This window comes from Dendrobates tinctorius, unplaced genomic scaffold, assembly GCF_039654945.1.
Source record: "Dendrobates tinctorius isolate UK_male_01 unplaced genomic scaffold, ASM3965494v1 ptg000029l, whole genome shotgun sequence".
NCBI classification, from domain to species: Eukaryota; Metazoa; Chordata; class Amphibia; order Anura; family Dendrobatidae; genus Dendrobates; species Dendrobates tinctorius.
The window spans coordinates 30,350,753-30,422,841 of NW_027361697.1; the positions used below are offsets into that span (position 1 = coordinate 30,350,753).

Here is a 72,089-nt window from a genome sequence, read left to right on the forward strand (position 1 = left end):
TGAAAATGTCAAAAGTCACAACATTTTTGAGCAACACTAAGTTACACAACCAAGTTACACAACCATTTTGTGACTTTTCAAAGCTTTTATACAACTTTTATGGCATAAAAGCTTTGATGAAGCGGCCCCTATAACTTTTTATCGCTAAATTTGTCTGTCCCTAAAAGAATATAGGTGGCAGTACATTTTCTTTATTTAATAAAACCAGTTACTGATATTTTATTTTGATTTTTTTTTTTTTATGTACTATAGTTGACTATGCAGGGTGGTCCTCTTGCCTGAGCCGCTGTTATCTGGACATATGCTTTATAACAGCCACTGTGGCATAAAATAGTCTGGAAATGACTGACTTTTAGGAGAACTTTTTCTAGGCACACTTTGTGATCTGTGCGAGGACATTGTTAAAAGGCGATTGTCACAGCACACCTCCTCCTCCCCTCCCTGCACAAGGAGGCACAGAATGGTGCAAAACAAGTAGACAGTAAGGTGCACTGAACAGGTGCTTGGTTGCATCGGTCAGTCTGTACGAAGGGATCCACTTTAAATTTTTTATCAAAACCAGACTAAATTCAATCAAAACTCTGTACACATAGAAAAGTGCCTATTTGCTGGAACGCCCCTTTAGAGCATCGTCAACATTTTTTTGTGATTTGTGCTTACAAGGGTGTGCAGCGGATATTTCTTTTCTGCCTTTTTAATTTTTGTGTTGTTGTGTTCAACCATTTTTTTGTGCCTGGATGAATAATGCAATTCTCTGAAGATGATGTGAGTGCCGATATCATTTGGACTGTCGCTATTTCTGGAGTATTTTGCCGTGGACCTGGGGAAGTGATCAATTACCCCTTTAAATGTGAAAAAGGAGCATGGTCATCTTTATCATACCACATCTTCAGGATATTACGGACGTACACCTCTCTCGACTTCAAGCCCCAGTAAGTGTCCTGGTTAGGGGAGAGGTCAATGGCATTTCCATTTATGAATATGTGAATTTTTGCCTACCATGCCACTGAAAGAAGCTTGCGACTGGGTCCCCGCTCCAAAAATACAAGTTGGTTCCATTGATAGGATTCACATCTAGTATCCTGAGGATATGCCATAAATGTACAAGATACCTTTTAAAGGAGCTGTTCAGTGACTGCAGACTTGCAGCCTCTGTGACTGCAGACTTGTAAATCCTCACATCACGCACACTGCATGCTGTGAGGATTCTCCAGTGCCGGAAGGGGCGGGCACATGACCACAAATATATAATTTGCATACGTGTGGGTCACGTGCTGACTGGATGGGAGCAGTCTCACTGAATGCAAGTGTACTGAGCGAGGCCGGACAAGTCTAGTCAGAATGTGGCTGGAGTATACAAATCACATACTTGCAGTCACATGACTGCCCACTCCTGGTGCCTGCACCGGAGAATCCTCACGGTGTGCAGTGTGCGCGTGATGTGAGGATTCACAAGTCTGCAGTCACATAAAGTAACTGCAGACTTGTGGGCAAAGGATGGACGACCCTTTCAAACACTAATGTCGGAGTTGGACAATTTTTGGATTGTAGCTGGTAAATCATCCACAAATATGTTTCTCAGATTTTCCAGAAATATTGCGTATTTAAAGATTACAGATCACATCAGTTATAAAACTTTCTGAATACAGTATCTAACAGATTTTTATTTATTTTTTTTCTTAACTCAACAAGAGCCATACAATACATATATTCATAAAAAATGTACCATTCTTTAATTCTTTCATGGAAGTGGATGAAAGGGCAAGAAACAAAAAATTAAAAATCAAAAACTACTAAAATACTGCCTTCATTTTGAGCCATCGCCAGTGAACTGGCACGAGTCTAATTGAGCACCAGTGGAAGAATGGACGAGTTACACAGCAGCGTGTCACATACAGCTCTTTGATGTGTTGAAATATTCACAGGTGAAAAGTACAGAATCGATAGCAAGTTTGGACTAAACACAAAAGAAAAAAATGTAAAAAGGAAAAAAAAAAATAAAATTGTCTTTAACACTTGAATTAAAACAAAGTAACAGTTTAGTTCTGCCTGTACAGTGTTTATTCCAGATTGTCCAGTGTCCATATTGATAGAGCCAAGAGCTCGCGTCCTGCATTCATCGGTACGATCGAGTCACACAGGCTGGTGATCAGCTCACGGTCTTGTTTTCTTAGTGGTGAACATTTGATCTGGCTCATCAGAGGACAACCTTCGAAGAAGTCATCAGTGAACCGTCTCGAGAGTATCAGTCAGTCTGTAGGCGCCAGAAATTAAAGTCTTATGAACAAAAGGTGCCGTCCATTAAACTAACAGCGCTCAGTGTCCTTAGTTTGACTTTGGGTATATTTTTTCATAGAAAAAGTTCTGTGACAGAATGTACAGTTCTCCGTCTTTTTCTCGTACTGCGTGCGCCCTGACAAACTGGAACTGCTCGAGTGCGAACTCGTAAAATTCATTCTCCATTTTCCAGATGTCTGACTGCTGAAGTTTTGCAGTCGTCTCCTTGGAAGGTGCCTTTTTCTCGGTTGTTTTTCTTAGGTGAGATTTTTTACCTTTTGCATGAAAAAGCAAAACAAAAATGATTTAGAAAATGAAAAAAAAAATGCACAAAATTATTTCTTTATCTATCTATCTATCTATCTATATATATATATATATATTTTATATCTATTTATCGTGCATTGCTGTAATAAAAAAAACAAAACACATGGCCCTTACATTCAAAACTCATTCATTGATCTATTACGGCTATTGCAAATCTTTCAGTGGGTCCCTGATTTTACAGGTGCAAACCAAAGTCACAGTGATTGTGCACCAGCAGGGCAGGCAACCCGACGCCCTACTGCACCCCATTCTGCATAGCGCAGGCCCCATGGCTCCGGGCCACACCACCCTATAGACACCACAGGACCAACACTAACTGAAAATAAAACTTCAGTCTGCTCTGTGTTACACTGTGAGCAACATCCACTTTGTAAGGCCTGAATGGTGTTTTTTAAAGGGAACCTGTCACCAGAAAAAAAAAATGCTATTAACCTGCAGATATGGGGTTAATTTGCAGGTTAATAACGTTATGCGCCTGCACATAGCTGAATGCTGCGGGGAGAAAATGAACTTTATTCCCCCGGCAGCGTTTCAGTTATGTTATCGGCGCCGGATCAGGCGGTCCTAATGCAGAGCCAGTGCCAGTCAGGACCGGGGGAGGTGGGTTACATCCACTTAACAGACGCCGCCTCTATGACTGAAAACGGAACGCTGCTGGGGGAATAAAGGTCATTTTCTCCCTGCAGCGGTCGGGTGGGTAAGTGCAGGTGCAAAGCAGGTTAATAATGCTACTAAACTGCAGATTAAACCCATATCTGCAGGATAATAGCTTTTTTTGGTGACAGGTTCCCTTTAAGAAAGAAAAAAAAGCTGAGTTCTCAGTGGAACAGCAGGAATAAAATAAGGGCAAAAACTTGACACTTTTTTTTTTTTTTTTTTTTTTTTAATACTTGAGGACAAGTTCATTTTAAATGGCTTTTCTAATAGCCAGGACCCAGGAAATCTCAGGAGCGCCATAAAAAAGACGCATTGCTTGGTCGATCATGAATTTTCTTAAGCTGAGATTATTATGGATGTATCTGTGCTTCCACATTGTGTCCTTAGTTATGTCATTAGTATGGGATATGTATCTGCAAAATGACATCTTCATAGGGATCTAAGAAGACATAAGGTCAGGTTCTTAGATCTGTGGTCGGGCCGAAACATGATCGTATTATGGGTGCAGCAGGTCTAAGAACCTGACCACGTTATAGTGACACATGAATCTTCAGGTGAGTTCCTGAGACCTGTGGTCAGGCCGGAACATGATCGCGTTATAGTGACACATGAATCTTCAGGTGAGGTTCTTAGACCTGTGGTGAGGCCGGAACATGATCATATTATGGGTGCAGCAGGTCTAAGAACCTGACCGCGTTATAGTGACACATGAATCTTCAGGTGAGGTTCTTAGACCTGTGGTCAGGCCGGAACATGATCGTATTATGGGTGCAGCAGGTCTAAGAACCTGACCGCGTTATAGTGACACATGAATCTTCAGGTGAGTTCCTGAGACCTGTGGTGAGGCCGGAACATGATCGTATTATGGGTGCAGCAGGTCTAAGAACCTGACCGCGTTATAGTGACACATGAATCTTCAGGTGAGGTTCTTAGACCTGTGGTCAGGCCGGAACATGATCGTATTATGGGTGCAGCAGGTCCAAGGACCCGATTGCTTTACACATGAAGCTTCAGGTGAGGTTCTTAGACCTGTGGGTGGTCTGGAACGTGAATCGATTACAGGCGCCTTTGTACACCTGCATTACAGATGCAAGCCCTAGCCTGACCACGGGTCTATGGCCTGAATTGGGGCCATAACTTATCTCCATGGTACCTTTATTACAGTCTGGAACTCTCCATTGTTATACCCACTGAAGACATATAAAGCATAAACAATCAATGGACACGCGCCACTCTCTACTCAGATCAAGGGGAGAAACGGGAAAGAAAAAAAAAAAAAAGTGACCAAGCATAAAACATTTATGGGCACTTTAAAAGACGAATCTTTCAATAATAAAAATTCAAAACACCTTCTGATGTCACCGAGAGAACTGTGAACTGGTCGCTGGTTGGTAATCACTAGGACAAAGATGTACTCCTGTATTTTCTGTCTCAAGATCTTTGAATCTCAAGTCATACAATAAAAAGGCATGGCACGCCAATAAACACTTTGTGATCCTGGTGGTCTCAAGGTGTCATGACATTTCTCGGCATCACCCAGAAAGTGTTTAATGGTGAAGCTTCCCTTAGACAGCACTACCAGGACGTGCAGCAATTCTGAAGGAACAGATGTGTTTTGCTTCTGGGCGGTCCACAGGATTTATCTCTTACTGCGACAACTGATCACAAGGCGTCTCAGTACCTGAACGGTATAACTCTGTGGCACCTCTGAAGAAACGAGGTAATGCAGCTTCCAGCAACATGATAAAGTCTTCCAGCTCCTCCGTCACTCCCACCAGAAAGTATTCATTAATTAGGTTGTACTTGGCTTGGTCCAGGGCCCATCTGCTCCCCACATTCCTGAAATGAGAACTCAGTTATAGGCGTCTTTTCTGCAGAAGGGGAGCGGACACCATGATGGTCAAGTAAAAAAAAATGGCAATAGATATGGTATGTGCACACATTAGGGGCTTTTTTTTTCCTTTTAAACAGTTTTGTCACAAAAACTGAAGCATTTCCTAGTAGCAGAAATGTGAAGGACATTCCTGAAATCTCATGCACATGTTACTCCCTCCACCCCCCCCCCCCAAAAATGTGAAAAATGCTGCAAAAACATGAATGGACATGCGGCATATTTGGAAATAATTCCCAAAAACACAATTAAAAAAAAAAGTATCATAAAAGCTCATATTATGAAGATTTTTTTTTCCTGCCAACACATCAGTATGTCCAGCAGATTCTTCTCATACTCATACGAATAAACATTTCAGGGATTTTTCTTCTTCTTTCTCTATATCATACAAGCATCTACTGTTGACCAAGATGGCCATTTGATCTCAAGTTGAACATTAACAATGAGGACACTAGTATGGTGGTGCAGAAGAAATTCCAAACTCCCATATGGTTCACACTAGAGTTGGTGTTGATTTGTAGGACCCAACGAAAGGTTCAGTAATTTCTGGCCGCTGGACTGGATCCCTTAAAACCGCCTATCTCCCAGCATCTGCGGCTCTTGCTTCCATTAGCCGGCCTCACGTGATATCATCATTCCAGAGTGCCGCACGTTGTGCCGCAAGAATTACGTCATACCAGGCCAGTTAGTCTGAAGAAGAGCCGCGTATGCCAGGAGCTGGACGGCAGTTCTCAGGTCTCCAGTCCAGGGGAAAAGGTTTCAGACCAGGCTGCTGGGCCGGGACCTGTGAATCGATTTGCAGCAAGGTTAGTTCCCATCTCATACATTAGACCGGTCTCAGAAAAGACTGGGCCATGTAACAGAGTCCAGACCACAGGCTATAACACACCGGCTGATCTGTCGTCGGGATTGACTGCCGAGTGCGGAGATATTCTCCATCCCTGTATAATACATGAAATCCTCCATTGACTTATCTGCTGACTGTCTCCTTCCTCCCTAATAAACATTAGCTGAGAGATATTTTACCATAAAAGAGAAAACTATTTTCACAAAATGTGGACGTTTAGTCTCAGGGAGTGATTAAAGTGTTCCCCTTACCCACCATCTACAAGTCGTTACCATTAGAATAACATTTTTACAGGCACCTCGCACCACCATAATGGTTTTATAGCTTCTTCTTCAACAAACAAAAAGCGCCAGTAGTAAAGAAGCAGCTACGGAGCCATAAAACCTACACAATCCTCAGCGCCAGGCATTAATGTATGGAAAGCACCTGATGAGATATTAGTCATAGCTTTGGAGGCACAATTACTTAGTCCAGAAACACAATAGCAGTAATAAATAGGAGCTAATGGACAGAGACGTGCCAACAGACCGATAATCTCCACAAGGAGATGGCGGACAAACCGGGGAATCTTAAAAGACCTCCTTATTAAAGGAATATGTCAGCAGGCTCTTCCTATGTAATCTGAGGGCAGAATGAGGTAGGGATAGTGGCACGGATTTCAGTGATGTGTCACTTACTAAGCTGTTTTCCTACAATGAGTGTTTTATCAGCAGGAGATTATCACTGCCCCGGACTAGGTGCCCCATGAGGCCTGGTCCAACTCTGTCCCCAGCACTGAAGAGCAGCTCACTGTCAATCTACAATGTACATTGAGGGCTGTGGTGTAGATGGGGGCAGATTTTTTTTGTTTTTATGCTCTGTACATCTAAAAACTCTTGATTGTGTCAGTTTACTGGGTGCAGCAGTAGTAAGTGTTATATCGCTGGAATCATGGTCTTTGTCCCTGCATTATGCTGCTCTCCGATGAAGTAGCAAAACACTTGGTGACAGATTTGTCTTATTTGTGAGTAAACAGTTGCCATGTAGCCTTATCAAGACCTCAGAGACTACAGTGCAGCAGTCACGGATTCTCCTGCCTTCTTAAGATGGGGAGATCTGCTCCAGTCTACACAGCAAAGCTGGAAAGTCAACTGCAAAAAGCAGAAATATCAGTGTATTGCAAGGAGTAAAGATGGCAGCAGTAAAGATAGCACTAGTAGTGGTCATAAACTAGTCAGGATTTTTTTCTTTAAAATGACTAATCACATAAATATGCCTTATTTATAATTAATAAAACACTAACTTAAATGTTTCATCTTAAAATAAACAAAAAGGCAAAAGTAAAGTGTTCAACAGTTTCTAGTCGATAATGTATGGGATACACCTTTGTGTAATCATAACCTTGCTGGTAATCCCCAGTAATCTAGATTTAATACATCCACTGAGATCTAGAAATAAAAGGTGAAGTCTTTTTGGTGGCCAAGAACAAATAGGACCCACATAAAGATTAGAAAAAAGGCAATTTCCCCTGTACACAGGATTGCTCAAACATTCTCTATGAAAAATATGATGCCGAACTACACTGGCAGCAGCTCATCTCCCAGAGAACGAAACGACCATAAGCTGAAAATCAACAGTCTCTGTGTACATCATCCATAAACAGTGAGCTGCTCATCACAGAAGGGGGCGGAGTCTGATAACTGCTCACGCGCCAGCAAATCACAGCAATGATAATGTCCTAGTGATAAAACCTTCATTGTAAGTAAATAACAGCACACAGCATTATAAGTGATACATTGTTGAATTCAGTGTTTTAACCCCTACATTAAGCTGTGCTCAGATTATACAACAAAAACCTGCTGAAAGATTCCCCTTAATAAGCCACCAGGAAGTTTTATGTCAATAGCACAACACCAGTACCGGGACATGCAGATTTGCCTGACAGCAGCTTGGCCATTTGTACAGAGGAGTTGCAGTGCATACAGTGGGTACTGAAAGTATTCAGACCTCTTTAAATTTTTCACACTTTGTTTCATTACAGCCATTTGGTAAATTCAAAAAGTTCATTTTTTTCTCATTAATGTACACTCTGCACCCCATCTTGACTGAAAAAAACAGAAGTGTAGACATTTTTGCAAATTTATTAAAAAAGAAATATTGAAATATCACGTGGTCATAAGTATTCAGACCCTTTGCTCAGACACTCATATTTAAGTCACATGCTCTCCATTTCCTTGTGATCCTCCTTGAGATGGTTCTGCTCCTTCATTGGAGTCCAGCTGTGTTTAATTAAACTGATAGGACTTGATTTGTAAAGGCACACACCTGTCTATATAAGTGCTCATAGCTCACAGTGCATGTCAGACCAAATGAGAATCATGAGATCAAAGGAACAGGCCAAGGAGCTCAGAGACAGAATTGCGGCAAGGCACACATCTGGCCAAGGTTACAAAAGAATTTCTGCAGTACTCAAGGTTCCTAAGAGCACAGTGGCCTCCATAATCCTAAAGTGGAAGAAGTTTGGGACCACCAGAAGTCTTCCTAGACCTGGATATCCAGCCAAACTGAGCAATCGTGAGAGAAGAGCCTTGGTGAGAGAGGTAAAGAAGAATCCCAAGATCACTGTGGCTGAACTCCACAGATGCAGTAGGGAGATGGGAGAAAGTTTCACACAGTCAACTATCACTGCAGCCCTCCACCAGTCGGGCCTTTATGGCAGAGTGGCCAGATGGATGTCTCTCCTCAGTGCAAGACATATGAAAGCCCGCATAGAGTTTGCTAAAAAAACACATGAAGGACTCCCAGACTACGAGAAATAAGATTCTCTCGTCAGATGAGATGATGATAGGCCCTTTAGGTGATAATTCTAAGTGGTATGTTTGGAGAAAACCAGGCACTACTCATCACCTGCCCAATACAATCCCAACAGTGAAACATGGTGGTGGCAGCATCATGCTATGGGGAGTTTTTCAGCTGCAAGGACAGGACGACTGGTTGCAATTGAAGGAAATATGAATGCGGCCAAGTACAGAGATATCCTGGATGAAAACCTCTTCCAGAGTGCTCTGGACCTGACCTGGCCGAAGGATCACCTTCCAACAAGACAATGACCCTAAGGGCACATCTAAAATAACAAAGGAGGGGTTTCAAAATAACTCTGTGACCATTCTTGACTAGCTCAGCCAGAGCCCTGACCTAAACCCAATTGAGCATCTCTGGAGAGACCTGAAAATGTCTGTCCACCAACGTTCACCATCCACCCTGACGGAACTGGAGAGGATCTGCAAGGAAGAATGGCAGAGGAGCCCCAAACCCAGGTATTAAAAACTTGTTGCGTCATTCCCAAGAAGACCCATGGCTGTACTAGCGCAAAAGGTGCTTCTACTCAATACTGAGCAAAGGGTCTGAATACTGCGACCATGTGATATTTCGATTTTTCTTTAATAAATTTGCAAAAATTTCTACATTTCTGTTTTTTTTTTTTTCAGTCAAGATGGGGTGTAGTAGAGTACATTAATGAGAAAAAAAAGGACTTTTTTGAATTTACCAAATGGCTGCAATGAAACAAAGAGTGAATAATTTAAAGGGGTCTGAATACTTTCGGCACCCACTGTATATAACTAATCAAATGAACTTGCAACAGAAAGGCTTTTTACGTCATCACTTCAATGAGCATTGGTCCGAGGTGTCAGCATTCTGCCTGTACACTCTAGGGCAGGCTGTCTAAGATTTTCCAGACTGGGGTCTATGATTCTCTGTGCCACTTTATAAAATCCTCCAATTTTATCATTTACCTTTTATCTGCTGAGTGTTTATCTCACATAGCTTAGGAAATAGCAGGACAGCGAGAAATAGAAAAGTCTTAGTTACTCACCGGTTAACGGTATTTTTCGGAGTCCATGACAGCACCACCTGAGAGAGGGGATCCGCCCTTCAGGAACAGGAAACCTACAGATACAAAAGGGCGGCACCTCTCCCACGCATCAGTTGGATTACAGAGCACAGAGGACCACAATGGTTAATAGCATAACTTATATACAATACTATACACGACTATTTAAATTACCCGTGTACGTATAAGAGGAAGGAGTGCACACCCAAAATAGACTAAAAGGGAGGGAATATACGGGTGCTGTCATGGACTCCGAAAAATACCGTTAACCGGTGAGTAACTAAGACTTTATCGGTCGTCCATGACAGCACCACCTGAGAGATTTACAGAGAGTAATAACTATTTTAGGGAGGGACTACAGCCTGCAGCACCCTTATACCAAAAGAGAGGTCTGTGGAAGCACCCAGGTCTAGCCTATAATGACTATAAAAGGTGCTCGGAGAGGACCAAGTAGCCGCCTTACATATCTGGTCGATGGAGACTTCTGATCTCTCGGCTCACGAGGTCGCCATGGCTCTGGTGGAATGCGACCTCAGCTTCCCAGGTGGAGACCTGCCTTTTGAAGTGTATGCTACAGAAATTGCTTCTCTAATCCACCTGGCTAGTGTATTTTTTGACACTCTACAACCTTTCCTAGGGCCTTGGTGGGAAATAAATAGGGCATTATCTTTCTTCCAAGGATCGGTAGCTGCCAGATATTCTATGAGGCAATTCCTAACATCCAGGGTATGTAGTTTTTCTTCCTTCTCATTAGCTGGATTAGGGAGGAAGGATGGAAGGACTATTTCCTGAGTCCTATGAAAGTTAGAAACCACTTTAGGTAAGTACGCCGGATCAGGTCTGAGTATTACCCGTCCTAACCTGTATATAAGGAGGACGCCTAAATAATGCCTGGATGTCGCTTACTCTGCGAGCTGAGGTTAGAGCTACCAGGAAGGCTACTTTGAGGGACAGATTTTTAATGGAAGCTGATGAAATAGGTTCGAATGGAGCTTCCGTCATGGCCGTAAGGACTAGATTCAAGTCCCATGGCATGAATCTATCCTTCACTACTGGCCTGGACCTACCTGCTGCCTTAATGAACCTACGGATCCAGTAATTACCTGCGATGTTGCAGCTAAAGAGAGCCCCCAAAGCTGATACTTGTACTTTAAGAGTACTAGTGGAAAGTCCCATATCCAGACCTTTCTGAAGAAACTCTAAGATCTGATTTATTGGAGTTGAACCCCCAGCAACTATTTCAGAGCGCTGCAGGAACTTCTTCCAAAATTCTAGCATAGATCTTGGTAGTAATGGCCTTCCTATTCTTAAGTAGGGTGTTAATCAAGTCTGGGGAGAAGTCTTTTTCTTTTAAGAGTGCCCGCTCAAACTCCACGCCGTCAGATGTAGGCCAGCCACCTGAGGGTGGAAGACTGGGCCGTGGGATAGGAGATCCGGGATGTCCGGAAGAACCCAAGGATCGGACACCGACATGGTCCTGAGGCATGAGAACCATGCCCTCCTGGGCAAAAATGGAGCAATGACTATGACCCTTGCTCTGTCTCTCTTGATTTTTCTCAACACCAAGGGTAGTAGCGATAGGGGAGGGAAGGCGTATGCTAGCCTGAAGTCCCGCTTTATCAGAAAGGCATCTACCGCCAGGGGGTTCTCTCTGGGATTTTGGGAGCAGAATAGTCTTAATTTCCTTGGTGGCGAAGAGATTTACCTCTGACTGTCTCCATTTTTGTATAATCAGGTCGAAGATTGAATTGTTTAGGGACCATTCTCCTTGTTTTAGTAGGTTGCGGCATTTATGTCAACAGGACAAGGGATTCCCAGCCAGTCTCCCATGCCAGTACTGGCCCGGCCTCAAGCTGCTTAACGGCTGCGCTCTGACGAGGGCATGCACATTCAGCTTAGAATGGCTGTTCTGCTAGTTGGAACAACCGTTCTGCCACATTCCTCAGGGGTTTGGAACGAGTCCCACCTTGGTGGTTGACATAAGCCACTGTGACCTGATTGTCGGAGAACACTCGCACATGATGGCCCTGCAGATACATAAGTAACTTCTTAGCTGCCTGCTCTACTGCTGTCAGTTCTTTTCAAATTAGATGACATTTTTATCTGGTGATGGTCCCATAGGCCCTGGACTAGGACTTCACCCATATGAGCCCCCCAACCGGAAGGGCTAGCATCCGTAGTGACTATGGGGGATATGTCACACTCCCAGGGAACCCCTCTGGACAAATTATCCTTTTCTAGCCACCACTCTAGGGACTCCCTTGTGCTTCGGGACAAGGTTAGCTGGCCCTCCAAGTAACCTCCAAGGATTTTTTGATGCAGTAAGACCTCCACTGTAGTGTTCTTAAATGAAACTGGGCCCACTGGACCACTGGATACAGGAGGAAAGGGAACCCAGAAGGGACATGGCTTTCCTGAGGGACATGGTGGGGTTATTGGCAGCGTTTAGGATCTGATAGTGTAGGCGAACAAGCTTCTCCGGAGGCAGCCTGTTTCTCAATCTAGAATCAGGCCTAAAAATTGCTGAATTCTCATCGGCTGTAACCGAGATTTTTTGATATTAAGCAGCCAACCTAACCGCTCTAGGGCCGACATTGCCCTCTGTAGCTGTTCCTTACAATGTTTTGCAGTTTTCCCTATAATCAGGAAGTCATCTAAGTAGGGGACTACTAGAATGTTAGATTCACGTAGATGGGCCATAACTTCCTTCCACTACTTTAGTAAACACCCGGGGAGCGACTGCCACCCCAAAGGGGAGGGCAGCATATTGGAAATGTTCAACTGACCCATTTAACTGAACCGCTACTCTGAGGAAGCGCTGATGGGCTGTATGAATGGGTATATGGTAGTATGCATCTTTTAAATCTAACACCACCATAAAGCAGTTTTGAAACAACAACTTTATTGTTGAATTGATTGTTTCCATTTTGAACGGCCGTATAACCAAGAAATCGTTTGAGGGACTTGAGATTAATTATAGTCCTAAAGGAGCCGTCTGGCTTGCGGACCAGGAACAGAGGGGAGTAGAAACCTTTCCCCCTTTCTCCCTCTGGAACCATAGTCAGGACTTTCTTGTGGCAAAGCTCATGAACCTCGGCCTCCAGGGCAGCTTGTTCTGATGTGGAAGACCTGAGAGGGGTGACCTTAAATCGATCTAGGGGAACACGGGTGAACTCTAGTCGTAAACCCGCAGCTATCACCCCCAGTATCCAGTTGCTGCTAGAGATCAGCGACCAGGCTGGGTAGAAGGCAGCTAGTCTCCCCCCACAGCATCTAGTCATTGGGGCGGTTTTTTAGTGTCACGTGATGGACATTCCTGGCGCCCCCCTCCTCCGAACATAAAACCTGTACCTCTCCTTTTGTCGTCCCATCTGCCCTGATCTCTGGACGGCCTTCTATGGAAATATCCTTTCCTGGTGAAGGGGCGTCTATAAGAAGGATTCGGGAGGCTGGGGAACTTCTTTTTATCGTTCCCGGCTTTCTCTAAAAGTTCGTCCAGGACGGGGCCAAACAGATATTCCCCTCATATGGAATGGAGCAGAGTCGTGACCTGGCCTGGATATCTACTGGCCAGCATTTTAACCAGAGGGCCCTTCGAGCTGCGTTTGATAACCCAGCTGATCTAGCCGCCATCCTTGCCGAGTCTGCTGAGGCATCAGCCAAGAAAGCCGCAGCACTCTGGATGATCGGTAGAGTTTTCCGACTGGATGCTCTTGGGGCTCCGTCCTTCAGATGGGAATCTAGTTGATCTAGCCAGACCATCACGGATCTGGCTATACAAGTGGCAGCTATCGCTGGTCTTAGGGTGCCTGCTGACATCTCCCATGTTCCCTTTAGAAAGGAATCCGCTTTTTTATCCAGCGGGTCTTTTAAGGAGGCCATATCATCGAACGGTATGGAGGACTTTTTGGAGGCTTTGGCTACTGCCGCGTCCAGCTTAGGGGCCTTATCCCATCTGTTTACCACTGGGTCATCAAATGGGTACCTCCGTTTGAAGGCAGGTGGTAAGGAGCCCCTTTTTTCGGGTCTCTTCCATTCCCTTTCTATCAGGCTCTGGACCTTATCATTTAATGGAAAAAGCTTTGTGTTTCCTGGGATCTAGAGCTCCGAACATTACCTGTGCCGAAAGTTCTGGCTTTGAGTCTGCTACCGCCATGGTGGACCTTATTGCTTTAACTAGCTTGTCCATCTGGTCTAATGGGAAGCAGAATCGGCTTGAGTCTTCATCCGAAGAGGATGAAGTGGAGGCCGGGGAATCCGAGGAGTAATTGTTCCTAGGGGCAGCTGAGGACTCCGACCCTGAGAAACTAAATTCTCTCCCCCTAGAAGAGTCCCTTTTAGATAGGGCTTTCATCTCTGTCCCTGTAAGGATGGGGGAGAGTGCAAGGCCTGTCAGTCTATGCCTGGGCCCCCGTCCCTTTCCAACCCCTACCGTCTGTCGCACACATGGCTGACATAGTCTTTTGGGGTGGCCGTCTGGTAAGGGGCAACTACAGAGCGCACATTCCCTGTGCTTCTGTTTTACTGTAGCTTTCCTCCCCTGCGAAACCAGCATAAGGGAACACTGCATCAGGGTACATTCACGGAGATCTCTTACCCATGCAGATGAGGCAGGTACCGGATCACGGAGGGAGGCAGGGGGAATCCTTTAGACTGGAGGAACTTCTGCGGCTCTGCTCACTCGTCCGCTTCCACTCGTATGAGGCTTCACCGAGGCCTCCTTCTGTGGGTGCTCCTGCACGTCCTGCTGCTCTATGGGGGTTCTGTCAACCATCGCTGGGCCTTCAGAAGCACCCCGGCAGCATCACCTCCTGCCCTTTAAGGCCTCCCAGTATCCGGTCAGCAGGGCACTGGCGCGGCACCTCCCTCAGGAACCCTCCCGCGACCTTCCCCCGCATGAACCGTCCCCCCCCACCGCCTCGGGTACCGCGCGCACGCGGCGCACACTAGGAAGGCGGCCGGCACCCGACTTCCGGTTTTGGCGCCCCCGCCCCTTCCACCGCGTCACCTCCGCCGCGCGTCAGAGGCCGCGGGAGCGCGCGGAAAGGAGCCGGCACGGCGCCCCCGGCTCCGGTATGCCCGCCGCCCCCATGCGCGCCAGCCTGCACTTGGCGACCGGACGCAACCGCCGACCTGGCCGGAGGGGGTTTGAGACCGGACCCCGGGGGAAAATGCATCAGGAGGGGCCTGCATACATACCTGGTGCCCGCATTCTGGAGACGGCTGTCCACCGGACCCTTTGCTCCGCCTGCTCTAACCACTGCCGTGGCGACCTACCCGGCCCCACCGTGGCGCTTCCAGGTACCCCGAGCTTGACCGAGGTAGGAGATCCCCCCGCTACCTGAGTCGGTCAGCCGGCCTGGGAATCCCTCGACGACTCCATGATGGACGATCTGAAGGAAGTCCCGTCCTCTAGGAACAGGAAACCAACTGATGCGTGGGAGAGGTGCCGCCCTTTTGTATCTGTAGGTTTCCTGTTCCTGAAGGGCGGATCCCCTCTCTCAGGTGGTGCTGTCATGGACGACCGATAAAAATAACTTTATACATCTTATGAAGAAAAAGTTTAGTCTCAGCGGGAGCAATTAATATATTCCCAAAATCTACTATCTACATTATAATAACATTTTTAGTGACACCCAGGACCACGGTTATATAGCTTTTTCTTCAACAAATTATTTGGGAAGCCCAAGTAATAAAGCAGCAGCTATGGAGCCATAAAATCTCAATTTTCAGTAATCTATGGAGAGTAAATGGTGAGACATTACTTACCATATATTACTTTCCGAACAACTGTCAGTGTTCAAAAACCAAATACTGTATGATGGCTGCAACGAATGGTAGTTATAAGAAATCTGTCACCAGGTTTTAACTACCTAATTTGAGAGCAGCATGACGCATTGGCAGAGACCCTGATTCCAGCAATCACTTACTAGGCTGCTTGCTGCAGTTTTGACAAAATTCCTGTATTCCAATGGTATAGATCTACAAGTTCTCTGAATGTTGAGTTCTGCATAACCCCACCCATACCACTGATTGGCAGCTTTCTGCCTTTGCAAAGTGTACACCAAAATTTGCCAATCAGTGGTGGGGGCGGGGTTATACAGAGCTTATGAATATGGATTAATAAACGGCAGCAGGTTTACTAGTTCTCTAGGCATAGTTTCCTGCTAATAAACCAGTGATTTATGAAGAAGCCCAGTAAGTGACACATCACTGGAATCAGGGTCTCTGTCCCTACATCATGCTTCTCTCAGATTAGGCACAAACCTGGTGTCAGATTCTTTTTGATGTAAGGTACTGGATAGGTATTAAAACAGAATAGGGATCACTGACCCCTACGGAACATACACAAATATTTTTACGTTGCAGTTAATAGGTGGGAGCAGGATAATCGTGGAGATATCTGCTCTGCCAATATACACCATCATACTAGATAACGGTCCATCAATGACACCTGTGATTAGAGGGAGCAGGCAGGCTGCTGGATTCATGGCAGGCTGCGGGCCACGTATTTGCTGAAAGTCTAATGAGACCTTGATCGTCTCATAAATATTTGATGACATTTTAACACTTTTACTCAATATCCTGCTGTCTGTTTACAGCGAGTTTCAGCTAATTAGTGAATTCCCAGCCTGGAAAAGATAGGACTTGATTTTACACCGCTTCATGTTGATTACTTGAAGTGTTACATTCAGCTCGTGATGTAATGATCCATCGATCTGTGTGGAATTAAGGGTTTCAACAGAATTCACGCTCATTTGCATATTTTTAAAAGGACACCAAAAGTAAAAAAAAAAATGGAAAAAAATAAATGGTTAATAGCATTTATTTTTTAAATTGCTTAGGCTACCTTAAAATAATAAAATAAATCATACTGGAAGACCAGTGGGTACCAGATTAGTGCCAGAAGAGGACCTGCGGGGAATCAGGGAGGGCCTTTATTCCCTGCAGGTCCTCTTCTGGCACTTATCCAGTACCCACTGGTCTCTCCCTATCAGCTTACTGGAAATGCCCGCTCAGCCAATCACACCCAGCAGTGACACACCCTATCTGGTGATTGGCTAAGCAGTGATTTTGTCCATCTGCCTCTTTACGCCCCTTTAACTCCTCGTTTTTGTCCCCCATATTGTTTTTGCAAGATGGATTGTAGTATATTCTCTTTTAGAATAGAAGCAGCTCGACCTTTGATCTTGGAGGTGGATATATATATTACACACACACACATATATCTAATATATAAAGCTCAAGTGTGTATTGTATGTATGTATGTATGTATGTATGTGTGTATGTATGTATGTATGTGTGTATGTATGTATGTATATGTCCGGGATTGGCATCCGCACCGTCGCAGCTACAGCCACAAAATTTGGCACAGTCACACGTCTGAACCCCGAGAGCGTCCTAGGCTATGTTGTGAGGCAAAATTTTAACCCCGCGTTTTCCAATTCACCAAACAATTTTGCCCCTATCTACATAATGGGGAAGCAGTGTGTGTATCAAGCCCCGCCCCTCATTATGATGTCACAATGGTTGCCATGGCGACGCTGATGTCATCATAGGTTGCAAGCCCCGCCACTCATTATGATGTCATAATGGTCGACTATGGGATGGAGGATGTGTGATGGGTATATGGGCACTGGACTATGGGATGGAGGATATGTATGATGGGTATATGGGCACGGGACTATGGGATGGAGGATGTGTGATGGGTATATGGGCACTGGACTATGGGATAGAGGATATGTATGACGGGTATATGGGCACGGGAATATGGGATGGAGGATGTGTGATGGGTATATGAGCATGAGACTATGGGATGGAGGATATGTATGATGGGTATATGGGCACGGGACTATGGGATGAAGAATATGTATGATGGGTATATGGGCACTCGACTATGGGATGGTGGATAATTATAATTTGCTATAACTAACCACACTTAGTCACTATGCCCGGGCAGCGCCGGGCTCTTCAGCTAATATATATATATATATATATATATATATATATATATATATATATATATAGTCACCACGTTTTGGACTGTAAGAAGGAAATTCGTTTAAAAAAAAAAAAGTGATCACGAGATAAAATATATGAAGAATCTAAAAATCAGCTCCCCAAAGCTTGTATAGAAAAGCCACATCTTCGTTCATGGTGTGAACCTTTTGTTATTGGGTGGCAAAATATTCTCTTTCCTTTTAGCTCATACAAGCCAATCAATAACCAGCACAGCTGTGTGTGCCCACCACATACCGTGGAGCGTCAATTACCCGGATAATAGGTCTAGATTATCTGCCTTATTTCCCACAACTAGTTTCTAGCATATTAGCAAAAAAGAAAAAAAGCTGAAAATGCCTGTGTGTTTTGTTGTAATTTTTCCTTGAAACAATGTTTCAATATTCCAATAGTCTTTGTGGTTGCTTAGCGACAGAACAATTTCTGATGCAAACATGGTGAAAATACTAAAATCACATATGGTTAATATTTGAGAACTACGATCACTAATATATTATATATATATATATATATATATTATATATATATATATATATATATATATATATATACACATGCAGTCATGGCCAAAAGTTTTGAGAATGACACAAATATTATATTTTCACATGATCTGCTGCCCTCTGGTTTTTATGTGTGTTTGTCAGATGTTTTTATCACATACAGAAATATAATTGCAAACATATTATGAGTAACAAAAGGTTATATTGACAGTTAGAATGAGTTAATGCAGCAAGTCAATATTTGCAGTGTTGACCCTTCTTCTTCAGGACCTCAGCAATTCTCCCTGGCATGCTCTCAGTCAACGTCTGGATCAAATCCTGACTGATAGCAGTCCATTCTTGCAAAATCAATGCTTTTATTTTGTCTGAATTTGAAGGTTTTTGTTTGTCCACCCGTCTCTTGATGATTGACCACAAGTTCTCAATGGGATTAAGATCTGGGGAGTTTCCAGGCCATGGTCCCAAAATCTCTATGTTTTGTTCCCTGAGCCATTTAGTTATCACCTTTGCTTTATGGCAAGGCGCTCCATCATGTTGAAAAAGGCATTGTTGATCGCCAAACTGCTCTTGGACGGTTGGGAGAAGTTGCTCTTGGAGGACATTCTGGTACCATTCTTTATTCATGGCTGTGTTTTTAGGCAAGACTGAGAGAGAGCCCATTCCCTTGGCTGAGAAGCCACCCCACACATGAATGGTTTCAGGATGCTTGACAGTTGGCATGAGACAAGAGTGGTGGTAGCGCTCACCTGGTCTTCTCCAAATAAGCCGTTTTCCAGATATCCCAAACAATCGAAAAGGGGATTCTTCAGAGAAAATGACTTTACCCCAGTCCTCAGCAGTCCACTCCCTGTACCTCTTGCAGAATAACAGTCTGTCCATGATGTTTTTCCTGGAGAGAAGTGGCTTCTTTGCTGCCCTCCTTGAGACCAGGCCTTGCTCCAAGAGTCTCCGCCTCACAGTGCGTGCAGATGCACTCACACCTGCCTGCTGCCATTCCTGAGCAAGCTCTGCACTGCTGGTAGCCTGAACCTGCAGCTGAAGCACTTTTAAGAGACGGTCCTGGCGCTTGCTGGTCTTTCTTGGGCGCCCTGGAGCCTTTTTGGCAACAAGGGAACCTCTCTCCTTGAAGTTCTTGATGATGCGATAGATTGTTGACTGAGGTGCAATCTTTCTAGCTGCGATACTCTTCCCTGTTAGGCCATTTTTGTGCAGTGCAATGATGACTGCACGTGTTTCTTTAGAGATAACCATGGTTAACAGAAGAAAAACAATGATGCCAAGCACCAGCCTCCTTTTAAAGTGTCCAGTGGTGTCATTCTTACTTAATCATGACAGATTGATCTCCAGCCCTGTCCTCATCAACACCCACACCTGTGTTAATAGAGCAATCACTGAAACGATGTTAGCTGGTCCTTTTAAGGCAGGGCTGCAATGATGTTGAAATGTGTTTTGGGGGATAAAGTTAATTTTCTAGGCAAATATTGACTTTGCAAGTAATTGCTGTTAAGCTGATCACACTTTATAACATTCTGGAGTATATGCAAATTGCCATTAGAAAAAATGAAGCAGTAGACTTTGTAAAAATTAATATTTGTGTCATTCTCTAAACTTTTGGCCATGACTGTATATATATTGTACGATGTAGAATGTAATAGTACGTCTTATACTAGAGTGAAGGAACTGCACTCCTAGAGGCATTGGGAGATGCTTCAGACAGGATTTATCATTGGATTTCATAGCCATTGGTTACACCACAGTTAACATTACGTCAACGTTACAGGTGAGCACCCTTCATTTTGGTGGCCCCAAATGTGAAAATTCTATGTAATGTAAGGGAATGTTAAAAAAATAAATACGGTAAATAGCAAAAAAGTTTAGGGAAATACTGGTAAAAATGCTATGAAAAAAAAGGCTTTTTTTTTTTTTCTTTCTTCCTCTGCCGGAAAATGTGTGGAACCCCAGTGTTTGGCAGAGAATCTGTAATTGATAAATGTCCACAGTTCTGTTTTCTTGTTGTTCCTGGAGCTTAACAGTCACCTATGTGACCAAGTTACCTTTCCCAACTCCCCCATGAACCTGCATCATGTGATGGATATGAAAATGCATGTTCATCGGAGAAAGAAGCATTCGGACTCCTCTGGCAGTAAATGGATTTAAAGGGATTCTACAGAATATAAAATAAACTAACAATATCGCAGCGGATTTCCATTCACTTGATCAGGACTGAGCTGCAGAGAGCAGCAGCAGTGGACGCGACACTGGAAAATCCCTCGTAGTGTGATCCAGCTCTACACACTTCCGCATCAGGTGAGCGAGCCGGCGACTTCACCTCCCTGGATATCAGCCTACTGACATGCAGAAGCGTCACGTAACGCAAACATATCCCATTCACTAGGACGGGACATGTGCGTGATATCTCCGGCTCCCAGACACAAAGGCCAGCAGAAATTCGCTGATGTGACGTCACCAGCCCTGCTCACCTCTGGATGTGGAAGTGATTAGAAACAGATTATCCCCTTTAAGGCCTGAAAATAGCGTAATCGTTAAATGTGAAAAATAAAGTTACCGTATATACTTGTGTATGAGGCTGGTTTCACACTTGCGTTTTTTCCCCTATACTTTAACATGGGTGCGCATACATAAGCGCACGTACGCGTTTGTATGCGCATGCCTTTTTTTTTTTGCAGTGTGCGCTCGGGCGCACAAAATGCATCATGCTGCATTTTTTGTGCGTCCGACTTGCCCCCAAAAAACGCATGCGCACGCAATGCGGGTTTTTACAGCAAAACACCCATTAAAGTCTATGGGTGCGCATACGTGCGCATTGTAATGCACACGTATGCGCAAAAAAACGCATGCGGGTTTTTTAAAAAATGCACCAAAACCCGCAAAAAACTCACAAACGCATGATGCGTTTTTTTCATGCATTTGTGTGCGCAAAAAACGCGCAGCAAAAAAAACGCAAGTGTGAAAGTAGCCTAAGCCGACCCCCCTAATTTTGCCACAAAAAACTGGGAAAACTTATTGACTCGCGTATAAGGCCTAGGGTGGAAAATGCAGCAGCTACTGGTAAATTTCAAAAATAAAAATGAAAGTAAAATTAATTGAGACATTAGTAGGTTAATTGTTTTTGAATATCCATATTGAATCAGGAGCCCCAAATAATGTTCCATACAGTTCATGATGGCCCCATAAGATGCTCCATACAAAATACGCCCCATATAATGCTGCACAAAGGTTAATAATGCCCCCATAAGATGCTCCATAGAATAATATGCCCCCATAAGATGCTTCATAGATTATGCCCCCATATGCTGCCCCACAAAATATGCCCCCATATGCCCCCCATATGCTGCTCCACAGAATATGCCCCCCATATGCTGCCCCACAGAATATGCCCCCCATATGCTGCCCCACAGAATATGCCCCCCATATGCTGCCCCACAGAATATGCCCCCCATATGCTGCCCCACAGAATATGCCCCCCATATGCTGCCCCACAGAATATGCCCCCCATATGCTGCCCCACAGAATATGCCCCCCATATGCTGCCCCACAGAATATGCCCCCCATATGCTGCCCCACAGAATATGTCCCCCATATGCTGCCCCACAGAATATGCCCCCATATGCTGCCCCACAGAATATGCCCCCATATGCTGCCCCACAGAATATGCCCCCATATGCTGCCCCACAGAATATGCCCCCATATGCTGCCCCACAGAATATGCCCCATATGCTGCCCCATAGAATATGCCCCCATATGCTGCCCCATAGAATATGCCCCATATCCTGCCTCCATAAGATGCTCCATATATTATGCCCCCATACACTGCTGCTGCTGCAAAAAAAAATGCCATACTCGCCTCTCCTGCTGAGGACCCGGCACCTGAGATATTCACCTGTCCGGGCTCCATCTCTGCTCACCGCTGTCTGCCACGTCATCTGTCAGTGACTGTTCAGCCAGCAGAGGGCGCGCACTAACAACGTCACCGCGCCCCCTGCTGGCTCAACGTCACTGACACATGACGCAGCAGAGTGGGAACGGGGACAGGTGAATATCGCCCTACTTACCCCTCCTGGCGCGGTCTCTGCAGCCCGGCTTCTCCACGGTATTGCTTCCTGCCTTCGGCAGTCACGTGATACCGCTCATTACACTCATGAATATGTGCATATTCATAAGTTTAACGAGCGGTACCACGTGACCGCTGAAGGCAGGAAGGGAGACCTGGAGAAGCGGGGGGCTACAGAGAACGCGCCGGGGGGTCAGTATGATCTCTGACACCCCCGCTCCCCCACCCCCGCCGACCCCCAGGTATATAATTCGTGTATAAGATGAGAGGGACTTTCAACCCAAAAAAATGGGCTGAAAATCTCGTCTTATACACGAGTATATACAGTACAAGTCAAATTTAACCTCATTTAAAAAAAAATAAAATAAAAATATAAAATAAAAAATAAAAAAAAAATAATCAAAATGCAATGCAGATGTGAGCGGCTTCCTTTTCCCATCAAGATGCCGGACCAGAGAAGATTCTTTGTGAAGACGGCGAGTTCTGTACCGTCCTTACCAGCATTCAGAGCTGTGGCCGCAGAAGAACGGGATCTGAAGCCAAAGTTTTTCTGGAGCACAGTCAGATCCTCCAGCTGCTACACATTCATCAAAGGTCTGGAGATAAAGAAAGGTGTAATGTGAAATGGAAATTCCGGCCAAATGTATTACACACGTATTATCCATAAACTACAAGATGTCTTCCTAGAGTATATCAAATTCTCTAGGGCCAAAAGGATTACAGCCTGGCATATCACTCATTACTCTAGACGGACGCCATTTAACAAACTAAATTATAACTCTACAGCATATGTATGTGTATATAGTATAAGGGGGACTATGGAATTAAAGGGGGCTGTGCGCCTATCCTCAAGCCTTGCATACAAAACCGGTTCTCCTCCAATCAGTGATGCCCTATACATAGTCAGCGCCTGTCCCTCAGTCAACGCTCATGACAAAGTCCTGCCATTAAATTCGGGGCAGATTCTGTCAGTGCTTTGAAAAGCATCTTTTTTTTTTTAATGGTTGAAACGGGAAACATTAAATGGATTCCCATAAAAAAAACGTTTTCCTCCAGTGGTCCAGTGCTGCTTCTCTGCCGCTGCTGCCAGTCTTTGTTGACAAGCTGCAGCAGTGACATCACTGGACTCAGCAGCATGAGCCAGTTACACTGGCAGAGCCCAATGAACCCGGTGATTGGCTGCAGCAGTCGCGTGCTGCCATCTGGACATCACCGCTGCAGCCTATCAAAAAAAGCAGAAAGCAGTGGCGGATATGGACAGCTGAACTTGGGGAAGGAAAGAATATCCGAGTTCATAATTGTATTGTGTAAGCTGATTGGGGACAGAAAAGTACCTTAATACCCGGAAAAACCCTTTAAATATTGCTTCCGCACCCGACATTTTACCAAAATGTATGACTGGTTGCATATTTTTTTTTTTTTTTTTAACTGTGTAATTGCTAATCAATAAAGAGGCATCCCGTAAAAAAGAAAAAAGAAAAAAAGAATTCTATGGGTGAGGTATGCCATTATATACATATACAGGAGATAAAACAGGGAATCAGTCACCAAGTTTTTTTCTACCCCATTTCAGAGCAGCTTAATGTAGGGGCAGAGACCCCGATTCCAGTGATGAGTCAGTGACGTACTGCACTGCTTTCTGCAGTTTTCTCTGCTGCAGGTCTAGCAGTTCTCTGAATGCCGAGCTCTGTATAACCCCGCCCACACCACCAATTGGCAGCTTTCTGCCTATGCACATTCAGTGGTGGCGGCAGGGTTATACAGAGCTCCTAAATATGGAGGACTAAATGGCAACAAAGGACAGGGGGAGTGCTCCATCTGAAAGGACACCCCAGATCAGTGGGGAGAGGAGGGGGAGGTAATAAACTCGCCTCCAATGGTTGTGCAGACCAGGGACAACAATGTGAACAGACATTAGAAGCCAGGAGTCAGGGAGCGCTGCAGGACCTTCGGCCCACCCCAGTGTATAATGCAGAAACCGTCTAAGAGGATAGATGATGGGAGTAGTAATCAGATTTCTCAGGGGGGGGGGGGGGCGCCATGTTCAGGTATAGGAGACTAGCCGGGGTCAGTAAACATGAAGATTTATTGGGCACAATGCGTTTCTGGGGAAATTCGTCCCCTTCATCAGGTAGGAATGGAATAATCACTTCTCTCCGTGCTTTAAATAAACCAGCACTGATGTGATTGACCAACCACCTATGTAAAATGGTTAAAGCATGCATAAAATAACAGATACAAATCCATTAAAAGAGATCAATTAAAAGAAAAGGCACAAACAAATCCCCGATGTAATCACATCCCCCTGGGGACCCTTCAGCCGGAACACAAGATGTAGTAATTAGACTATAATACTAATTAAGACCCACAGGTCGAAACGCGTTGATCATTAGCGGCATTGAGCCAGTGTGTGTATTGTGCTGGACATTATCTAAATGGAATTTTAACCATTGTTTGCATTAAAAGTTAAATTTTATCTTTTGATCATTTGCTGGACGTTACTCTTCATTACTGGATCCTGCCGTGGTTGCTTCACCCTTGTCCGTGCGGAGCACTATGAAGCAAGCTGGACATCTAGATGGACTAAAAGTGGTGAGCTGACTTCTCGTACTTTTCCGTTAATAATGATGCACCTGGTGGTGTCCAATAATGCATTAGAAACAAATACTATATTTTATGTTCAGGCCAATGGGGACCTCAGCAGGATGTGATGACATCGGGGATTTGTTTGTATTTTTTCTATTAATTGATCTCTTTTAATGGATCTGTATCTGTCACTTTATGCATGCTTTAACCATTTTACGTATTTGATTGGTTGATCAATCACATCAGTGCTGTTTTAAAGCACGGAGAGAAGTGATTATTCCATAGCCCCTGAAGAAGGGGACGGATCGTCCCAGAAACGCATTATGCTAATAAATCTTCATGGTTCTTGACCCGGCTGGTCTCCTGTATCGAAGCGTGGCGCCCTGAGAAATCCGATTACTACTCCTATCATCTCTCTCATGGCAGCAGGTTTACTAGTCCTCTACTGATAACCTGGTGATGAAACAGATTTTATCAAAACTACATGAAGCAGCCCAGTAAGTGACACATTACTGGAATCAGGGTCTATGTCTCTACATGATGCAGCTCTCAGATTAGGTGACAAAAACCTGGCACCAGATTCTCTTTAAATCCCAACTTCCATATCTGACTACATGTGAAGTCTGTACCTTTTTATCTCCTTGCTTCCTCCGGCGCAGGCCTGGTCTGTAGTCATCACCAAATCGAAGGAAGTAATAGTAGGATACGAGCCTCTCGATGGGATCCCTGATCACGTTGATATAAATGGGCTTCTTCTTGACTCCAAACCTGAAACATAACACAAATGTGAAAAACAGGCAATGAGAGATGATGGCCGCCAGCATCAGGCTCGTTTCCGGGACAACGATGGGCCGTAGTTCTTGGATGTGTGGAAGTATACAAATAAAAACTCTGATTTAGAGGCTGCAGCATTAGGTTCCTTCTTAGCGTTAATAAAACTGAGATGAAAAAAAAAAAAAAATGTTCAGGACAGGTCCTTATGCCGTGCGCTCACTAGAGGGCGCTGCTCTATAACGGCAATGAGCCGCCGTCCTGAATTATTCTGCAATGCGTTGCAGCCCCCATGAAGTAACAATAGATTAGCTTACCACCGCACAATTGTAGTTCTCAGATGTGGCAGAAATCTACCGTGCTGGGATGAGAAGAGTGAAGGAAAAAAAAAAAAAAAAAGGAGGGAAGGAAAACGATTAAAAACCTACTTTGCAAAGTCCAGATAGGAGATATGTCCATGGTAGAAGCCGGGCTTCATTTCTCTCCACAAACTTACATTCTTCACAAACCGCATCTGGAAAAACAACAAAATATTAGAAATAATATTTATACTCCAGATATAAAAGCTCATAGCAGCCCCACATTACATTAGTGGGATAGCAGCCTTTATTTAAGGGCAGGCCTCGGGTATAAGTTTCAGCAATGCTATCCTTCCAAAAACTCTGAAATAACGCGGATCAAGCTTATTCCCTGCACTCAGCTGGAGACAAAAAAATTGGAGTAATGATGTCGCCTGTGACTTATATACCCGGCAAAAAAAATGATTACACAAGTCGCATCGCTTCTTAAAAGAAGGAAAAAAACAACAAAAATACCAAAACAAATTTTGCAGAGTCGTAGACACCCAAAATAATATATATATATTTTATCACTTCTCTATAGACTTGTCCAACGTCGGAGGCATTTTGTTTTCTTACTTAAATGCAATCACTTTTGTAACTGGGATTCATTGATAATTTTGCACCGTTGGTTTCCCACAGCCTGTGTGTTGTACTGTCTATTGCTGGCTGCAGAATGAGTTAACTGAGAATGTTTCAGCGAGATCACGCTGGGGGGATCCAAGGGGAGATTTATGATCACACAAAGTTAAATATGCAGGGAAACCAACAAAGCTGCTAAAAAAATGCATTTTTTTTTTAAATGACTTCAAAATAGCAAAAATTATTTAATTATTTTTAATCCGAAACACATATTTGAAGGGGTTGTCCAGTACTAAATAACCTCAGTTAAATCAATATGGGATCCTAATTAAAGTATGAAAACTAACAACCTCTCCTTCCTGCAGCCGCTGTCCAAGTGACGCTGGCCCTGCTGATCGTGGATTGAGGACAAGCGCGGCTCTTTGTCAGCAGCAAATCAATGCTCCATCAGGGTGAACACCCGTTCTGACAACAGTAAGGGCTGCTGCTGATTAGCGGCCATGAATTGGCTGAAGCTGGCATATGACAAGACACATCACTCTCCAGGAACAGGGACTGGTCACAATTCCACCTGCTCTGGAGATGGTGCGGCCCCCATTACGGTACCTCTTGTGCTTATGTGCAGCTGCACAGATTGCACCAATGGTATGTCTGCACCAACAGCAAGAATTCATTTTGTAAACAGAAAATGTAATTTGTGAAAATAATTAAGATGAGGGATGCTAAAAATAAAAAGGATATATTCCGCTATGTGCAAAGACTGGTACATCAAGTTTCGCTCCATGTAGACCTTCCTCAAAGGTATCTCTGCATGCCCGGGATAGAAATGGAGTAAAGAAGCTATATCAACATGGCGTTTATAAAAGGTTTTTGATTTTTAATTAATTCTGGATTTAAACAATGCACAATGGTCAGGCAAACTTCCAATATTTGCTGTAGGAATTTACTCTCCGGACTGTGTGAATAACTTGGATTATAGAGTTGTGCAGGTAATTTTTACATTCGTTATTGTTAAATGGGTGAGAACACAACTTTAAATAATTTAATGTTGTCCAGCTTTGGGAAGAATTTTTATTTTTTTCTTAAATGCATTTATTTTTTTTTTGGTTAAAAATACAATGGTTTTATTTAAAATGAACCTGCACCTTTTGTCTTCCATAGCCTATGCTGTAGAACTGTCTCTTGCTGGCTGCAGAATGAGTTAACAGAGAAACAGTCAGCGAGCTCATTTTGACAGTCTGACGGAAGAGTTTGAAACTCTTCCTGGTCTTATTTGGGGCTCCCCCTCGGCTGATTTATGGCCACAGATCACATCAAAGTTGCAAAAAACATTAATGAGCCCCAACTGCAAAAATAATAAATGCCAGTTTTCCGTTATTTCCTTAGCGTTGGTAGCTGTGGGCACATTTTTATACAATCCCTACCTATAACTAGAAGACGCATTGAGGTCTGAAGTCGTTGGCCGGTACCGATTAGTCAGAGGATAACGGGACCCAAAAATAAAAAGTGATTGAAGTTTATGGGTCCGCTATACTGTAAGTAGGAAAATGCAGCGAGGTCTCCAGGAAACGGCACTTCCTTTGGATAAAAAGTGTGATTTCTGTTTGATAACAGTTAACACTGAAAAAACAGAATCGATGGCGTCATTTTGGGGCAGGAAGATACGTTCTATACATATTGGATACACTGTAAATTATAATCATACGTCTGGACAATCTAAAACTGTAAAGAAAGAAAGTATAAATGTATCAACACTGGTGGGAAAAAAACATGGAGCAGCAAGATTGGGAGTGGAGAATGGTGACAGTGGGAGGCAGAGGGATATCATTTTGGGGTGTACTCACATGTGGTGGTAAGAATACGGCAGAGCAAAATGCAACATTTTGTGAGTACATGTGGCCTCTTTTACGGCAATGTCCCAGGAAAACTGCACGGTGGCAAAATTGTAAATAACCATAAAACTTGGGCAAAAGATGGCGCATGTTGATGTAGTGCTGCCATATGGCAATGGTGCGGCTCCCTGCTGCCCCAATACCGCCAACGTGAATGTGCGCAGGACTAAAAGGTGTAGGGGGTGCACCACTATACCGAAGGGGACTTTCATTTTTAATAGGGGTGGAGTAGGTTTTTTGGGGGGGCAAAACCGTCAAGTCAGGCTCACACGTCCCCAGTCGCAGTGTGAAAAGCATTGTTCCTGGATTCTAACTTGTAGAACACCAACCGTACACATGGCGGTCAGCTGAATGAGCACAGATCTGCGGTCCGGGAAGAGTCAGGACACCGCACTACACAAAGCCGTGCTCACATTGGGCTTTCGGCTGGCAGTGGCTGCGCCTGGGATCGCGTCTGAAGCCATACTAAACAGGATGAGGAAGGTTTTGCTGATGGGACCAATTACTTTAAAGCGCTATTCCCATCTCCAAGATCGTATCCCAATATGTAGTAGGTGTAATAATAATAATAATAATAATAATAGCAAATACCTCCAATTAGAAATGTAGTATAGTTCTTCTGATTCGCCATGTCTCTTTCCTCAAGTGCAGGCATTGCAGGACCTTAGGTATCCATGGTTACGACCACTAGCAACTAGCTGTCAATATATCCTTAGTTGTAACCATGGATACCTAACATCCTGCAATGCCTGCACATGAGGAAAGAGACATAGCGAATCAGAAGAACTATACTACATTTCTAATTGGAAGTATTTGCTAATATTATTATTACTACACCTACTACATAGTGGGATAGGATCTTGCAGATGGGAATAGCCCTTTAATGATACAAGATGGAGTCACTGTGTGCTCTGCCAGACATCATTTTCAGCAAAATCCGCCCATTTGAAGCACAGTCCACTACATTTTGGGGGCTGCTTCAAATAGGCCGATATTGCCGAAATTGATGTCTGACAGAGTACAGACTCCTTCTGCCATCATTAAACTCCATGGTTCCATCAGCCCTAAAGTCCGTATCCAGTTTTCCAGGCCTTTTTATGTCATCCCTGACAGTGCCACGCACCGTAGCTTTAAACGCAGTGTGAACACAGCCTTAGATGGTCAGTGAGTTTGGCCTGTATTTATTTCATGTGCATGGCCACCTTACCGGGGTTCTTGCCATCTTCATACAGACGCGTTGCTGGACGTGACTTGTAAACACAAGCACATTTGGGCTATGTGCACACGCTGCGGATTCACCTGCGGGTTTTTCCGCGCGGTAAAGTGACCTGCGGTTTTGTCTGCGGTTTTGCCCTGCGGTTTCACACCTCTACTATGTTAAAGGTATGAAACCGCTGCGGAATCCGCTCAAACAATTGACATGCTGCGGTTTGTAAACCGCAGCAAAACCGCGCGGAAAAAACCGCAGCGTGAGCACAGCAGATTTGAAATACCATAGGCTAACATGGTACTGTACCATGTCTGCGGAACTGCTGCGTTTCTGCAGGGCCAATGCCGCTGCGGAAACGCAGCAGAATCCGCAACATATGCACATAGCCTTGCAGTTTACTGTGTATTAAAATTTGCAGCCATTCCCGAGATGAGAAAATAAACTCTTTACAGCTCGTTGCCTAGGAGACCGACCGCCGCTGCTTGTAAGAGCTACACTGAAGCTGGCCGGGATTAGGAGACATCACTGGTGCTCATCAGAAACGTGCATGCACTTCAAAGTGATTTCATGAACATATTCCATCTTATAGGGGGCTTTCACATCTGATGCCTCTACGGGAGATCCCACGGATATCTCATATACACCCGACAGATGACACCCTCACCTATCACCCATCATACTGCCCTCTTCAGTGCAACCAATGGGAGATACGGAAGAACTCTTATGGTAGATCCTAGAGACGCTACAATCTATTCCTTTAAGGGTCCGTACATAAGTTGAGCTTTTGTATCTTTTCTCTGCACAGATTTGTGCCCCTCCCCCCCCCCCCCCCCCACCAAAGTATAACATCTATAACCAGGACTGCGGAGTTGCAGTCACGGAAATTGAGGTTTGGCTTACCGACTCCACAGCCCCGACTATAACTATACCGTTGCAGGTCAAGTAAAAGAATTTTATACATGACATTGTATCAGATTTTTTTTTAGGATACCCCTATCGTCAAAGGAGTCGTCCACATCGTTTCTCAGTATAAGCGGGGGGAAATAAAAGCGCCACTAACTTTTGGCACACCTTGTGATTCCTCTAGGTACTTACCATAATACGTGTCGGGAACATTCACGGACTATAACCACCAAATGGAAAGTGAACCCATTCCTCTTTGCTGGGGGGCACATTTATATTCCCCACTTTACGAATGGAGACATTTTGAGCTTTAAATTGAAATTAAGAGGCGAAAAAAAAAGAAAAAAGTGCTGTAGATGCACATATAAAACTAAACACTTTTTGGAGGCGAGAAAAAAAAAGCGCTAATGCAATCCAGTAATGTTAGGAATGAAGCTGGAGTTGTCAAACCCATTTCTCGCTCTAGAAATATGACCGGACACTGGTGTATTACGTGAATAGTATTTTCAGCTGCGGATGGGATCGACTTGTGTGTACAAACAATATGACTCCCTTCATGGAGGAGATGTCTATTCCCAAGGGCATTTCATCACCTATAATAGAAAGCTAAAAACGGCCACCGCTGAGCGCTCGGCACCCAGCTCTGCTGCCAGTTGTGGTGGAAAGCCATTAACTTACATTTTGGCTTTGCTGTGTGTTTGCAGCACAGGTTGGAGAGGAGTTGTAGGAGACGCTTGGCTCGTAGCTCCAAGGAGCGCCGGACTGCAGAGCCGTAATGTCAAACAGCGGAAAACATCCCTGGATTTACAGACAGCTACGAGCGCTGAACAGAAAAGTCCTGCAACATGCGCTGGCATTAGAGCACACCACCAACCCAAATCATTAGGTATTTAACCCCTTTTCAAGCCGCAGCCCTTCTTCATGTTTTCATTTATGTTTTTTCGCTCCCCAGAGCCATAACTTTTTTATTTTTCCGTCAATATGGCCGTGTGAGGGCTTGTTTTTTTGCAGGACGAGTTTTACTTTTGAACGACATCATCAATTTTACCATATCGTGTACTGGAAAATGAGAAGAAAATTCTAAGTGCGGTGAAATTGCAAAAAAAAAAGTGCAATTCCACAACTGTGTTTTGATTTTTTTCTCACCAGGTTTATCAAATGCTAAAACTGACCTGCCATTATGATTCTCCAGGTCACTACGAGTTCACAGACACCAAACATGTCTAAGTTCTTTTTTTATTTAAGTGGTGAAAAAAAAATTCCAAAATTTGTTTACAAAAAAATTGCGTAATTTTCCGAGCCCTGTATCGTCTCCTTTTTTCTTGATCTCGGGTTGGGTGAGAGCTTAATTTTGCATGCCGAGCTGGCGTTTTTAATTATACCATTCTGGTGTAGATAAGATCTTTTGATTGCCCGTTATTGCATTCTAATGTAATCTTCTGGGGACCAAAAATCTGTAATTCTGGCGTTTTGACTATTCTTTTCACTACCCCTTTTATCGATCGGATTAATTCTTTTTATATCTTGACAGATCTCGCGATTCTGAAAGCGGTGATACCAAATAATGTATATTTTTAAAACAGGGATTTTTGTGATAAACTCACCGTAAAATTCTTTTCTCCAAGACGCTCATTGGGGGACACAGATACTGTGGGTGTATGCTTCTGCCGCTTGGAGGCTGACACTAAGTGAAAAAAAGAGGTTAGCTCCTCCTCCGCCGTTTACACCCTCGCCCCTATTGCGGGCGGAAATCAGTTTGGTGCCAAAGCAGTAGGAGAACAACAAAATCAGCCTTAATACAGGTACAACATGTCCAGAAAAAAGACCACCCTTATAATCACAAAAATAAATGCGTATCGATTAAACAAAATAGAAGCCAACTTGGCTAATAGGGTGGGTGCTGTGTCCCCAATGAGCGTCTCGGAGAAAAGGATTTTACGGTGAGTTTATCACAAAAATCCCTGTTTCTCCTTCGCCTCATTGGGGGACACAGATACTGTGGGACGTCCTAAAGCAGTCCCTGGGTGGGAGATGGACTCACCGATCCAAGCCACATGCACCTCTTGTTTAAAGGTGCGCCACCGCTGCTTGGAGAATCCTTCTACCCAGGCTCGCATCCGCCGAGGCCTGAGTATGGATATTATAATGTTTGGCAAATGTGTGCAGGCTGGACCAGGTTGCTGCCTTGCAAACCTGTTCCGTCGAAGCCTGGTGAAGAAGCGCCCAAGAGGCGTCCACTGCCCGAGTAGAGTGCGCTCTGATCCCTGCTGGAATCGGCATGCCTCTAATGCGGTAGGACTCCTGAATAGTCAAACGAATCCATCTGGCTATGGATTTCGTGGCAGCGAGTCCCTCCCTGCGCCCTTCGGGGACCACGAACAGCGTGTCCGTCTGAGGAAAGGGTGCCGTCCGCGACACGTACTTCCGGAGGGCTCATACCAGGTCTAACGTGTGAAGAGCCTTTTCCACACGGTGCACCGGTGCTGGACAAAATGAAGCCAAGACAACATCCTAATTAATGTGAAATGAGGACACGACTTTCAGCAGAAAAGGAGGGGCTGGTCTGAGCACCACCTTATCCTTATGGAAAGTGAGGAACGGAGCTCGGCAGGATTGGGCCGCCAGCTCTGAAACCCGCCTGATAGAAGTGATGGCCACCAGGAACACCACTTTCCAGGAAAGGTACCTCAAAGAAATATCCTGAAGCGGTTCAAATGGAGCTTCCTGCAGAACACTTAGGACCAGATTGAAAATCTCAGTGGAGAAACACCGCGGCCTCGACACCAGCGATTGCCTGTGGGTCCCTGGCCCGAGCGACGTATGTGGGCACCTTGGCATTCATTCTGGAAGCCATCAGTGCCACATCCAGAGTTCCCCACAGTTGACAAATCTGCTGGAAGACTTCAGGATGTAGAGACCAGTCTCAGGACGGAAGACCCTGCCGGCTGAGAAAGTCTACCGTCCAATTTTCCACGCCCGGGCTGTGGACTGCTGAGATCACCGAGTGGTTTGCTTCAGCCACTGAAGAACGTGCCCCACCTCGCGCATGGTTGCTCAGCTGCAGGTGCCCCCTTGATGATTTATGTAAGCCACCGCCATGGTGTTGTCCGATTGAATTCGGACAGGGCGGCCTGCTAGAAAGTGATGAAACTGTTGCAGAGCCAGCCAAATTGCCCCTATCTCCAATAAGTTGATCGGGAGGTGGGCCTCCTGCTGGGACCACCGCCCCTGGGTCATGTGGTGGCGAAACACTGGTCCCCAGCCGAGGAGACTGGCGTCGGTTGTCATCACCAACCAATGGTCTGGGGGAAAGGGTTTCCCCTGGGTCAGAGCGGAACTGGTTATCCACCATTCGAGCGACTGCCTGTCCTAAGAGGACAGCCGGCACAGCCGATCGAGCGTGAAAGGATTCTTGTCCCAAGCTGACAAGAGGGTGTGCTTCAGGGGGCGAAAATGGAACTGGGCGAACGGTATTGCTTCCATTGTCGCCACCATTTTTCCTAGAATCCTCATCCCGAACCGGATGGAATGAGGGACTAGTTGGCGAAGTGTCCGGACTCCCTGCCGAAGAGCTAGCACCTTTTCCTGAGGGAGAATTACCAACCCTCGGCAAGTGTCGAAGATCATTCCTAAGAAGGAAATCCCCTGAGCTGGCACAAGAGATGACTTCTTCGCGCTGACCAACCACCCTAAGCGGGCAAGAGTATCCAGCGTGATGTTGACATTTTCCTTGCATGCCCGTATTGAAGGGCCCTTGACCAAGAGGTCGTCCAAGTAAGGCAAGATAATTATGCCTCGAGAATGCAGTATGGCCATGACAACTGCCATAACCCTTGTGAACACTCTGGGAGCTGTGGCTAGCCCAAAGGGTAGCGTTACGAGCTGAAAATTTCGACCGTTGATGGCGAAGCGTAGAAACCTCTGATGAGGAGGAAAAATGGGAATATGCAGATATGCGCCCTGGATGTCGATCGAGGCCAAGTATTCTCCCTACTCCATGGCCGATATGACTGAACGGAGACTCTCCATCCGGAAATGTCTGATCCTGATGAATTTGTTCAGAAGCTTCAGGTCCAAAACAGGTCTGACAGACCCGTCCTTTTTGTGAACCGCAAACAGATTGGAATAGAAAAACCCTGAGCTCTTTTGTGTTCTGGCACGGGAACAATGACTCCGTTGTGCTGGAGCGATTCAATGGCCCCTAACAGAGCCCCTGCCTGGGTATCCACCCTGGGAAGACGAGAAAGAAAAAACCGTCTTGGAGGGCATCTGACAAATTCTATTTTGTAACCTGAGGCCACCAACTCCTTTACCCACACGTCGCATGCGACACTGAACCAGACGTGGCGAAACCAGAGAAGACGGCCGCCCACTTTGCTGGTGACGTCTGGCAAACGCCTCGAGTCATTTATCTGACGATCTTTGGGATCTGGATCCCCTCGATCTGGGCTGCTGAGTTCGCATTCTCCCCAATGGGTTGGTTCTATATGAGATCTGACGCTCCCTATCCTGGTTAGGGCAGCCTGAAGCGGCGGAATTGGCCGCTGTGGTCCACCCGGGGTTGCGAAAGGTCCGAAAAACGTGCCTGAAAAGGGTGGCGAAAAGGCGGTTCCGAAAAACATGCCTGAAAAGGGTGGCGAAAAGGCGGTTTGACCTTTTGTTGAGGGAGAAAACCGCTCTTTCCTCCTGTGGAGTCAGAGATAAGTTTATCCAACTTCTCCCCAAATAGACCGCTGCACTGATAAGGCAGGGAAGTCAAGGACTTCTTGGAAGCAGAATCGGCCCACCATGTCCTTAACCATAGAGCTCTTCTGATAGAAATTGCGTTAGCGGCAGCAAGTGCCGAGCAATTGGCCGCATCCAAAGACATATTGATTACATAGTCTCTGGCCATCGCCATCTGACTCGCGATCTCCGATATCTCGGCAGGTAGTTCTCACTCCTGCGCGACCTTGTTTAAGGATTCTGACCATGAGATCATGGCCTTGGCTTCCCAAGTTGCTGAGAACGAGGGAGAGAGCGCTGATCCTGACTCCTCATATACTGAACAAGCTAAGCTCTCTATGAGGCGATCCGTGGAATCCTTAATAGAGGAAACACTAGGAAGGGATAACAGGGTTTTAGTGGCTAGATGCAACACTAGTGGATCCACTGTCGGAGATTCCGTCCATTTCTTACGGATGTCCGGGGCAAATGGATACCTTACTTCGAGTGCCTTTTGACCCGAGAAACGCCTGTCTGGTCGTTTCCTGTGTCGCTGCACTATGTCCTCAAACTCAGGGTGAGAGGAAAAAATTCTGTGCGGCCGCTCAACTCGCTTAAACGCCACCTTATGGCCTGAAGCCTCGGTGGAATCATCCTCAATCCCCAAGGTCTGATTGACGGCTTCTATGAGACTGTCCACTGTCTCACGTGACCCTGGAGCATCCAGGTCAATGGCTCGTCTGAGTCGAAATCTGAGGTCTGCTCGCCATCAACCACTGGTGACGGGGAGCGAGAAGCAGAACTTACGGACGCCAAAACACTGGATGGACTGGGTGACACCATGTGGATTTTCTTCCCCCGGGACTGCCTGGAGTGAGAGGGGCCCCTGCAGGCCTAAGGCTCTAGTGAGGTGGAGGGCTCGTAAGCGACGGTCTCAGGGGAGGGCTCCTGGGCATGTTCAGACTCGCAGGCTTCGCATAACTGCTTGCTCCGTGCCCGCGGAAACATAGCCCGACAAGAGATGCATGCAGCGTAAAAAAAAACGTGTGTCTTTGCCTTTTCGGACATGCTGTATCTGTCCACTGCTGGGGATGAGTGGGAGGAGGTAGCATCTAGTTTCCCTGTAGCGTGGCCTCTCGGGCAGCACTTACCCCAGTCCTGTGCCCCCCACGTTCCTGGACACCTCCACCATCGAAATTGCGCGCCACCAGCTGCGGGGCGGACCGCCGGCATATAAACCGCTCCAGGGGTGAACTTCCGGGTCTGCGGCCTAGCCGCGCTCCGAAGCTGGGAGCTAAATTTATTCACCGCCGCCCAGCCTGGGGGGCGGGCCGCCGGAAGTGACGCGCGGCCCGGAGTCCGAACTTCCGGTTGCGGCCTAGCTCTGGCTAAAGCCACGGCCTCGATTTTCTCCCCTGCCCGCGACGGGGTGTGGGGGGGGGGGAACGGGGGTAAACGGGGGGGGGTGCGACTTCATGGCGCCGCAAACAATGGCGCTATTTACTGGCGCGGGCTTTATCGCACCACGCTCCTGCAGCTACGCTCAGCCAGGAATGGCCGGTGGCATGACAGCTACGGCTCCAGCCCTAGATCTTCGTCGCAGGAGCCCTCTCCTCACTGGCGATCCTCTTCAGCTTCCCAGCTCAGATATGTGAGGGGGCCTTGACAATATAGGACGGTGCAGGCACACTAGCTCCATCTAACGCTTTCAGGGGGTGAGGAGAGAGACCGTCCGCCGCCTTGCAGCACCGCAGTCTAAGCATTGGTGGAGCAGTGGGGGCCGCACAGACTAGTCTTGTGTCTCTGTACAGCCCATGGTTTCAATACCTAGGGGTGGTCAGGGCTAAGTCCAACATTGTGTCCCACGTCGTGGGAGAGGATACATGGAGGGACACTCGCACGTGCTTGCCCGTTGTTTGTTTGAGGAAATCGGACCCTTTCAATAGGATCCATTGCCCCTGTCTAATCTTCATGGAAGAAAGAAAACAAAAAAAAGTCTGGGGGAAAACGGCCCAGATATGTCCCACGGTGCGGGAGAGGGTACGTGGAGGCGATACTCAACACGTGCTCGCCCGTTGATGGTTTGGGGAGATCGGACCCTTTCAATAGGGTCCGTCGCCCCAGTCTCATCTTCATAGCAAAAAAAAAAAAAAAAAAAAAGAAAAGAGAAAAAGTCTGGAGCAAACCAGACGTGTGTGCCTCCAAAGGACACTAAGCAAAAAACTGATTTCCGCCCGCAATAGGGGCGAGGGTGTATACGGCGGAGGAGGAGCCAACCTCTTTTTTTCACGCAGTGTCAGCCTCCAAGCAGCAGAAGCATACACCCACAGTATCTGTGTCCCGCAATGAGGCGAAGGAGAAAAAATGTTATTATTTTGAATGAGGTGAATTGGGGGTTATTTGAACTTTTATTTTTTTTACTTTTCGCTTGCTTTAATAGTCTCCATGGGACACTAGAAGCTGTGATCATCTGATCGCCTCTGCTACATAGAGGCGATGATCAGAAAGAGAAATAAGCAAAAATATGTAAGAAAAAAATAAGAAAAAATAAATTGGACAGCTATATTAACATAAGCAAAAACATATATGGATCCTATAACACATAATGGTGTAATAGAAAGAAAAAGGATAAAGCCGTGTAGATGTAGAAAGTGCATAGGGGCATGTTACTGAGATGGCAAATGATAAGACCCTGGTGAGACTGTGCATCCAAAAGAGGCAGATCATGAAAACTGCACATGTGAGGATGGAGGCACTGCAGGCGAGGCCACGCTGGTGAACAAGAATGAAGGAGGAGGAAGCGACCAGCGTGGCCTCGCCTGCAGTGCCTCCATCCTCACATGTGCAGGTTTCAAGATCTGCTTCTATTGGATGCACAATCTCTCTGGTATTATCCATTGTGCACCACTGAAGCTTCTCACCAGTGTCTCCTCATTTTAGGGCATATGCACACGTTGCAGATTTGTCTGCGGAATTTTCTGTACAGAATCCGCATCTCTTGGCAGAAAACGCAGGTGTGTTTTTTTCATACAGATTTGTATGCGTTTTTTGTAAGCTAAACAAAGATATGTTATTTAACAAAAAAAACATGGATTTTTGTGATAACTCACCGTAAAATCCTTTTCTCCGAGACGCTCATTGGGGGACACAGATACTATGGGATGTATGCTTCTGCCGCTAGGAAGCTGACACTAAGTGAAAAAAAAAAAGAGGTTAGCTCCTCCTCCGCCGTATACACCCTCGCCCCTATTGCGGGCGGAAATCAGTTTGGTGCCAAAGCAGTAGAAGGACAACAAAATCAGCCTTAATACAGGTACAACATGTCCAAAGAAAACACCACTCTTATATCAAATAAGTAAATTAATTTAAACAAAACAAGAGCCAACTGGCTAATAGGGTGGGTGCTGTGTCCCCAATGAGCGTCTGAGAAAAGGATTTTACGGTGAGTTATCACAAAAATCCATGATTCTCCTTCGCCTCATTGGGGGACACAGATACTGTGGGACGTCCTAAAGCAGTCCCTGGGTGGGAGATTGACTCACCGATCCAAGCTACAGTACATGCACCTCTTGTTTAAAGGTGCGCCACCTCTGCTTGGAGAATTCTTCTACCCAGGCTCGCATCCGCTGTGGCCTGAGTATGGATATTATAATGTTTGGCAAAAGTGTGCAGGCTGGGCCAGGTTGCTGCCTTGCAAACCTGTTCCGTCGAAGCCTGGTGCCGAAGCGCCCAAGAGGCGCCCACTGCCCGGGTAGAGTGCGCTCTGATCCCTGCCTCTAATGAAGTAAGACTCCTGAATAGTCAAACGAATCCATCTGGCTATGGTCGATTTTGAGGCAGCGAGTCCCTTCCTGCACCCTTCGGGGAGCATGAACGTGTCCGTCTGACGAAAGGGTACCGTCCGCGACACGTACCTCTGGAGGGCTCTTACCAGGACTAACATGTGAAGAGCCTTTTCCACACGGTGCAGCGGTGCTGGACAAAATGAAGGCAAAACCACATCTTCATTAATGTGAAAATAGGACACGACTTTCGGCAGAAAAGGAGGGGCTGGTCTGAGGAACACCTTATCCTTATGGAAAGTGAGGAATGGAGCTTGGCAGGATAGGGTCGCCAGCTCTGAAACCGGCCTGATGGAAGTGATGGCCACTAGGAACACCACTTTCCAGGAAAGGTACCTCAAAGAGATAACCTGAAGTGGTTCAAATGGAGCTTCCTGCAGAACACTTAGGACCATGTTAAGGTCCCAGGCGTCCATAGGTGCCTAATAGGGAGGTACCAAGTGGGAGACTCCCTGAATGAAAGTCTTCACCTGCAAATTGGTAGCAATTCTGCGCTGGAACAGGACAGATAAGGCCGATATTTGTCTCCTGAGGGAACTTGGGGCCAAGCCAGAGTCTAGGCCCCACTGGAGAAAAGCCAAGATGTTGGGGATCGAGAATCTCAGTGGAGAAACACCGCGGCCTCGACACCAAGCAAAGAACACCTTCCAGGTGTGGTGGTAAATTCGTGCTGAAGCAGGCTTCCGGGCGCTAATCATTGTAGCGACCACCTCGCTCCCGAACCCTGCCTGGGTTAGAATCCAAGATCCAACGGCCATGCCGTCAAAACGCAGGGTCCCTGAGTTCGGGTGGCAAATCGGCCCTTGAGACAGTAGATCTGGGCGCTCTGGCAGGTGCCAAGGAATGTCGGCGAGCAGCTGCATTAGATCTGCGTACCACGCTCGACGGGGCCAGTCTGGGGTCAGCAGAATTGCCGGCACCCCTTCCGTCTTGATCCTTTTGATGACTCTCAGAAGTAGTGGCAGTGGGGGAAATAGATATGGGAGGCGAAACTGGTTCCGTGGCAGAACCAACGCGTCCACTGCGAATGCCTGTGGGTCCCTGGCTCGAGCGAAATATGTGGGCACCTTGGCATTCACTCTGGAAGCCATCAGGTCCACATCTGGAGCTCCCCACAGTTGACAAATCTGCTGAAAAACTTCGGGATGTAGAGACCACTCTCCGGATGCAAGACCCTGCCGGCTGAGAAAGTCTGCCGCCAAATTTTCCACGACCGAGATGTGGACAGCCGAAATCACCGAGTGGTTTGCTTCGGCCCCCTGAAAAAAACGTGCCCCACCTCACGCATGGTTGCTCAGCTGCGGGTGCCCCCCTGGTGATTTATGTAAGGCACCGCCGTGGCGTTGTCCGATTGAATCCGGACGGGGCGGCCTGCTAGAAAGTGATGAAACTTCTGCAGAGCCAGCCGAATTGTTCGTATCTCCAATAAGTTGATCGGGAGGCGTGCCTCCTGTGGTGACCACCGTCCCTGGGTTGTGTGGTGGCGAAACATCGCTCCCCAGCCGAGGAGACTGGCGTCGGTTGTCATTACCAGCCAATGATCTGGGGGGAAAGTTTTCCCCTGGGCCAGAGAGGAACTGGTTATCCGCCATCCGAGCGACTTGAGAGGACAGTCGGCACCGATCGAGCGTGAAAGGATTCTTGTCCCAGGCTGACAAGAGGGCGCACTGCAGGAAGCGAAGATGGAACTGGGCGAAAGGTATCGCTTCCATTGCTGCCACCATTTTCCCTAGAATCCTCATCCCGGATCGGATGGAATGAGGGACCGGTTGGCAAAGTGTCCAGACTCCCTGCCGGAGAGCTAGCGCCTTTTCCTGAGGGAGAATTACCTGAACGGAGAGACTCCATCCGGAAATGTCTGATCCTGATGAATTTGTTCAGAAGCTTCAGGTCGAAAACAGGCCTGACAGACCCGTCCTTTTTGGGAACCACAAAAAGGTTGGAATAGAACCCCTGAGCTTTCGTGTTCCGGCACTGGAACAATGACTCCATTGTGCTGGAGCGATTTGATGGCTCCCAATAGAGTCCTTGCCTGGGTATCCACCCCGGGAAGCCGGGAAAGAAAAAACCGTCTTGGAGGGTATCTGAAAAATTCTATTTTGTAACCTGAGGCCACCAATTCCTTTACCCATGCGTCGTGAGCGACATTGACCCAGATGTGGTGAAACCAGAGTAGGCGGCCGCCCCCCTTGCTGTGTCGTCTGGTAAAGACCTAGAGTCATTTGGCCGACTATCTTTGGGATCTGGATCCCCTTGATCTGGGCTGCTGAGTACGCATTCTCCCCAATGGGTTGGCTCTATATGAGACCTGACGCTCCCTATCCTGGTTGGGGCGGCCTGAGATGGCGGAATTGTCCCCTGTAGTCCACCCGGGGGTTGCGAAAAGGCCCGAAAACGTGCCTGAAACGGGTGACGAAAAAGAGTTTTGACCTTTTGTTGAGGGAGAAACCCGCTCTTTCCTCCTGTGGAGTCGGAGATAAGTTGATCCAACTTCTACCCAAATAGGCGGCCGCACTAATAAGGCAGGGAAGTCAAGGACTTCTTAGAAGTAGAATCGGATCGCCATGTCCTTAACCATAGTGCTCTTCTGATAGAAATTGCATTCGCGGCAGCAAGTGCCGAGCAATTGGCCGCATCCAAAGACGCATTGATTACACAGTCTCCGGCCATCGCCATCTGACCTGCGACCTCCGAAATCTCTGCAGGTAGATCATGCGCCTGCGCGACCTTGTTTAATGTTTCTGAACATGATATCATAGCCTTGACTACCCAAGTTGCTGCGAATGAGGGAGCGAGCGTGGACCCTGACGCCTCATATACTGAGCGAGCTAAGCTCTCTATAAGGCGACCCGTGGGATCCTTAAAATCGAGGAAACCCTAGGGACGGATAGCAGGGTCTTAGTGGCTAGGCGCGAAACCGGAGGATCCACCATCGGGGATTCCACCCATTTTTTACGGAGGTCCGGAGCAAACAGATACCTTGTTTCGAGTGCCTTTTGACCCGAGAAACGCCTGTCTGGACGTTCTCTGTGCCGCTGCACTATGTCCTCAAACTCTGGGTGAGAGGAAAAAATTCTGTGCGGGCGCTTCACTCGCTTAAATGCCACTTTATGCCCCGTAGCCGCTGCGGGATCATCCTCAATCCCCAGGGTCTGATTGACGGCCTCTATGAGGCTGTCCACTGTTTCACGTGACCCTGGAGTGTCCAGGTCAAGGGATCGTCCGAGTCGCCATCTGAGGTCTGCTCGCTATCAACCACTGGTGACAGGGAGCAAGAAGCAGAGCTCACGGACGCCGAGGCACCGGGAGACACCGTATGGGTTCGTTTCCCCACCGGGTCTGCCTGGAGTGAGAGCGGCCCCTGCAGGCCGGAGGCTCCTGTGAGGTAGAGAACCCCTCTAAAACAGGCAAGCCACTGTCCCTGCCCCTATTTGGGGCCCGAAGGGACTCAAAATCTCTCGTAAGTGACGCCATAGGTTGCGACAGTGATAACGCCCATTCCGGGGCTCGGTCACATTGGAGGGCTCTTGAAGGCGTTCGGACTCGCAGACTTCGCTCTGCACCCGCGGAAAAAAACGGACCGACAGGAGACACTTACCCCAGTCCTATCCTGTGTTCAGCGTGCGAGGCGTCACTTTATCTGCACGCCAGCACTGTGGGCAGGCCCCCGGGCGGTACTTCCTTTTGCGGCCTAGCTTCGGCCTGCAGCCGGGGCCTAAATTTTTTCGGCGTCCGCCCAGGCTATGGGGAGTGGGGCCACCGTGACGCCAGAATCAAGGATTGGACCGGACGCCCGTCTCTGCTGCTGCCCGGGAGAGGCCAAGGGCTCCAGCCCTGCGCCGCTGCAGGAGCCCTCCCTGGCCATCCACCTTCGTCCATGTCAGGTAGAGGGGAGGGGGGCCATATGAAACAAGGACGGTGCAGGCACCCTAGCTCCATCTAGCCCCTTCAAGGGGTGAGGAGAGGGACCATCCGCCGCCTTGCCCCACCGCAGTCTTAGTATTGGTGGGGCAGTGGGGGCTGCACGGACTACGCTTGTGCCTCTGTGCAGCCTGGAGTTTCAATACCCTCGGGTGGACAAGGCTAAGTCTGGCATCATGTCCCACGATGCGGGAGAGGATACGTGGAGGGACACTCACACGTGCTCGCCCGCTGCTGGTTTGGGGAGATCGGACCCTTTCAATAGGATCTGTCACCCCCATCTCATCTTCATGCGAAAAAAGGGAACATCCGGAAAAAAATCCCCGTTGCGGGAGAGGATACGTGGAGGGACACTCGCCCATTGTTGGTTTGGGGAGATCGGACCCTTTCAATAGGGTCCGTCGACTCGCCCCTGTCTTATCTTCATTTGAAAAAAGAAAAAAGGTCAGTCTTGAGACAGAGCGACGTGTGCCTCCAACAGACACTAAGCAAAAACTGATTTCCGCCCGCAATAGGGGCGAGGGTGTATATGGCGGAGGAGGAGCTAACCTCTTTTTTTCACTTAGTGTCAGCCTCCTAGCGGCAGAAGCATACACCTCACAGTATCTGTGTTCCCCAATGAGGCGAAGGAGAAAAAAAGATTTGTGATGTAATTTAAGGATTAAAGGATTATTATCTTATCTTATCTTAATTTCTTGTTCAACCTCCTCTTTTACATTTGTCCAACCGACAATCCATTACACACACATAGAAAGATAGATGATAGATAGAAAGATAGATGATAGATAGAGGACGGATAGATCGATCGAGGACGGATAGATCAAGATCTATTTATCTATAGATATATCTATCAATCTCATTCTTTCTCTCCATCTATCACATATTTATCCAATATCTATCCCATATCGATCGATCGATCGATAGAAAGAATGAGATAGATATATTTATAGATACATACATAGATATATCCATGTATCTATAGATATATCCATCAATAGAAAAATAATCGGTGTTAGGCTGGGGTCACACTTTTCGAGAAACTCACACCACAATACCCGGCACTGCTGCCGGCTCTCGGACTGGAGCACTCCGCTGCATAATAATAATAATAATCTTTATTTTTATATAGCGCTAACAAATTCCGCAGCGCTTTACAGTTTTCACACATTATCATCACTGTCCCCAATGGGGCTCACAATCTAAATTCTCTATCAGTATGTCTTTGGAATGTGGGAGGAAACTGGAGTGCCCGGAGGAAACCCACGCAAACACGGGGAGAACATACAAACTCCTTGCAGATGTTGTGCTTGGTGGGATTTGAACCCAGGACCCCAGCGCCGCAAGGCTGCAGCGCTAACCACTGAGCCACCGTGCCACCCAGAAATACATTCAGCCGCACACTCCAGTTCCGAGTGCCGGCGGCAGTGCCGGGTATTGAGGTGTGAGACTTGTGCGAGTTTCTCATAAACTGTGACCCCGGCCTTAAACGCAATATCTGTTTAAGTTAAAAAAAAAAAAAAAAAAAAAAAAAAAATGGAAAAAAAAAAATTGCGTGGGCTATCCAGCCCTGTCAGTAGCTTCTCAGCATCACTTTAAAGTACGACAGGGAGGGCTTCTGAGGATTAGGCGACTGCTATTTATGCAATTTCCTGCAATATTCATACACTCATCATCGGGAGAGTCACTGCAGACCTGGAGCAAAATATAAAGCTGAACAAATCCTTCCATTCGTATGAAATGGAGCGAACGCCACATGTACGAGTGTAGTACAGCAGGAGCGTTACATGAGCAATTACCTTCATATTGTAAAGTCTTTCTGGATTAGGCGACATATTAAAATCTGCGGCAGAACAGACGGCCCCCGTGGAGAAAGATACATGGAAAATGGCTTTTTTCTATTTTTTGTACATTGTGCCCACGTACTCCAGCAATATCTGCTCCCTTGTCTACTGTCATGGGGAATGATTAGGTACAAGGCACAGCGAGCGCTATAGGAAAATAGACTTCTAGCAATATTCTGTACCTCAAGGAAAATACAATACGGAACGCCCGGAATAAATGGAAATCCACACAAATGACTGAAAAGTGATTTTCTTGTGGAAATTCTTCCTCAAAAAAATAATTGTGGCGGAGACAGCAGACTATGAATATAGTACACAAAATGTAGTATTAAATATAGTATGGAACAGGAATAATGAGGGCTCAGTATAATGCCTTAATTTTGCCACACTGAGCAAACGTGTCCTAAAAGGAATCTGTCACCTTGTTTTTGCCATCCTATCTGAGAGCAGCATGATTTAGGGCCAGAGACCCAGATTCCAGTGATGTATCACTTACCGGCTGCTTGCTTCAGTTTTGATAAAAATCACCATTTTATCTGCTGCAGATCTACCAGTACACTGAACGCAGAGCTCTGTGTAACCCCGCCCCCACACCGATTGGCAGCTTTACACAGAAACCTGCCAGTCAGTGGTGGGGGGGCGGGGTTACACAGAGCCCATGAATATGGAGGACTACATGGCAGCAGGTTTAATAGTCCTGTAGTGATAATCTCCTCTGGAAAAAACGGATTTTATACAAAACCACAGCAAGCAGCCCAGTAAGTGAAACGTCATTGGAATCAGAGTCTCTGCCTCTACCTGATACTTCTCTCAGATTTGTGGACAAAAATTTAGTGACAGATTCCCTTTAAAAGGAAATTATAGCAAATACATCATAATACAGACATGTGACATATAGAGCCAAGTCAAGTACATTTATGCAAGTCATGGACCTCCAAAGCCATTTCTAATAAGGGGTATTAAATTGGATGGGGAGACTTTCACCAATCCTGAGAAGAGTAGTGCTGGTCCCCTTCTGAGCTTTTCAGGAACAATATCAGGTGCCAGTCCCTTAAATGGATAACACTGTGGCGTTCCTGCCAGTAACCGGGGCTCCGCAGTGCGCACCATGCTGCGAGCAGCAGCATCAATGGTCTTTTTTTATTCCTACTAAGTCCGGTAGGAGATCTCACTAAATATGTGACAGCCTTCCCTGATTGCGCATGTGTATAGAGACAGAAGATCCTCACCGATAAGGACCGCCCACTGGACTCCTTGATGTACAACCCTGCCCTTTTTAAGTTTATTAATTACAAGTTATAGGTAATTATGTTATAGGACGTTATGTCAGTCTACTCATCTCCTCTTAGCCGATAATATTCTGCTGGTTCAAGGTTCAATTGGACATGATCACTTTAAATCAATAAAGCCATAAAGACGACTATTCCATAAAGCAACAAACAGGCAATCCCTGCATGTGTTGCGGCTGTTGAACAGTCATGAGATATGGAGCCGTGGCGACTAGAAAATATATTTTTCGAGCATGCTGCAGTCACTGTTGGCACCGGAGCATGCTCAGATAACACCTCATCCCAGCACATTCGCTCATCACTAATAAAAAGGTTTTGTGCGCTAAAAGCTAATAAGAAAATATTGTCTCTGTAAAAAGGAACCATCTCGTCCCCAGCCAGATCTTCTAACTAGATTCTCTCTGAAAAGCTGAACGTCTATACTGGGCTGCAATCACAACAAAGCTATAATTCCTTCCGCCTGGGTTAGCGCAACATAAATCAGGTGACCGGCTCTTTAAGAACAGTCAGAGCCAAAACTCTGAGGGTCCTTAATATACATTTATATATTTGATAACCAATATGAATGCACATCTCCTTTAAAATCAAAGAAAAAAAAAATGGAAGAGAATTAAAAAAAAAACAAAACAAAACAAAAAAAAAAACCCCGTAGCCGTGCCCGATGTGATGCTGACTTGCTGGTAACCTCGCAGCACCTGACACAATGATGTATGACATTTGTATTCGACGCATAAACCGCTGACAGTTTGATTCATTTTATTATAATAACATCGCATATTTTGGCATATCAATTGTGCAGATTTTCAGGAATAACCGCAGCCACGGAGATTGTGCTGAGAACCCAACACCTTTCCAATCCGAGTGCTGCAATTAACAATTAATATCACGCTGCTACCAGAATCTTAAGAAAAAGTGTTAATTAACCAATTCTACCAAAGGGGGTTTCTTCCTCTGCGGGGGATGTGCGCGCGACTGATACCGATGGCGAGATAGCAGTGCTGTTCCGGTTACGGATTTTACTCTGCTGATTACCTAGATACAGAATTGTACATACCGTATATACTCGAGTATAAGCCGACCCGAGTATAAATCAACCCCCCTAATTTTGCCACAAAAAACTGGGAAAACTTATTGACTCGAGTATAAGCCTAGGGTGGGAAATGCTCCATAGATTATTCCCCCATATGGTGTCCCCAGAAGAAGCTCCATAGATTATTCCCCCATATGCTCCCCCATAAGAAGCTCCATAGATTATTCCCCCATATGCTGCCCCCATAAGAAGCTCCATATTGTTCCCCCATAAGAAGCTCCTTAGATGATTCCCCCATGTGCTGCCGCTGCTGCAGCATGTAAAAATAAAAAAAATGACATACTCACCTCTCCGTCGCTGGGTGTCAGATTCTCACCTGTCCTGCGTCCATGGCTGCTCACCGCTATCTGCCACGTCATCGGTCAGTGACGTTCAGACTGCAGGGGGCGCGGCGCGCACTAAACACGCCACCGCGCCCTCTGCTGTCTGAAGTCACTGACCGATGACAGCAGCAAGCAGCCATGGACGCAGGACAGGTGAGTATCGCTATACTTACCCGTCCTGACGTTGTCGCTTGAGCCCCCAGCTTCTCCGCGCTCTCTCTTCCTGCCTTCAGCGGTCACGTGGTATCGCTCATTAAAACTCATGAATATGCGCATATTCATGAGTTTTAATGAGCGATACCACGTGACCGCTGAAGGCAGGAAGAGAGAGCGCGGAGAAGCTGGGGGCTCAAGAGACAGCGTCAGGATGGGCAAGTATGACCTGACACCCCCGCCCCCCTCCCACCCCCCGCTGTATATGACTCGAATATAAGCCGAGAGGAGGACTTTCAGCCCAAAATAACGGGCTGAAAATCTCGGCTTATATTCGAGTATATACGGTAATTATTATTATTATGCAATTATATAGCACCATTTATTGCATGGCGCTTTACATGTGAAAAGGGGAAATAAAGACAAGTATAATAAACATGTGTAAGACAAGGGACACACAAGTACATAAGAAGAGGGGACCCTGCCCGCGAGGGCTCACAGTCTACAGGGATGGGTGAGGATACAGTAGGAGAGGGTAGAACAGGTCGTGCGGTGCTTCAGTAGACCGAGGATCATTGCAGGCTGTAGGCTTGTCGGAACAGGTGGGTCTTCAGATTCTTCTTGAAGGTTTCCGTTGAAGGTGAGAGTCTGATGTGTTTCGGCAGAGAGTTCCAGAGTATGGGGAAAGCACGGGAGAAGTCTTGTATGCGGTTGTGGGAAGAAGAGATAAGGGGGGAGTAGAGAAGGAGATCTTGAGATGATTGAAGGTTGCGTGCGGTTAGGTACCTGGAGACCATGTCACAGATGTATGGAGGAGACAGGTTGTGGATGGCTTTGTATGTCATGGTTAGGGTTTTGAATTGGAGCCTCTGGGCAATAGGAAGCCAGTGAAGGGCCTGGCATAGGGGGGAGGCTGGGGAATTGCGGGAAGAAAGGTGGATTAGTCGGGCAGCAGAGTGTAGTAGGATGGACTGGAGCGGAGCTAGAGTGGAGGCCAGCGAGTAGGAGGTTGCAGTAGTCGAGGCGGGAGATAAGAGCATGCACTAGTGTTTTTGTGGTTTCGTGGTTGAGGAATGAGCGGATACGGGAAATATTTTTGAGTTTGAGACGGCAGGAGGAGGCAAGGCCTTGGATAAGTGGTTTGAAAGAGCGCAGAGTCGAGGATCACCCCAAGGCACCGAGCGTGCGGGACTGGGGAATGAAAGCAGCCATTGACATTGATGGATAGGTCTGGTGGAGGGGTAGAGTGAGATGGGGGAAAGATGATGAATTCTGTTTTGTCCATGTTCAGTTTGAGAAAGCGAGCAGAGAAGAAGGCTGAAATAGCAGACAGACATTGTGGGATTTCAGTCAGTAAGGAGGCGAGGTTGGTAGGTAGATCTGCATGTCATCGGCATAGAGGTGATACTGCAAACCGTAGGATTCTATGAGCTGTCCCAAGCCAAAGGTGTAGATGGAGAATAGTAGGGGTCCTAGGACAGAGCCTTGAGGAACACCAACAGACAGGGGGCGAGGGGAGGAGGTGGTGTGTGAGAGGGAGACACTAAATGTTCGGTCTGTTAGGCATGATGAGATCCAGGATAGGGCCAAGTCTGTGATGCCAAGAGATGAGAGAGTCGGTAGCAGGAGGGAATGGTCTACGGTGTCGAAGGCAGAGGACAGGTCCAGGAGAAGGACAACAGAGTAGTGTCGCTTGCTCTTGGCGGTTAGTAAGTCGTTAGTGACTTTAGTTTGGGCAGTTTCAGTTGAGTGATGCGGTCGGAAGTCAGATTGTAACCGGTCAAAGAGGGAACAGGAGGAGAGGTGGGAGGACATTTCAAGATATACATGCTGTTCCAGTAGTTTTGAGGCGTAAGGGAGAAGAGATATCGGGCGATAGTTAGACACAGAGGATGGATCAAGGGAGGGCTTTTTGAGGATGGGTGTGATTGAGGCATGTTTGAAGGATGAGGGAAAGACACCATTCGTAAGTGAAAGGTTGAAGAGGTGTGTTAGAGATGGGATGAAGACTGTGGACAAGTTAGAGATGAGGTGAGACGGGAGTGGGTCGAGGGCACAAGTGGTGAGGTGTGATCTTGACAGAAGGGTGGAGAGCTGATCTTCTGTCATGGTGGAGGAGCTGGCTTTTGCAGAACAGGGCTGAGCAGCTAAGAGGGGCATTGGGGGCTGCGGGCCAAAGTTTTGTCTGATCTTGTCGATCTTCTGCTTAAAGAAGGAGGCAAAGTCTTCAGCAGAAATGAGAGGAGGGGGAGGAGGTGCTGTGGGACGGAGTAGAGAATTGAAAGTGTCGAAGAGTTGTTTAGGGTTGTGAGACAGGGAGGATATGAGAGATGCGAAGGAAGTTTGTTAAGCGGCAGAGAGCATGGACTTAAAGCTGGCAAGGGACTGCTTATATGCGCTGAAGTGCTCAGTAGAATGGGTTCTCTTCCATCTCCGCTCAGCGGCCTGGAAACCCGTCTCAGTTCTTTGGTCAGGCTGGTCAGCCAGGGCTGCCTGTTGATTGTACGAGTTTTGCTCTGCGTGAGGGGGGCAGCCGAATCAAGTGTTGCTGTTATTGTGGTGTTATAAAAAGTGGCAGCAGCATCTGTGTCATGAAGGGAAGCTATGTCTGTAAGAGGGAGAAGGGACTCAGAGTGATTGTAAATTGAGGTGTTTGAGATTCCTGCTAGGGTGAGCGAGTTTATGGAGCGGGGGTTGCGCAGTAGGAGAGGAGAGGGAAGAGAATGTCAGTAGGTTGTGGTCAGACTGGAGGAGGGGTGAGTTATTGAGATTAGTGAGGGAACAGAGATGGGTGAAGATAAGGTCCAGCGTGTGACCATCTTTGTGAGTGGCCGCAGAGGACCATTGAGTGAGGCCAAGGGAAGCCGTGAGCGATAGAAGTTTAGAGGCAGCCGGGGTGAAAGTGTCAATGGGGATGTTGAAGTCACCCATGATGGTGGGGATGTCAGCAGAAAGGAAATGGAGTAGACAGGTGGTGAAGTGGTCGAGAAAGGTGGAGATGGCTAGTTCTGGGGGGGGCGGTAGAGGACAGCCAGTTGGAGGTTGGAGGGGGAATAGATGCGGACGGAGTGCACCTCGAACGAGGGAAGAGTAGCGGAGGGTGGCAAAGGAATTGGGTAAAGGAGCAGGTATCAGAGAGGAGCAAGTCAACTCATCCACCATGTTTGTTGCTGGGGCGAGGGGTGAGAGAGAGATGGAATCTGCCATAGGAAAGCACAAATGGAGAGGCTGTGTCATCACGTGTCGCAACAACCGCACAGGAGCTTCGAGAGAGAGAGTGCCAACACCGCAGTGATGGCAAGGGGTTAAAACATTTTGATCAAGAAGGGGTTATCCTAGTAGCAGACTTTAATTGTCTAGGTGAGTGTGTTTTAGGCATGCTCTGTGATCTGCGCAGAGGTCACTGTGCAGGGAGTGGGAAAAAGTATGCCACCGTGAAAAGTGGATCTGATTTTATACATCTACTGGTGATAAAGAACTTCAGTTACATCATGAAATATTACAAAAAAGTTAGTAAGAAATAATTATAACTTAAAGACTTGAGTCATACTCAGACATCACATTCTCTTCAACTTAAAACACGTGAATCCAGATTCTATCCTCCTAACAACTATCCAAACATTTGCAACTGGCTAACTAACAATCTCTTCCCTCTCACTGGTGGGCTGTGGACTTGGTTCTGTGTTAAGGATATTCTAGATTTTCTTTTTTTTTTAGAAACCCAAATTGCCACAATGTTCACAGATATACTCTTTTGACATTATCCATTATAGTGGAATCCTGCCAACTGAAAAATGCCCAATACATTAACAACAACATGGACTTTGACCCGACAATCTTCCAAAATCATGGCCTCCAGTTTGCGGTACATTTTCTCTGAAGTTGATTTCACAGGTAACTTTGAACGGGAGTCACCTTCAATCGACTTCTTACCCCATTTAAACCATTAGGCCCAAAACTTTACTTGGTAGCTGGAAGGTGCATCATCACCATATGCCGCAATAATCCTTTCATGGATTTCATTAGACTTTTCTTCTTTTTTAAAGAATTTTAATCAAGGAACAAAATTCCCAAATCCCTCACTGTTTAGGTAGAGCCACACTGTACTGCACTTGCCATCCTGTCACTTCCAATGCTTTCATCAGACTTACCTTCAACTGTGTCTGTTCTCAACATGAACAGAAAACCTCAGCTCTCTAATACGGAAACAACATGCTGGGGTAGATTACTTATTGGACACTCCTTATATAGTTGACCAAGTAGAGACGCATCAAATTTATCAAAGGACCAAGTTTGTTGGTCACGTCTATGATTAGCGACTATGCGGAAGCACTGAGAAACAAACCTAGAGTGCCTAGAGTGTCGGGTCTCTGGCTCTACCTGCCCCACTTCACTTCTCATGGGTTTTGTATTGTGCTGATTTGTATGTGTGGTTATCATTTGGGGTGGTTATGGAGATTTTCTCTGTCCACTTAGACCCTCTCTAGCCCTTAATGGTCTGGCTGATCTGGTTGTTGATGTTCCCTATGCCTGATCTTGGGCTGGGGTACCTCTACGCATATATGAGGTCTATTTAGTGTGCATTTCTATCTTTTTTGTACACCTCATAGTGATCTGCATCGTCTTGGGTTTACATTATCCCTTGTACTGATTTTTGTAATTATTGGGTTGGAATTGCATCATTTTATCATTGTATTTGTATATTATTGGTGTTTCTGACTCATATGCTCTATATTACCTATGTGTGGGCTTACTAATTCTCCTATTGAGAATCCTGTTTACATGGACCTAGGGATATAGGCATCATTCTCGGTGAGGGTGATAGTTGGTAGCAGGTGGGTTGCTCTATTATGAGCATTGTATTATTTGTGTATGTGTCACATTTGTGACCATTTTTAATGTTTTTAAGAATTTTTGCTGTTTCCGGTGTTTAATAAAATTTGTATTATATATGCTATGTCCTATTCTGGGTGATCCCCTGCTTATGGCGTATTTCTTTCTCTCCTTTTTGTCAAACATATGCAGAAGCACTGGGAGCCACCTCCTACCTACAGGCACACTCGGCACCTCTTCTGATTAGCTGGAACAATTTCTTTTTATGTGGTGGCTTGGAATGAAGTTGAGCCAAGGATGTCAGGAGGGAGGAGATTGTTCCCATAGCTTCAGTCCATTGACTACAGATTACTGGTATGGCCGATGGGCCAGGGTCCTGAGAATTGATTTGCACCAACTCAACACAGTAAGCTTTTCACGTGTCCAATGTATACAATGACTATGCACCAGGAACCTTGCATACAAGAATGGCAGTAAGGAAGACCCCCAATTTTGACAATCATCCAGTAACATGGGGTTTTACCTCTTTAAGGCAGTTCCTCCAGTAACTATATATTTCTATATACTGTTCCTCTGATTTCTGCACAGAGGATGGTGACAGTCTTACAATTTGCTTTTAATTTGCTAATTCTACTAAAAAATGACATGTAGAAACCGGTTGCTCTGGCAATACCTACATCGAACAGCTATATATAGAGCAGTGTTTGTGAATGTCCCCTACAGTGCATAATGAAGAACAAAACTCTCCAGAACGGCTTTGCTCTGCCAGGAAATCATCAAGCTTTCTAAGGCAGAGCAGTAACAATGATCACTATAATCAGTTTTATGAGAAAGACCTCCAGGCCTCATGTTCTCATCCACCGACTAGTTACGCCAAGATTTCCCACCACCGATACGTAGGACGCCCGGCAAGACCACAAGTCTGACCAACATGCTCAAAAAGGTTACAGAAAATAGAATAAAACAAAAATAAACATAACTGTATGAAGTCTCATGGTCGACGAATATTCTTACCTGGTCTTGAAGAGACATCACAGGGTTATTTTTGGTTGTGTTAATATGAAGAACGTGATATTTGTTTTTCGCACACAGGTCATAGGCAATGTTTGTGAATGAAGTGCTGGCAGTCTTAGGAACCCTATTATAAATAATCAAAATGTCATCGTCTTCATCGAGCGGAATGTCTTGTCGGGATCCATCCATGGAATGGCGCTGTTCTATTTCCCGGACTTCATGGCGCGCGATGGCCCTCTCTGAAATACAGAAATATAGAGGAATATCAGTAACACTGACAAGGTATGGACTTGGAGCAGAGATTAAAGTGGGCCCCACACAACTAGGCCGGACAATCCTGCGAGAATTGACTTGTGTGCTAGACCAATATTAAAAGCTTTAAGGCAACCGAAATCTCCCGAGAGACCACATTTTATGACACACCTTAAAGTATCTGTATTAGATATAAACGGATCTGCCAAAATACAAATTCAACCAATCACATGGATTTTACAGGGAAATTCGATTTGCAGTGAAATTATTCGACATGAATTGAGTGTTCCTTTTATTCGCAACCTCCCAGAGAAAACTTATGTAGAATGTAAAAAAAAACAAAACAAAAAAAAAACCAAAAAAAACAGAATTACCTACTCACCTCGCCGCTCACCTGTCCCGCTGTCCGGTCTTCAGCACCTCCTCTTTCCCTCTTCCCTCACATCCTCTTCACTCTGTACCAGGACTTTCAGCACAACTAGGCCTCTGATGTCTTTGGGCAACATGCCGTCACTTGGGCAATGGTAAGGCAGATGAGATGTCAGAGGCCTAGTCATTCTGGAAGTCCTGGCCTGGAGTGAAGAGGCTGAAGAAGATGCGAGGGAAGAGGAAAAGAAGGAGGTGTTGAAGATTAGTTGGTTGACAGGACAAGTGAGCGGTGAGGCATTTAATTTTTACCTTCTCCATTTATTGTGCTCCGGGGTCTTGAGAATAATAAGGAAGGAACACTCAATTCGTATTTAATAACTACTCTATGAATCGACTTTCCCTGTTAAATCCATGTGAAGTTATTCGATAAGAATAGAGTGCTCCTTATTATTCTCAAGACCCTGGAGCATAATAAATGTAGGATGTATTTTACTTTTTTTTTTACCTCACCCCTCGATTGTTCTGTCCACCGGTCTTCAGCACCTCTTTTCCCCTTCGGTTTCTTCACTACAGACCAGGACTTAAAGCACAACTAGGCCTTTGATGTCCTAGTCCTCCATGTTGTTAGGTGACACGTTTCATTACATGCAAAACAATGGCAAGGCACACATATGTCAGAGGTCTAGCCGTACTGGAAGTCCTGGCCTGGAGCAAAGAGGCTAAAACGGGATACACCGAAATCGGGGGGAGGGGGGAGGAAGACGTGGTGAGGTATTTTTTTGCACAAAAAAACGGGCGGAAAACGCGCAGAAAAAAACCTGCGGTTTCTGGGAAGGGAGTCAGGTTTTTAAGCAGAAATTTTCTGCTACGTGTGCACATAGCCTTACAGTGAGTTATACAGAAGAGCTAGGAATGCTCTGATCTAGGCACAGGTCATTGTGAAGAAAAGGGGGGGGGGGAGGTGAGCTGTGACCATTGTCTATTGTGATTTCTGTGCCATCTACTTTAGATAGAGGTGTTCCCTTTCATTATTATTTTGTCTGTAATGAGACAGCTGAAAAGTTACCCGTACAGAATAGGAACTAGTTGTCTAGTAGCAGTAAGAGTGAGAATTGCATGATTTCTGATTACTGCACTTTTTTTTTTTTTTTTTTTTAAATACAATAGTGATATGAAAAGTTGAAGAAAAAAAAATGTTTTAATAATTTTACCTGATTTATACAATAGTTAATTTTCTGAAAAAAACATTCTTAGCTGGAATCAAATAGTTGTGTTTGTTTTTTTCAGAAAGACTGGAATATTCTATTAATTATAGTGTACATGTAGGCACGTAATAAGGTTTGCCTTTGACAAGAAATCAACAAAGCTATTACTCCACCGCTAAATATACTGTCTAAACATAATTCCCCCCTGGGATTCAATGCCACACTTCACAAAATGAAAAACAATTCATCGGAGAGGCGTTTAGTGCAACAAGCTTCGCTCAACACTCGGTCCCAATGGACCGGCATCTCCAGGCTTTATCAATGTGCAATAGATATGGTGTTGCTCCAAAACTAAATTTCTCCCTCTATAAATCATTTACCAATTTAAAAGGGTTATTCCCCAAGAAACAAGTTAATCCCTTATCCAAAAGGATAGTGGTCGGACCCCCAGTAATACAGATCAGGGCTCAGAACCTCCAAGAAGGGGGCTCTGCTGCTCCTTCCTAAATAGCCTCCGCTCCACTGATTGTATACGGGACGTCCGACCACAGCGCCTGGCGTTCTCTGGCATGCCCATATACAATGAATGGAACGGAAGTTAAGAATGCACATCTCCAGAGACCCGATTTTGAGATTGCTGGGTGGGCCTCGTGGATGGACCCCCAGCGATGGGCTATAGCCACAGAATAACCAAAGGGGGGGTACAGCTATAGTGATATAAAACAGGTAGGAGGTCACCGGCAGCTAGGAAGAAGGAGGATCCCAATGATAGAAAGCACTTATCAGCAAGTCAGGAGTCCGCTTATGATTACTGAGAACTCCTTTTGCATCTGAAGCCAAGTTTTTCAATGGTTCATGCCAACCACCATTGATATACTGTAGCTTACCCATTATAAGAGGTAATTCTCTATGTTTTACCCCCAGAAGCTGCAATTATGAGGGCATAGGCGTTTCGCCCAATATGTAATATTTATCTCTGTACTTAACGGCACTGCCCAAAAGGTAACCCTACAAAGGGTCTGTGTACAGGATATGCCATAAACATGGGTCCCACATCTACCTAGACAATGTGGCCCCCCCCATCTCTCATCCCCAGGAATGGAAGTGGGTGCCCAAAGCAGTTCTCTCTATTCGCCTTTATGGGAGCCCCAGGTATGCCATCATGCCCGATCAGCTCTCCATTACCACCGGCACAAGATCGGGTTTTATTTTGGGTGGATATGGATTCCACCAATTGGACCCAACCCTACCAGGAATCTCCGGAATATCCTGTGGCTATCCCTTTAAGTCTGCAGTCACAGATCACTATGGGTTAATCAATAATTGGTGCATTATAATTTTAGCTAGTAGAATAATGTATTTTTTCTTACGGCATCCATTATACAGGACTTTCCCCAGTGTCATTTTTAATCGTCGCAACAAAATGATTATTACCCAATAATCAAAACATTACAAATTTAATTAACGCCGTGTGTCGTAACAAATGCCTCCAATGTAAAAACTCATTAAGGAAATGTCAGAATGGGAAAGATGCAAGAAGAAAACGTAAACAGCGTCCTGAACTTTATAAAGCACTTTTTCACCAGACGAGTACATTGTGACATTTTACCCAGTAATTTCTAACCCACGGGAGAGCAGATTGTCATTTATTTTGTACAGCTTGGCGTCCAATTACAAATCCGTTTGGCATATATTTTCTTTTCATTATGTTCTGTAGCTTTTAAGTTATTAACATCAGCAAAATGGGAAAAGTGTTAAAATAGATTTTACATTACGTCTACAGCAGTCGCTTCTTCATGCTGACATGCGACCGCGGGATCTTCTATTACAAAGTACATGATAGGCGCAACGTGACAACTTACAATATTTTGAAAAAGAAGAAAATCCTGAAAATCTAAAATGAAAATTCCTATTCCCGCTCCACCATCAGTCCCAGTAGGCAGTGCCCAGTCTGCCAGCACGATTATTCAGATCATTAGACTGCTATTGCTTACCCTTCAACAGTCCTTTACCCACAGTGAAAGCATAGCACTATTTGCTTATCAGAGGGGTGGGGGAAACAAAAAAAACTAGACTGTACTTTCATCCATAGGGGTAAACTGCAGGTAAATACTATTTTAAACATGTGAAGCAGTCTAACTGGTAGTGCGGCGGCAGGGAGGATATGAAGTTATGTTCTCCCTGCAGCTGCTCGGTTGTTGTAATTGGGGCGGTACAGGGAGCTGTTAGTCATCACTCACTCCGCCTGCACCTCGACGCACATCCTACTCAATACACCCATGTGGCAGGGCAGGCTGTCCGTCATGGAGCCGGGAGAGTGATGATCACATACTCACTGGCCAGCACTGCGGGCCCTAAAGCCCCCGTCTCACATAACGAGATCGTTGGCGAGATCGCTGAAAAGTCACCGATTTTGTGACGCAACAGCGATCTTGCCAGCGATCTCGCTACGTGTGACACGTGTGACTCGAGTATATGCCTAGGGTGGGAAATGCTCCATAGATTATTCCCCCATATGCTGCCCCCATAAGAAGCTCCATAGATTGTTCTCCAATATGCTGCCCCCATTAGAAGCTCCATAGATTATTCCCCCATATGCTGCCCCCATAAGAAGCTCTATATTGTTCCCCCATATACTGCCCCCATAAGCAGCTCCATAGATTATTCCCCCATATACTGCCCCCATAAGAAGCTCCATAGATTGTTCCCCTATATACTGCCCCCATTAGAAGCTCCATAGATTATTCCCCCATGTGCTGCCCCCATTAGAAGCTCCTTAGATTATTCCCCCTTATGCTGACCCCATATGAAGCTCCTTAGATTATTCCCCCATGTGCTGCCGCTGCTGCAGCATGTAAAAATAAAAAAAATTACATACTCACCTCTCCGTCGCTGGGTGTCAGATACTCACCTTTCCTGCGTCCATGGCTGCTCACCGCTATCTGCCGCGTCATCAGTCAGTGACGTTCAGACTGCAGGGGGCGCGGCGCGCACTAATCACGTCACCGCGCCCTCTGCTGTCTCAAGTCACTGACCGATGACAGACAGCAGCAAGCAGCCATGGACGCAGGACAGGTGAGTATCGCTATACTTACCCGTCCTGACGCTGTCGCTTGAGCCCCAAGCTTCTCCGCGCTCTCTCTTCCTGCGTTCAGCGGTCATGTGATACCGCTCATTAAAACTCATGAATATGCGCATATTCATGAGTTTTAATGAGTGGTACCACGTGACCGCTGAAGGCAGGAACAGAGAGCGCGGAGAAGCTGGGGGCTCAAGAGACAGCGTCAGGACGGGTATGACCTGACTCCCCCGCCCCCTCTCCCCCTCCGACCCCCCGGTGTATATAACTCGAATATAAGCCGAGAGGGGGACTTTCAGCCCAAAAAAACGGGCTGAAAATCTTAGCTTATATTCGAGTATATACGGTGCTTGATATAGTAAAACCAATGATGTAGTTCAAAAGTACAACTTGTCCTGCAAAAAACAAGCCCTCACATGGCCATATTAACGGAAAAATGTTATGGCTCTGGGAAAAATCGGGAGCAAAAACAGTAACACAAAAACGAAAAAAAAGGGCAGGGTCTTGAGGGGGTTAATAAAAGCTCATATCTAGCTGCGTAGCCTTTGCTGGCTATTAAAAATGGAGGACTCAAAAAAAATGATGTAGGGTCCCCAATATTTTAATAACCACAAGGGATAAATAGACAGATATTAATAGGCTGGGAAGGGGCAATGCAGGGTAATAGTTTTGGGGTTAGTAATGGAGAGGCGTCTATCAGTCACCCCCATTACTAACCCCATAGTCAAAAGTAATAAACACACACAGAGAAAAGTTCTTTAATTGTCTTACCTCAGGCAGGGAAATATGTTACCTCAGGCAGGGAAATGTATTACTTCAAGCAAGGAAATGTGTTATTACAAGCAGAGAAATGTGTTATTTCAGGAAAGGAAATGTAATACCTCAGCAAAGGAAATGTGTGACCTCAGGGAGGGAAATGTGTTACTTCAGGCAGGGAAATACTGTATGTTACTTCAAGCAGGGAAATGTGTGACCTCAGGCAGGGAAATGTGTTAACTCAGGCAAGGAAATGTGCTACCTCAGGTAAGGCCTGTTTCACACATCCGTTTTTCCCCATCAGTCAAAATCCGCCGTTTTGCAAAGAAAACGGATCCGCCATTTTGTTTGGCGGATCCGTTTTTTTTTCCCATTGAGTTGCATTACTGGCAGATCTTGATCATTGCACATCCCCGGAGGACTTGCCTCGGCCGCAAATTTAACCCTAAACTCTGCTCTGGTGGCTGAAAATTTTTCTCTCTCTCGTCAAAAAAAACGGTCTGGTGGCACACGTTGATGTACACAGGCGGATCCGTTTTCCGCCATTTTGGCGGATTACAACTGACAGAAAAAACTGATGTGTGAAACAGGCCTAAGGAAATATGTTACTTCAGGCAGGTAAATGTGTTAATACAAGCAGGGAAATGTGTTTCCTCAGGAAAGGAAATGTGTTACTACAAGTAGTGAAAAGGGAAATGTGTTTGTGTTACCTCAGACAGGGAAATATGTTCTTTCCTGCAGGGAACAGCTGGCCTCAATGTAGAGCCAGCATCAGTCATGGCCAGGGGCGCAGTTACAACAGCCGCTCTTTATACCTAGAGCGGTGACTGAATCGGCGCCACACCGCCCCTATGACTGAATACCAAATGCTGGCGAGGAGAATAAAGATCATTTTCTCCCTGCTGCATTTGTCTACACGCACGCATGCACCTAATATCTGCAGGTTAAGAGTGTTATTCCTGGTGACAGGTTTCCTTTAAATCTTTGGAAAATATTGGCGTATATGGAGTACATAAAATAGGTTCCTAATCAGTGTCCACCATGAGTGTACTTTTTCCTTATTATGGACTGTATACTCCACTCAGTTTGGATGAGACAGGATAATCCTGATGTAGTGGATTGAAGTCCATGGAGTCACTCCGCGTGTTGAATTGCTAGAGGATGAGAAGGATTCCACTTGCAGGCCAGAGGCGTGGGTATAGCAAGATGTAATTATCGTACAAACGTTCCTCCCAAATATCTTGCTGAGTAACATCACAAACAACGGAAAAAGGCACAGACCAAAAACAGACGCTGAATGGGAGTAGCCGTCCCTTGATTTACTCCACGGACTGCAATCCACTAGAATCATAGAACCATAGAATCGTAGAGTTGGAAGGGACCTCCTGGGCCATCTGGTCCAACCCCCTGCTCAAAGCAGGATTCGCTAAATCATCCCAGTCTGATGTCTGTCCAGCCTCTGTTTGAAGACTTCCATTGAAGGAGAACAAACCATTTCTCGTGGCAGCTTGTTCCACTCATTGATCACTCTAACTGTCAAAAAGTTTTTTCTAATATCTAATCTGTGTCTCCTCCCATTCAGTTTCATCCCATTGCTTCTAGTCTTTCCTTGTGCAAATGAGAATAAAGTTGATCCTTCTACAATGTGACAGCCCTTTAGATATTTGTAGACAGCTATTAAGTCTCCTCTCAGTCTTCTCTTTTGCAAACTAAACAATCCCAAATCCTGCAACCATTCCTCATAAGACAGGGTTTGCAGACCGGTCACCATTCTGGTTGCCCTTTTCTGAACTTGCTCCAGTATGTTGATGTCTTTTTTAAAATGTGGTGCCCAAAACTGGACACAATATTCCAGATGAGGTCTGACCAAAGAGGAGTAGAGGGAAATAATGACTTCACGTGATCTAGACTGTATGCTTCTGTTAATACATCCTAGAATTGCATTTGCCTTTTTTGCTGCTGCATCACACTTAACTCATATTCAGTCTGTGATCTATTAATATACCCAAGTCTTTTTCACATGTGCTGTTGCTTAGCCCTATTCCTCCCATTCTTTAGATGCTTTTTTCATTTTTATTGCCCAGATGTAGTACTTTTCCTTGTTAAAAACCATTCTGTTAGTTGCTGCCCACTTCTCCAGTTTATTTATATCTTTTTGAATCCTCTCTCTCTCTTCTCTAGTATTAGCTATCCCTCCTAGCTTTGTGTCATCAGCAAATTTAATCAGTTTACCCTCAATTCCTTCATCTAAATCGTTGATAAAGATGATGAACAATACAGGGCCCAGGACAGAGCCCTGTGGTACCCCACTTGAGACATTCTTCCAACTGGATGTGCAGCCATTTACGACCACTCTTTGGGTCCGATCACTAAGCCAGTTATGAATCCACCTAACAGTTGCCTTGTCCATTCCATACTTAGTCATTTTTTCAATAAGGATTGTATGAGATACTTTGTCAAATGCTTTGCTGAAGTCAAGATATACTATATCTACAGCATTTCCTTGATCCACCCAATCAGTGATTCTGTCATAGAAGGAAATTAAGTTAGTCTGATGTGACTTATTAGTTACAAACCCATGCTGACTCTGTTTAATCACTTCATTCTTATCCAGGTATTGACATACATGTTGTTTAATAATTTGTTCAAAGATCTTTCCTGGTATAGAAGTCAGACTCACCGGCCTATAGTTGCCTGGGTCCACTCTCTTCCCCTTTTTGAAGATAGGAACAACATTTGCTCTTCTCCAGTCTTCTGGGACTTCTCCTGTTCTCCAAGAATTTTCAAAGATTATGGAGAGGGGTTCAAAAATTTCTTCTGCTATCTCCTTCAGTACTCTGGGGTGTAATTCATCTGGACCTGGAGACTTGAATTCATTTAGGTTAGCTAAGTGTTTCCTCACTATCTTTCTGTTTATAGATATCCTGGATTCTTCTATTCTATTCCCTTAATAGGACAGTGAAAAACAGTTGATGTTACATTTCCTTTCTGAGAGAAAACTACATAAGGATTATCTTGTTTCATCCAAACCAAATGGATTATACAGCCCATACCAAGGAATACGCACACCCAAGATGGATACTGATTAGAAACTTATCTTATGTATTCCATATTTACTTATTTACCATATATACTCGTGTATAAGCAGAGTTTTTCATCACTTTTTTGTGCTGAAAACGCCCCCTCGGCTTATACACGAGTCATTGTCCAAGAAAGCCAGCGGGGAAGGGGAGTGGCAGGTCACAGAGTCAGGTGCCGTCGGCTTCTAGCACACAGACATCATACTTACCTACCCGCGTGCCCTCGCTGGCACTGCATCTCCTTCCGGCCGCTGGCGCCTGCAGCTCTTCCTGATGAGCGGTCACATGGCCCCGCTCATTAAGGTAATGAATATGGACTGCTCTCCACTCCCATAGGAATGGAGCGCATATACATTACCTTAATGAGCTGGGCCACGTTGACCGCTCGGTCGGAAGAGCTGCAGGTGGTGGCCGGAACAACAAGACGCAGTGCCAGCACCCAGGGCGTGCAGGTAGGTGAGTAGGATGTTTGTTTGTTTGTTTTTTTTCAATAGGAAAGATGCAAACAGGAATAGGGGATAAGGAGCCATGCATACATGGATGGGACGGGGAGCCACGCATACAGGGACGGGACTGGGGAGCCATGAATACAGGGATAGGACGGGGGCACCACGCAAACACCAACGGGACGGGGGAGGCGTGCATACAATGACAGGGACGGCACGGTGGCTCAGTGGTTAGCGCTGCAGCCTTGCGGCGCTGGGGTCCTGGGTTCGAATCCCACCAAGGACAACATCTGCAAGGAGTTTGTATGTTCTCCCCGTGTTTGCGTGGGTTTCCTCCGGGCACTCCGGTTTCCTCCCACATTCTAAAGACATACTGATAGGGAATTTAGATTGTGAGCCCCATCGGGGACAGTGATGATAATATGTGCAAATTGTAAAGCGCTGCGGAATATGTTAGCGCTATATAAAAATAAAGATTATTAAAGATTATTAGGGACAGGGGAGCCATGCATACAGGGACGGGACTGGGGAGCCATGCATAAAATGACAGGGACGGGGGAGCCATGCATACAATGACAGGGATGGGCGAGCCATGCATACAGGGACGCGACGAGGGACCCATGCATACAATGACAGAGACGGGGAGGCATGCATACAATGACAGGGACGGGGGAGGCATGCATACCAGGACAGGAATGAGGGGACAATGCATACCCAGCTTATACTCGAGTCAAGGATCAGAAAATCAATTATATTTAAACTAGTCATCCAATGGTTCCTACAGAAAAAACGAATTCTTTTAAAAGGCAATTTATTAACAGATCATTAAAAATGAGAAAAAATCTCAAGGCACAAAAAACACACTGATCAATTATCAAAAAATCCAGCTTCTTCAAGCATATAATATCACCTCAGGCTGGTATACTCTATTTAACCCTATAGGGCCCTTAATTCTTCCCTGGCTGACAGCGGAGGTTGGCACCCTCTTGGAACGCAAATGGCGCCCCCGCAGCCGCTCCACGGTGGCTATCCCTACTTGCCCTGTTAAATTCTATATTAGATATACCAGATTACAGAGCAACCGAATGGCTGAGTTCAACAAATTACAATAACAATCAAAGAAACTCATGCCAAAAACCACCACAAACGACTTGGAAAGGGGGTGAAAAACAGTAGCTGGAACAAACTTTACTTTATTTTATGGGAACATAGTGCATAGGGAACAAACTATACTACCGGTCCCTATTTAGGGTTTCCCTGTCTAACAGCAGAGCTGTTTCACCCTAAGTTACTCTGGTGCCCCCGCTCCACATAGGCTATCCCTTACTGACCCTTCACAGTAGCAGCAATATCTCTAGGGGTATATATGAGACCGAAAATAGCCATTATAAGCAATCTATTAGAAGTTGCTGTCACAAAAAATCCCTCGCACAATTCTCAAAATACTGAGGGTGGGTTACCAACATGACAATCAATAACTTTCATGGGTGATCCTATAAAATCTCTTTCAATACAGATCTCAACCATTTCACAGGTCATAAGAGCATTTTTCCCCATATGATGATAGTCGTTAACAATGTAACCCATGCCACTCATATTCAAAATATTGCACTATGCCCAAAATAGAAATCAGCACAAATCCATATAAATATCACTTAGCTCATCGCTGTTAGAGTCTCGCCTCAACGCGTTTCCCTCCCCCTCAGGGAGTTCATCAGGAGGCTCATGATGCTATTAAATGCTTCCTCAGAGCATCAATAAGCTTACCCAGATTTCTGTGGCAAAAGTAGTTGCCTCAGCTTATACTCGGGTCAGCTTATACTCGAGTATATAGAGTATATAGCGCCATTAATTCCACAGCACTTTACAGACATTATTGGCACTGTCCCCAATGGAGCTAACAATCTAAATTCCCTATCAGTATGTCTTTGGGGTGTGGGAGGAAACCGGAGAACCCGGAGGAAACCCACGCAAACACGGGGAGAACATGCAAACTCCTTGTAGATCTTGTCCTTGGAAGGATTTGAATTTAGGACCCCAGCACTGCAAGTCTGCAGTGCTAACCACTGAGCCTCTGTGCTGCCCTATAAGTACCAATATTTTGCAAATATTTACATTGGACTGTCCGAATTGATGAACCTACATATGCCTTTATTGTGCTGAAATTGGGATTTATTATAACATCGCCAGGTGACCATTTTATTGTTGTTGTTTTGTTTTTTAAATATGCAGCATGTCAGTTCTCTCAGCATTATATCATAGTTTTCACCCATTCACAAATGAATGGGAAAAATATGTGAAATTCAAATTAATGGGAAAAATAAAAACGCATTCAAAAACATATAAAAAAACTCCCATATTTTCCTGTCAACACCCTCCTTTTTGGTGCAGAAAAAAGTTAAAAAAGAAAAACACAACATGTGAACAGACCCTAAGGGTACCACCAAGAAGTTCTATATAATCCTCTCTGGACAGGCCCTCATGTGGTATTTTGGCGCCCTACGTCTTTACCGCCACAAATATGTACTGTTTTGCATGTGTTTTGTAAGCAATGGGAGTTATGCTTTCTCTGCTAGAGATCACAACACACACACAATTTTCCTCACTCCCTTACATGTCTGAAGCTTAGAGCTTTGCAGACATACCCTAACTGGGAGGGGGAGGAGTCGAGAGTTGTTGTTTTTCAGTGAAGAAGGTGAAGGAAAAGATGGAGAATGCTTTTGGAAGCCATGCCATGTGCTCCTTCCAGGAGTAAAGCTAAGAAGCATCAAGGAATCAGCCCCTAGGCCATCCATGCTTTCAGAGCAGGGTGGTAAGCTGAGAGACTGTGTGAGTTTATACAACCAACAGTGGAGTGTTTTCCCCGGTAAGACAGCAGCGAACTAGGATCAGTGAGGATTGTGCAAGAAGGAATGTGAGCTTCACACAGGATCCAAGCTGCAAGTTGCCAGAGGAGGAAAACACAGTGAGTAGAGGCTATACTTTAAAGTTCTAGACTCGGGGAAGCCTTGGTCCCAGAAGGGATTAGAATAGCAGGAAGCTTACACCGAGTCACAGCAGAGAGAAGGATAACTCCCATTCTGCAGAGCAGACTGTAACTTGGTGAGAGTTGTAATATCTCCTCTGAACTGCACCTGAACTACAGTAAATGATAAAGTGACTTTCCTTGTCTCCTGCCTTATTACTCCGTGCCTTCTACTTCCATCACAATCTCTGGGGGTCAGCCCTGGTTGGAGAGGGTTAAACATCTGCACTGCCATCACCATCTAGTGCCCCAGGGATCATCTGCAGTGCCGGCTATACTACAGTCAAACACTCCAACTGGCATCACGAATCACTACATAAACTTTATCCCTAATCAATACTCCCCTTTTACATGACCGCCTGGGGCCACAGACCCCGTCACTGCCACTGTGACATATCCCTTTAAGACAACAGGCCGGTACAGAGTATCCCACGACCTCTGGGGCACGTCAGTATCCCAGTACGTGGTCTAGTGCTACTGGGTGATCTAGTTGTTGTGTGGCAGTAGATCTGCTCCAGTGTGTCAGAACTAATTTGGGCACTGTGAGTCAAGAGATGTATAACGCATGATATGTCAGCAGACTGAGGACTCATAAATGTGCATTGCTACCCTCTACTCATCATTGTATGAAAGGTAGATATTTAATCTCCTCACAACAAGCTGCCATAGAAACGGCTGGAAGGAGTCTCCCAGCTTAGTGCACACACTTCCTGTAAGCTGGTACAAACCAGTCCTGTCCAGTCTTATCCAGGGAGAGGGAGGAAGCACTACTACTCCCAGAATCCCCTTTCCAGTCCATATAGTCAGTCCACCAAGGACTGAAGCTTCATACAGTCAGGAGAGATAAGGCTGAGCAAGTGCTCTCCTGCATACTGTTTTTTCTTTGGGCTTCTCCATGGAAACAATGCCACGTGACTTACACGCTGCAAACATTGTCCGCTCTACCCCCTGCAATAGGAAACGGTAGAGACCGAAACCATACTACCAGTGTATGTGTCACCCGTGTAGGTTCCTCCATCAGCGAAGCATTACTTAGACTTCTCTTTCTTATAACAACTCCTGAACTGTGCTCCGGCCACCGTGAGAGGTCCTAAACCTGCTGCTCCACGAGGAGATGAAACCTCCATTCATACACTAAATATTGAGTGTATCCTACGATGTTGCTACATTCACTGCGTCTTTAAGGCTACTTTCACACTAGCGTCGTGCGACGCACGTCGCAATGCGTCGTTTTGAAGAAAAAACGCATCCTGCAAAGTTGCCCGCAGGATGCGTTTTTTCTCCATAGACTAACATTAGCAACGCATTGCGACGCATTGCCACACGTCGCATCTGTTGTGCGATGGATGCGTTGTGTTGTGGCGGCCTCGACGCACAAAAAAAGTTACATGTAACGTTTTTTTGTGCGTCGTCTCCGCCATTTTCGACCGCGCATGCGCGGCCGAAACTCTGCCCCCTCCTCCCCGGACATGACAATGGGGCAGCGGATGAGATGAAAAACTGCATCCACTGCCCCCATTGTGCACGCCTTTCACAGTGTGCGACGGTACGTCGCCCCGACGCAGGGCGACGGCCGTCGCACGACGCTAATGTGAAAGTAGCCTAAGACAGACAGCAACCAACCCACTTCAGGTACCGTAACATAACCATCTGCTGCCAGTGGAACTACATGTCCCAGCTGGTCTCTTTGCAATATCTGGCACCTCCCCCATGGTTCGCCACAACCCTTTGCACTATTCTGACCCCTCAATGTCTGTTTTTAGCAATGAACAACCTGCTCACACTCTTGTAACTCAGTCTCTATTTTACACAGAGCCCTAGATTCTTCACTTGGGTAAGGGGAGCCCTGGCAGGATGGCCACATACCCCCCTTCCTTTTCTTAAAAATGTAGAGATTGCCCGCTTTCCTCGATTACTATCTGCAAATTGGTACGATCGTTCACTGAGAAACACGAAAGTCATGACAAGTGTAGTATTATATTATTCAGGAAAGGAATTTCGGAAAATGCAAAAATTACATATTTTACATTTGGGAACACAAAATAACAGGTTTTATGTTGCACAATAAAGATTTCTGTTTATAGAAAAACATTTCCAGCGCAGGTTCAGTATTCATAGCAAACACTTCACATTCAGATGATTTTTTTATTTATTTATTTTTTTTTGCATACTGATCTCGTAGTGAATACACCACGTATAAACAAAGAAGTGTTGTTAAAATAGAAATATTTAAAACATATATTATTTTATTTCAATAATTATAAGACATACATAAATAAAAAACAAAGTGCCTCAAACCATAAAACACAGTAGGAGGTTAACTGGAGCAGGTTACGGGCTCACGTATTTTGGCCAAAATATTAACCAATACTCCACATTTTTTATGAAAGATATATTTATATATATTTTTTTAAAATGTGTTTTTTGCACTTTTTATTCAGGGTGCAGTTGGGCTCATTTGGTCTTGTAAACTGTGGTGTTTGTTTTCCACACGGCATGCATTTGTTAGCGCTGGGCAGCCCGCCTGAACTAATAGAAGGGTGTTGGTACTAGGCTGGCCTGGACACTGTGCATGGCCTTAGTGTGAACAGCGCCGCATACAAGTTGTTTTTGTGCATCAACATACCAGGCAATCGCCCCCTCCATGTATTGGTAGGCTGGAGAAGTTGCTTGATTGGTATTTTTGCACCTGTGTTGCCATCTTTATATGGGTCCACTGCACCCAGATAGTGCATTTGTTTGGAGGCCTGTACGGGTAAACCTTGTTGTTCTATTGCTGTTCTCAAAAAATAGAATTAAAATAAAAAATAGGGATATACTCACCTTCTGGCGGCCCCCAGAGCCCTTCTCGCCCTCAGCAGTGCTGGCAGCACCTTACGTTCACAGGGATGCATTGCCCGAATGACCTCTGATGACGTAGAATGAAGCGCCAAGTGGCACGCTAACACTCCTGTCCCCGATCCTGGGGGCAAGAAGGAAGACGCATCAGCGAAACACCGTGCGGCCTTCCAAAGAAATGTCTCCCCACACCATTACTGACCCACTAACAAACCGGTCATGCTGAAGGATGTTGCAGGCAGCAGATCACTCTCCACGGCATCTCCAGACTCTGTCACATGTGCTCAGTGTGAACCTGCTTTCATCTGTGAAGAGCACAGGGCACCAGTGACGAATTTGCCAATCCTGGTGTTCTGTGGCAAATGCGTCTGTGGATGTCAGACACTCAGACCATCCTCATGGAGTCGGTTTCTAACTGTTTGTGCAGACACATGCAAATTTGTGGCCTGCTGGAGGTCATTTTGCAGGGCTCTAGCAATGCTCCTCCTGTTCCTCCTTGCATAAAGGCTGAGGTAGCAGTCCTGCTGCTGGGTTGTTGCCCTCCTACGGCCCCCGCCACGTCTCCTGGTAGCGCCTCCAGCCTCTGGACACTACGCTGACAGACACAGCAAACCTTCTTGCCACAGCTCGCATTGATGTGCCATCCTGGATGAGCTGCACTACCTGAGCCACTTGTGTGGGTTGTAGAGTCCGTCTCATGCTACCACGAGTGTGAAAGCACAACCAACATTCAAAAGTGGCAAAAAGGTTGAAAAGTTCCAGGGAGCCGAATACTTTCAAAAGCTACTGTATTTGTTGATCAGTTGGTGTCCTTGAGTCTTCGTTCCTTCTCCTAGAAGGCAGACTATTGTTAGTAAAGGGTCCTGAAAAAGAAATAATATAGATATAATCAACCATAAGAGATCTCTCTCTATGGGGCTATGACATTAGGTAAATGATACCATTAGCTGGTAAGTCTTCCTGTTCCGGATCATGAGCGCGAGACTGAAAGTGTTTTTACAGGGAGCAGTATCATCAGATATTCATTAATGATGTGGAAGGAGCATCATCGTTAGCTATTTAATGATGGTACATCAGGAGCATCATTATTAGAAGTTTATTGGTGAGGTAGCACAATCAGCATTCATTGGTGACGTGTCAGGATGTGCATTGTCAGATATTCATTTTGTGATGCGGAAAGTTCAACATTGTCAGATGTTTGTTGATGACGTGTGAGGAGCAGTAATGTCAGATTTTCATTGCTGGTGTTGCAGGATTCGATATTGAATCATCGGTGGAGAGTCAGAGAGCAGTAACATCAGATAATCCTTGATGGTGTTGCACAGAGCAGCATTGTAAGATATTTACTAGATGCATTACAGTAGTAGCAGCATCTTTTGTGGTGTGGCACGAAGAGGTGTCATCAGATATTCATTGGTGGTGTTGAAGAAGGGGGCATGATCGTTAGATATTCAATGGTCCTATGGCAGGGGTAACATAGTCAGATATTCATTGGGATAGTACGTTCAAGGTCAGATCCGCCGCTTTGATGAGGGCTCCGGTGGTGAGCCCTCATCAAAGCCAGGACATGTCAGCTGTTTTGAACAGCTGACATGTGCCCGCAATAAGCACAGGTGGAATCACGATCCACCCGCGCCTATTAAATAGTTAAACGCCACTGTCAAACGCTGACAGCGGCATTTAACAAGCTCTTCCGGCCGCCGGAAATACGCGCATCGCTGCCCCCCGTCTCGTGATCGGGGGTCAACGATGTGTTGGCATAACAACCAGAGGTCTCCTGGAGATCTCTATGGTTGTTGATGCCGAATTGCTATGAGCGCCACCCGGTGGTGGGCGCTCATAGCAATGCAGTTATTTAGCTACATATAGGTGACCTGCTCATCGCCTATATGTAGCAGTGCCGATCAGGCTATGGCAACTTCTAGCCTCCCATGGAGGCTATTGAAGTATGCCAAAATGTAAAAAAATGTTTTTAAAAATATGAAAAAAATAAAAAAAATATAAACGTTTAAATCACCCCCCTTTCGCCCCATTCAAAATAAAGCAATTAAAAAAAAATCACACATACACGTATTCGGTATCGCCGCGTTCAGAATCACCCGATATATCAATAAAAAAAGGATTAACGCGATCGCTACACGACGTAGCGGGAAAAAAATCAAAACGCCAGAATTACGTTTTTTTGGTTGCCGCGACATTGCATTAAAATGCAATAACGGCCGATCGAAAGATCATTTCTGCACAGAAATTGTATCCTTAAAGATGTCAGCTCGGCATGCAAAAAATAAAGCCCTCACCCAATCCCAGATCACGAAAAATGGAGACGCTACAGGTATCGGAAAATAGTGCGGGTTTTTTTTTTTTTGGCAAACTTTGGAATTTTTTTTCACCACTTAGATAAAAATGAACATAGACATGTTTGGTGTCTATGAACTCGTAATGACCTGGATAATCATAATGGCAGGTCAGTTGTAGCATTTAGTAAACCTAGCAAAAAAGCCAAACAAAAAACGTGTGAGATTGCACTTTTTTTTGCAATTTCATCACACTTGGGAATTTTTTTTTCCAGTTTTCGAGTACACGACATGCTAAAACCAATGATGTGTTTCAAAAGTACAACTCGTCCCGCAAAAAATAAGCCCTCACATGGCTATAATGTCGGAAAAATAAAAAAAAGGCTATGGCTCTGGGAAGAAGGGGAGCGAAAAACGAAAACACAAAACCGAAAAAAGTTGGGGTCATTAAGGGGTTCAGCAGTGTATTAGTCTTGGGCTGTCATGAATGGTAATGAACAGTATAGTGGTATTATTCTGTCACTATGTGGCAGTATTATGTGGTCATAGTATGTCACTAGTATTTAATCTTATTTAGTGGTATTATTGGTCTTGCAGTAAATTTATTTCCTCCAATGTCAGACAGGGTCATATTTGTAATGGAGACATGGATGTTGGGGAGCAACAGGGGCTCACTTTTAACCCAGTCTGGTTTGGAGTCATAGAGTGTATAAAAACATGGGCCTACTGTAGATTTCTCTTGTGGGTCAGTGACTCATATGTATAATTACAGGTTTTATGCCAAGCAATAATAAACACTACAGTTACAGAGCATCCAAGATAAGTTTCATTGCAGGGATTCACACCGCTGCTGACAATTCCCACTGGTAGCTAATAAGAAAATCAATAGCGCTCTCATTTAAACTGGCATAATTCTTACAAAATTAAATGACACAGCTCATAATAAAGTAATTGTACTTTCAATTGGAGAAGCTTCTTCAAAGAGATCAACT

The 72,089-nt window shown here is 45.6% G+C and overlaps 1 protein-coding gene across 1 annotated transcript; it reads right to left on the reverse strand.

Annotated features, from left to right (window-relative positions):
- Window positions 1–1,644: 1,644 nt before the first annotated feature.
- Window positions 1,645–54,010, reverse strand: LOC141085885 (heparan sulfate 2-O-sulfotransferase 1-like). The gene is made up of 6 exons (XM_073571499.1): window positions 53,754–54,010; window positions 26,247–26,332; window positions 25,677–25,815; window positions 22,960–23,057; window positions 4,943–5,100; window positions 1,645–2,552 (listed from the first exon to the last, which is right to left on the reverse strand). Exons 1-6 carry the CDS (start codon window positions 53,940–53,942, stop codon window positions 2,326–2,328), a joined length of 897 nt encoding a protein of 298 aa, XP_073427600.1. The 5' UTR covers window positions 53,943–54,010; the 3' UTR covers window positions 1,645–2,325.
- Window positions 54,011–72,089: the final 18,079 nt, after the last annotated feature.

Bases quoted from the DNA above. Each gene is read 5' to 3' on its own strand.
- LOC141085885 (XM_073571499.1), bottom strand. From the start codon at position 53,942: ATGGATGGATCCCGACAAGACATTCCGCTCGATGAAGACGATGACATT. The intron at 26,333-53,753 runs GTAAGAATATTC...TTGTTTTTCCAG, and splicing joins TGATGTCTCTTCAAGACCAG to ATGCGGTTTGTGAAGAATGT. The intron at 25,816-26,246 runs GTAGGTTTTTAA...GTTATGTTTCAG, and splicing joins TCCTATCTGGACTTTGCAAA to GTTTGGAGTCAAGAAGAAGC.